This window comes from Eulemur rufifrons, chromosome 2 (genome assembly GCF_041146395.1).
Source record: "Eulemur rufifrons isolate Redbay chromosome 2, OSU_ERuf_1, whole genome shotgun sequence".
Lineage (NCBI taxonomy): Eukaryota > Metazoa > Chordata > Mammalia > Primates > Lemuridae > Eulemur > Eulemur rufifrons.
Window position 1 is genome coordinate 10,866,292 of NC_090984.1, and position 70,765 is coordinate 10,937,056.

Consider the following 70,765-nt stretch of genomic DNA (forward strand, 5'->3'; position numbering starts at 1 on the left):
GCGTGGTCAGGAATGGGCCGAGGGAGATGTCAGTGACAGCTCAATGGAGAAACAAGGTCTCTGCTGGGGCAGGCTGGAAGGCTTCCTGGAGGAGGAGTTGCCAGAGCTGGGTCCGACATGAAGAGTAGGAATTGTTTAAAGCAGGAGGCAGGGTGATGCAGTGGGGCTTGTTAGTATTCATGGCCTCCTGCCAGGGCTGGCATCAACCTTGTCGGTCCCCAGGCCCAGAGCAATGAGGAGGACATGCGGCTGGTGGCGGGTATATTCTTGGCATGACTGAAGAACAGTCTGGGTCATACCTGGCCCATGTCTGGGACATTAAAGGGACCAAATTTAAATTCTATCTGGGGCCCATGTGTGGAGCACACTGAGGTCATGTCAGACCATCTCAGGTCTATGTTAGAGAATCTAGTGTCATGCTAGGGGTAGTCATGTATTTAGTAGTCATGTCAGGACATGTTAACACGTGTGAGGGCCATGTCACATATCCCAGATCCATGCAGAAGTCAGAGGGTTCTGGGGCAGATAGAATGTCCTAGGTCCCTCTACAGGCATTTTGTAGAGCTTTGAGCTATGCTCATGTATTGCAAAACATGGTGGGCCATGTGGGAGCCATGTCAAGGCATGATGGGGCATGTTGTGTCATGCTAGGGCGTGTCGTCGCTCTACTGTGCTTCTGCAGCCTGGTCTGGCCCCTCCCCTCCCCTGTCCTTCCTGCTTCATCTGCCCTTGGCCCCCTTCCTGCTATGCTGGGCTTGGAGGGGGAAAGTGCAAACCCCTGGCTGGGGACCTCCCCCCCAGCCCTCCCCTCCCCCTCTCCATGTCCCCTGATGGTCCTCATTCATGTCAGCTGCCGTTGCACCCAAGGACGTGATCTTCTACAGTTTCCTGAAGCCATGGCTGGGTGAGTAACTGCAGGTGAATGGGGGTGGAGACAAGCTTGTGGGGACAGGAGAAGGCACTTCCCTTGCCCACTGCCCTTGGCTGCCCTACTAGGGGATGGGATCCTGCTGAGCACTGGTGACAAGTGGAGCCGCCACCGTCACATGCTGACACCTGCCTTCCATTTCAACATCCTGAAGCCCTATGTGAAGATTTTCAACAGGAGTGTGAACATCATGCATGTGAGTTCCTTGACCCCAGGGTCCCAGCGGAAGCCTCTGGAAAGGTGGAGCGGCCTCAGACAGGTCTGATCTGGAGTTTTGGCTCTGCTGAGTGGCTTTGGGGTCACTGCTCTTCCTCTCTAAGTCGTGGTTTCCTCATCTGTAAAATGGGATAATAATCTCTACTTAAAAGGAGGTCAAGGTAATGTAATGGAGTCCTGTCTCTGGCACATAGTAGGTCCTCAGACAATATCAGTTTCTATGTTTCTGTCACACAAGCCTTGTGAGCTCAAGAGAGCAATGACAAAGATTGCACAGTAGCTATTGCTACACACAAACCACTTCCAAACTCATTAGTTTTTGTTTTTTTTTTTTTGAGACAGAGTCCCACTCTCTTGCCCAGGCTAGAGTGAGTGCCGTGGCGTCAGCCTAGCTCACAGCAACCTCAAACTCCTGAGCTCAAGGGATCCTCCTGTCTCAGCCTCCCTAGTAGCTGGGACTACAGGCATGCACCACCATGCCCGGCTAATTTTTTCTATATATATTTTTAGCTGTCCATATAATTTCTTTCTATTTTTAGTAGAGATGGGGTCTCGCTCTTGCTCAGGCTGGTCTCGAACTCCTGAGCTCAAACGATCCGCCCACCTCGGCCTCCCAGAGTGCTAGGATCACAGGCGTGAGCCACCGCGCCCGGCCCACCAAACTCATTAGGTCAAAGCAACACAGGTTCATGGTTGCTAACATGTCCATGGGATAGTGGGCTGGTTCTTGTGGATGTGGAAGGGGTCACTCGGGGTGTGTGATCAGCTGCGGGTCAGGTGGCAGCTTTGGTGACCCGGGCTCAGTCTGTCACCTGTGTGGGGCTTGGTCGGCATCAGGCTGATCTAGGATGGCCTCCGCTGGGACAGCTGGACTTTCCTCACGCGAGTCTCTCCCTCCAGAAGGGATCCCAGGGCTGGTCACGTGGCAGGGACAGGGCTCCAAGGAGTGAGAGGAGGCTGCAATGCCTCTTGGGGCTTAGGTTTATTAATTACTATCTCATAATTTTTAGCCCAGTGTCCTGGCTGACAAAAACCTCTAGTCCATCGCAGAATCAAAGTGGGGTAAATAGGCTCCATGTCTTAAAGGAATTGTTGATAAATCACATTGCAAAGTGTGCAGGCACAGGAAGAAGTGAAGAACTGGGGTTTAGGCTTTTGCGCAGTGCCTACGATTTTTTTTTTTTTTTTTTTTTTTTTTACTGGTAAGTGGAGAAGTCAGCTTGTTAGGTTATATGGATTCTCCTACATGACACCATACTCCAGGGTCAGCTACAGCAAGCAGCATGTGCCTCTTGTTCATTTGCATTTGTCCCTAAGCCACTCAAATCCCATCGGGTTAACAGGCGGGCTTTACAGATGCCAGCTCAGGTGGTATGTTACATTACAGAGGAGGAGCATTAGCTTCAGGGAACCTGCTTTTATAGCAAGTGGAAACAAACCTGATGTGGATTTAGAACAACCTTACCCCTCAAGGTTGTTCTCTGCAAACACAAGTCTGAGAAATGGCCCAGGTTGAGAACATTGGGGCTTTGCATTCTGGGCATGCCCGGCAAGGATGCTCAGGACCCACGGAGGAAGTACCTGTCCCAACGTAGGGATATTTTTGTAATCAATAAAAACGAGGAAAACCAACATTCATTGAGCACTCACCATATGCCAGAAACAAGGCTGTGTGCTGATTCCATGGTACATGTTGTCTGATTTAATTTTCACAACCCTATGAGGTAGAGATGACTGTGATGGCCACATGATGGATGATGAAACTGAGGGTCAGAGAGGTCAGGGAGCTTGCCCAAGTTCAACCAGCTAGTAAGTGAGCTAGGCGTGGTGGAGCAGGGGTCCCAGTCTGGTTTATCTGGCAACAAAGCAGATCAACTTAACTGTTTCTAAAGATTTGACAGATGGAACCTAGAGGAGGGAAATGGGCACTCACAGCATAGGAGGCAGAGCTGAAACTTGAATTCAGGTCCTGACTCCCAGCCTTGGGGTCTTCATCTCCTAATAGTAACAGCTTCCTCTCCCACCCAACTCTGGTCCTCCCTGGGGGTGGGTGCCTGGGGCAGAGGACCAGGAGGCTGGTTCTGGGGGAGTCTATCCTGATGATTGGGGTTGGGGAGGGGCTCAAGGAATCCCGGGCTTAACCACAGCTCTGTGCCCTTCTCTGGCCAGGCCAAGTGGCAGCGCCTGGCCTCAGAGGGCAGTGCCCGTCTGGACATGTTTGAGCACATCAGCCTCATGACCTTGGACAGTCTGCAGAAATGTGTCTTCAGCTTCGACAGCCATTGTCAGGAGTGAGTTCTTGTCCAGGGCCTGGGAACTTGGGCACGGACCCAAGTGGGTAGGTGGAGGAGGAAGTCCTGACGAGTGCAATTAGAAAGCCTTTCTGGAGTAGGTGGATCATAGCTGGGCATTGAAGGACAGGGAGGGGAAGAGAGAAAGAGGAGTTCTTCCAGGCAGAAGGAACTGTGTCTCAAGGCAGGGAGGCGAGGACAAACAGAGCATGTGCTATGCCTTTAAAGAGACACCTTGGCAGTGAGGGTGGAGGGTCGGCACTGGCTGGGTCTTAAGGACATGGACAGCCAGGCAGAGGGGTAGGAATTTTGTCCTGAGGTTCCCAGGGAGCCATGGAGGGTGTTTGAGCAGATGAGAGTCTTGGTCCGAGCTGAGCTTGGACATTTGGCTCTACAGAGGATTGACTGTCATGTAGACGTGAGGATTAGGACCGTGGAGAGGAGGAGGTCTGAGCTCGGTGGAGAAGATGGGGAAGTTTTGGGAGAAACTGAGGAAGAATGGGCAGGACTGGATGTTGCATAAGAGAGAGAGGAAATGAGCATGATGCCCAAGCTCTGCCCTGGGGACCTGGACATGAGGCAGCTCACAGAGAGCGGAGGTGGAGAGAGAAGTGGGCGTGAGGCAGCATCTTCTGGATGGAGCGCGGTCCTGGGATTATGGCTGGGAGATGCTCCCAGGGATTCGTGTGTGTCACGGAGCTGCTGCTTCTCTTTGCCCCGGTCCTGCAGGAATCCCAGTGAATATATTGCAGCCATCTCGGAGCTCAGTGCTCTCATAGTGAAAAGAAACCGGCAACTCTTCCTGCACATGGACTTCCTGTACCACCTCACTCCCGACGGACGGCGCTTCCGCAGGGCCTGCCACCTGGTGCACGACTTCACGAATGCCGTCATCCAGGAACGGCGCCGCACCCTTGAGAGCCAGGGTGTTGATGACTTCCTCAAAGCCAAGGCCAAGTCCAAGACTTTGGACTTCATCGATGTGCTCCTACTGGCCAAGGTGGGCCTCTCTGGGATCCCACAGGTAGAATGGACCTTGATTTCAAATGTCAGATTGAGGAACTTGGACTTAATTCAGAAGGCACCGGGGAGCTATGGATGGTGCTTGAGGAATGGAGGGACAAATCAGATAAATTTCTGAGGCGACTCTATAGAAGTTTGCTTAGGGGGAGGAAAACAGGAGGTGGGAGAACAGGGAGGAAGCCTGTGGGGCAGGTTTGGAGATGACAAGGGTGGCATCCTGCTTGGATGATGGGTCTTCAGGGACTGTTTTTAGGATAGACTCAGGTGCCCTCAGAGCTGATGTGATTCGGGGGTTTTGCCTTCTGTCTTCAGGATGAAGATGGGAAGGAATTGTCAGACGAGGACATACGAGCAGAGGCTGATACCTTCATGTTTGGCGGTGAGCGTCCCAGTGTGGAACTACAGTGGGGACAGGGGTCTCTCCATCCCAGGGATGCGGTGGGTGGACCCTGGATCACTCCATTCTGCCCATCCTCCCCCACCCTCGTCCTCCCTGAGAGCCTCAATGTAGGGCACTGTCCACACCCGGGTGCTGGAGCAGCCCAGAGACTCAAGCCTGCCTGGCTGCCCCTCAGGCCATGACACCACAGCCAGTGGTCTCTCCTGGGTCCTGTACAACCTTGCAAGGCACCCGGAACACCAGGAGCGCTGCCGGCAGGAGGTGCGAGAGCTGCTGAGGGACCGCGAGCCTACAGAGATTGAATGGTGAGTGCAGGTCCTCACGGCCTGTTCCTGAGCCTCTCTCCTTGGCTCTGCTGCCAGGTGGGGAAGCGGGAAGACGGTTTTTTCCTTTTCATTCTGCTACTATTGCCTAGTGGCAATAGGAGCAGAGCCCAGAAGCAGGGCCTATACCCAGCCTGAGTGCAAGGAAAAGGCTGTAGGCTTTTGGGGCAGAGCAATCGGGGCATCCATATTTATTGCCCCACTAACTTGCCATGCAACATTAGTAAAGTCAATTCCCTTTTCTGAATCACTTTGTCCTCTGTAAATAGGGAGGAATTTGTACCCCACAGGGTTGCTTGGGGAATCAGTGACAATATGTATACAGCAGATGTCTCCCGGCATGGATTCTGTGAAGAAACTGCTCCTCCGTCCCCTTGCTGTTCTGGATAAAGTTGCATTATGTTCCCCAAGACTTATTTCCTTCCGTTTTTGCTCTCCCATGTAATCCTCACCTCACTGTCTATTCCACGGATTCTCAAAGATCATAGTGAGTAAACATCGTCCATCTCTTCGTTCAGTAAACACTTCCACACTGCCTGCCCTTTCCTAACACAGGGTCCATCCTACAAGGTCAAAGCTGGGGCAGAAGGAAAAGCAGGAGAGGCTGGGGAGGGAAGCAGTGAATGCAAATTCACCACGCTGGGCGTGGGGACAGGACAGTGCTTCTGCTCAAGGGGACAGCCGTGCAAAGGCCAGGATGGAGGCTTGCATGGAAAAGCCTGGCGTGTTTTGGGGGTGAGAAGCAGTAAAGGTGCCTGAATCCTTGTGAAATGCACAGTGTGAGCAACACGGAGGGGCTCCCCAGGAGGCTGGAGCTGGTAATGGAAGCCCCTCTTGGGATGCTTTGGAAACCATGTAAAGAGATTGGACTTTAACCAGGTGTGTGTCAGTTCTAGTCCATTGGGAAGCTGATAGGAGATCAAAGCTAAATGTGGGCTGAGAGGCTGCTGTTAGGGGGAAGTCAGACATTGGGCAGAAATGATCAGGCACTAGTGAATGTCCATGCTCAATCATTGGCTGGAGGATGTCCAGGACAGTGTGGCCTTGGTTGAATGGTGCAGCAGAACTTAAAGACCCTGTAGCTGGGGCCTGGCAGCTCATTGCATTTCTTGCAGCTGGACAGCAAGTTCTTTCTTGAAGGGAGAGCTATGACTAACATAGGAAGGCAATGGGGAGCCATGGGAGATGTTTGAGCAGGGGAGGGCAAAGTCAGATCTGAGTATTCGCAATCTCTCTCTGTGGCTAAAGGAGCAAAATGGAGGAGATGAGCTCAGGACTGGAGGTCCAGGGGACAGCTTCTGGGCCTTGTTCTGAGGGACAGAGGAGATGTTGGAGTGGACAAATATTTTGGGATAGTGCCCTCCACTTCAAGGCTTTGTTCAGTGTAGCAGTCCTATGAAGTAGGGAGACATTTTTGTGTTTCTCTCAACTTCAAAAAATTTGATACTTGGTAAAAATTTAAAAGGGTTACAATGAATACATGCCGCTACTTTGCACCGGCATTGCAAACCCATTCTTGCCTTTGATGGCTCCCCGTGTCCTTGCACAGTCCTTCAGTCTGTAACCACGTTCGTCTGTTCACAGCCCTTCTCTCCTTTGCATTATTTCATTCTCTCTTTCTCTGTACAGTTGGGAGCGTGAGCAGAGCACTCAGGCAGGCGCCTTGACAGTACAGCTTCAAGATCTTTCCATTGTTTTCAACATCAAGTTTTGAAACATTAATTTTGCATTGCAAAAATCAATCATGGGAACAACATTTTTTCCTTTTTCATGAAATGAAACATTATGGGCCAGATTAAGTTGACTTTTTTTATCCTCTCCTCCAAACCTAATCCTCCCTTTTTCTTTGGAGAGGTCTCTAGAGCCATTAATTTGTCACATGCCCTTCCACACCTTGTATATACACCATGTATATTCCATGCACATATTGTTACGTGTTCTTTTGCCTCAAGAGTGTGCTTTGGAGCTCCTCCTTCCCGAGCTCCTCCTTCCCGAGTGCATTCCATCATTTGTTTACTGGGCTCATCCCTCTGTTGGGACATTTATGTAAACATTTTCAATTATAATAGATATTGCTGCATGGCCTTTTAGCACCTCTGTACTGATGTATCCTCCAGTGACTGTTAGGATTAGTGATGCCTATGTCCTCCCTGTTGATGGCTTTATAGTATTGCATTACACCAATGTGTCATAATTTATCAAAACATTCTCCCATCAGTTGACATTTATATATTTTCCGTCCTTTTTCTATAACAAACACGATGCAGTGAACATCCTTGCAGGACAAATTCCTAGAAGTGCCATTGCTGAATCAAAGACCATTTGAGTTTTACAATTGAACAGCTCTTGTAAAATCCACTCCTACATGCGGATTTTGAGAATGCCAATTTCCTCACGTCCTCCCCGAGAGTGTGCATTATGAAACTTCAAAACATTTGCCAGTCCAACAGATACAATATAATACTTTGCTATTTTAATGAACATCACTTTAAAAATGAGCAAAGTTGAGCATTATTTTCACTTGTTGATGACACATGCACATTTCATTTTGTGTGTCAGTTTTTGCATAATTTGTTCTCTCTACTGTGCATTTTTCTAGTTTTTAATTGATTTATAAGAACTGTTTGCATATGAAAATTAGTTCTTTTTATGTTATGTATAATTATTTATCGTGTTATATTTGATTTTATTTTTGGTTTTTTCATGTAATTTCTGTATTTGTATTCAAAGTTACTAATACTTTTCTTTTACAGCTTCTGTTTTTGTTTTTGTGTTTAAAAATCATTCTTGGAAAATCCCTTACCACTCTAAGATTAAAACATAAAACTCTTGTTTGTTTTTCTCTATTAGGTTTATTTATTTCAAAAATATTTTATTTAGATAATATTTTATTAATAGTTTTATATTTAGCACTTTTTTTCTATGAAATCTATGGTGAAATCTATTTTTCTCCAAATGACTAATTATCCCACAGAATTTAATGAACATTTTTTACTTAAATCATGACTTTAAATAATAGTAGATTTAAGTAGCAGATTTATTTATTTATTTATTTATTTTTTTTGAGACAGAGTCTTGCTCTGTTGCCCGGGCTAGAGTGAGTGCCATGGCGTCAGCCTAGCTCACAGCAACCTCAAACTCCTGGGCTCAAGCAATCCTTCTGCCTCAGCCTCCCGAGTAGCTGGGACTACAGGCATGCGCCACCATGCCCGGCTCATTTTTTCTATATATATTTTTTAGTTGTCCATATAATTTCTTTCTATTTTTAGTAGAGACGGGGTCTCGCTCTTGCTCAGGCTAGTCTCGAACTCCTGACCTCCAGCGATCCACCCGCCTCGGCCTCCCAGAATGCTAGGATTACAGGCGTGAGCCACCACGCCCGGCCTTAAGTAGCAGATTTAAAATAAGCTAAATGTATTTATATATATTTGGGTTTATTTATCATCTATATTCTTTTACATTAATTTACATAATCATACATAAACATGAAGAAGTCTTCAGTATCTTACTTTTAAAAACTTTTTAAAAAACTTTTTAAAACTTGCATATTGGTAAAGTTGAATCTGTCTCATTATTTTGCTTTGTGATTGTTCTGAGTTCTTATTTTTCCATTTGATTTCTATGATCAGGTTGGCTAGTTTGAAAAATATTCTTGAACATTCTAATTAATTAACCTTTTGGATGTAGGTGCCAATGGTTAGTCATGTTCCTCAATTCATGGTGAGTTCTCATCATTTTTTTCGTGCAATATTTATTTCTTCCCATTCATGCCAATTCTCCACTTCCAATATGATTCTAGAGAGATGAATCCTTTTATTTTTAAGATTTTTTTAAATTCTTATTTCAGCATATGGTGGGGGTACAAAAGTTTAGGTTATGTATATTGCCCTTGCCCTCCTCCCCCCTCCCCCCGAGTCAGAGCTTCAAACGTGTCCATTTGTTGTTGGCGTGGATATATTTTAAAATTCCAAATATGTTGCCATGTCACAGCTCTTCTGCTGGTTCTTACCTTTTTCAGAAATGGAGCACTGTGAGTTTCTCAGCCATGCACGGTTCCGAGCACATTTCATTTATTGCTTTTTGCCATAATATAGTCCTTTCCTCTCACCCCTTAGTGGGATCCCGGGCTGCTTCCTTCTCCCCAGAGCAATGACCATCTTCATACATGTGTCATTATCTATGTGTCCCAGAACCTCTCTGAGATCTGTGCTTGGGAGCCAGCTTGCTTGGTCATAAAACACGAATTGTCTTTCCTTGACCATGTACTGCTGGTTGCCACCCAGAATGGCAGCCCCTGCCCATGCCATTATACATGCATGAGGCCCCTCTGCCCCAAACCTCAGCCAATAGTAGCGTTACCTGCATCATTAATTCCTTTTTTTTTTTTTTTTTTTGAGCCAAGGTCTCTCTGTCACCCAGGCTGGAGTGCAGTGGCATCATCAAAGCTCACTGCAGCCTCCAACTCCTGGGCTCAAGCGATTCTCCTGCCTCAGCCTCCCAAGTAGCTGGGACTACAGGTGCATACGCCACCATGACCAGTTCATTTTTCTTTTTTTAGTAGAGATGGGGTCTTGCTCTTGCTCAGGCTGGTTTCGAACTCCTGGCCTCAAGCGATCCTCCCACCTTGGCCTCCTACAGTGCTAGGGTTACAGGTGTGAGCCATTGTGCCTGGCCTAATTCTTGTCTCAAATAGATGTGAAGTGACATCTCATTGTTAGATAACTTCCATTTCTCTGATAACTAGTGACTTTGAGCATCTCTTCGTAAATCTCTTGTGTTTGAGCTTTCATGAATTCTTAGATCATATTCTTTGTTGACTTTTCTCTTGGGTCACCTGTCTCCTCTGTTGATTTGTAAACATTCCTTACATATTCAAGGTATTGTTCTAGATCTATGTAGTTATTGTAGACATCTCTGAATCTCTCATCTGAATGTTAATTTGGTCCATGCTGTATTTTATTACACAAAAATCCTTAACTTTCATGCATATTTATCCTTTCTTAAAAATCTTCCAGCTTGTGCCTTTGGAGTTTTAAGGATTCTTACTCCTAAGTGACAAAAATGTCAATTCAGTTATCTTTTTTTAACTTTAGAGTTTTACCTTCCTCATTGAGTACGAGACTCCACCCTGTATATGGAGCAGTCAAGGATCTGGTTCTTTCTGTTTGCACATCTCCAGTTGTCTGAACTATCCATTTCCAAACTATCCATTTCCCACCAGGGTGTGGACTCTCCTTCACCTGATGCCAAGTTTTCATCTGTTCATGTGCCTGACTGCAAGCTCTCTACTCTGTTCCATGGGTCTGTGTTTCTCTTCTTGCAGAAGTACCACAGTTTTTAAAAAATATGTATTTTATTTTTATTATATTATGAATAACATTATAATTAATTTTATTAATAATTCATTACTATAATTATAAATTATATTATTTATTTTATTACTATGCATTTTTGATAAGTCTTAATATCTTACATGTCTCTTCTTTGACCTTTATTTTTAAATTGACCTAATTCTCATGAACTTCAGTTCTTCCAATAAGACTGACACATAAAAAAAAAAATCTAGCTAGATTTTTATTGGATTGCACTGAATATGTTGATTAATTTAGAAGTAATTGACAACCTTAAAATATTAAGTAATTTCACCCTACAGTGCGGAGTGGATCTTATTCATCAAAATAACCTTATAAGGCCTTTAGGATATTTTTTTTTATTTTATTAGCCGATTATAAATATTTTAAAAGTTTTTCATGCCAATATATTAACATTTTTTAGGATACCCTGTAAGTGTTGTGTTTTGCTCAAAAATGCTTGGAAAAATAGAGGCCAAGTTTTCTTCTAGTGCTTTTGTGAGTTTGATTTTCTGACACTTACATCTTTGATTCTTCCGGAGTTAATTTTGTTGTATGACTCAGGGTCAGAGGGAGGTGAGAGGGTCTCACGGGGCAGCGGTAGGGCTGTGTTCGCTCCCTGGATAATCGTTGGGGGTGCTCCTTAGGGAGGACCTGGCCCAGCTGCCCTTCCTCACCATGTGCGTCAAAGAGAGTCTGCGGCTGCACCCCCCAGTCACTGTCATCTCCCGCCGCTGCACCAAGGACATTGTGCTCCCAGATGGCCGGGTCATCCCCAAAGGTGCCCACAGTGGCAGGGGGAGGAGGCTCCTGGGCAGGGTGGTGGTCCCATCAGGCAGCTTGGACCTTGTCCTGACTGTCCCCTCCTGCCGACAGGGAACGTCTGTGCCATCAGCATCTTTGGGATTCATCACAACCCGTCAGTCTGGTCGGACCCTGAGGTGCTGCCCCTCCCCCCTTCTCCATCCTGGGACCTGGGGAGGGGGAGGGGTCCTCACTGGTGAAATCAGACACCCCCTCTGCTGTGCCCACATCTGTCTTTTCTGGGGGTGGCTGTGATTCCTGAGAGACCCCACTCTGTCTTGCCCCGTCCCCAGGTCTATGACCCCTTCCGCTTCGACCCAGAAAACCCCCAGAACAGCTCACCTCTGGCGTTTATTCCCTTCTCGGCGGGACCCAGGTGAGGCCAGCGGGGGTCTGAGGCATGAGCGGGGGGAGGGTGGTCCGGGTAGCGGCCTCATCAGCGCCCTCCCACGTCTGCACTTGTGGCGTTCTCAGACCTTCTCCCGTCTGCTTCTTGAGTTGGGGGCTGCAGTCTGAGCCGGCGTGGGGGGATATACCAGCCCACAGGGGGGTCCCAGGCACCGTTAGGTCGCTCCTCTGCCCCCCACGCTGATCTGGGTGGAGGGTGGGGTCCCGGGCCAGGTTCCAGGCGCGATGGGGCCCGCATGGGGGTCCTGGGTGCCGTCACTGTCCCCACCTCCACCCCCAGGAACTGCATCGGGCAGACCTTCGCCATGACCGAGATGAAGGTGGTCCTGGCGCTCACGCTGCTGCGCTTCCGCGTCCTGCCCCACGACACGGAGCCGCGCAGGAAGCCGGAGCTGATCCTGCGAGCCGAGGGCGGCCTCTGGCTGCGGGTGGAGCCGCTGAGCGGAGACCTGCAGTGACCCACCGTGGCCAGGTCTGGGAGCCTCCCGAGCCCACCCGCCTGCCTTTGCAGACTCCCAGGAATAAAACCGCTGTCACCTGTGCCTGCGCCTCACCCAGAGCCAGCAGGGGGCGCGCGGGGACTGCAGGCACCTGCAGGTGGGACTGGCTGGTGGAGGCGGGGTGGGGTCCCTGAGCCCAGGAGCCTGACTCACTCTCTGGCTGAACACAGGGCTCCCACACTGATGGTGGGTTCTCCCAGAGTCCAAGGATGGACTTTTTTCTGTGGATGATAGAGAGCCATGGGAGGTGTTTGAGCAGGACAGGGACCAGGATTTAGAAGAGACAATAGTGGCAGGCTTTAGACTCTAAGTCATAGAAACAAACCCATAGAGTCACTATACTTTCACTACCCTGACCGCGGTTCTGATCTAATAAATCCAGTCTTTTATCATTTGAGGGATCTTCACTGTGGTTAGTAAATTACTCTGTTTATTAAACACAACGAGCCTGGATGTTTTACAGCGTGTCTGATCATTGTGGTTTCTGTGTCTATTATATTGCTTGTCATTTTTGCCAGTTTTGACTCACGGGGTTAGAGATTTTGTCTGCCTGGTTATCTTTGCCTGAGCATTGACTGCCATGTCTGAAATAATATTTGTAGAATTTGAAGAAGGCAGCCTTCTCTAGGGAAGAGTCCTTGGAGCCTGCTGTTGACGATTATGTTAAATGAAGTTCAAGGCTTGTGGTGCCCAAGGTCACTAAGGCAGTTTAAATTGAAAGAGAAATCTCATTTGCAGGCTCCTTCTCTTCAGTTTACTGTCCCTCTGAGAGATGTAACCCTTTGAGGGCTCCCCTTATGCGAGAGGGGTCTTCCTCCAAATTCCCCTCCTTGTATTATCCTGTTGCTTTGATATTCTCCCCCTACCCCGCCCATGATGAGGACATTAAGACAAGGTTCACATTTTCCCAATTTGAAAAATGCCTGCGGAGTGAACATATAATTTACATACATTCATTTTATCTCTATGTTTCTGTTCTCATTCCAATTGTGTCTTCCTAGTTTTTTCCTATCTTTTCATGTCATTTATTCTTATAAGTAATTGGAAAAACATTCAGCTCTGAGAGTTGTTCTTAAAAAGCTAGGAGTTTAATCCAAATACGTTAGCTTGCCATTAATAGAAGCACCTAGTCTGAAATGTGTTCTTAAATTTTCATGATGCAGTGATTACTCTGCTCTTGGATTAAGTGGGGATGATAATTGCCTTTGAATTTATAGATTTCCAGATTCCCAAAGGTCCCTCAGAACTGGAGGGCGAGGACTGCACGTCACCCAGAGATCCTGAACTCAGAGCTGTCTAGAGGGAGCAGATGGAATCTGGGTTTGACTCCTTTGGGGATGTCATGAGTGTGTCCTTGTGTAGGAAGGAGAGTCTGCGTTGGACATTTTTGTAGCTAATGGAGTGGACTGTGTCCGAGACTGCTAACTGTGCACTTTGATGTTCACTTCTGCCCACTGAGAATCTCTAATTTATATGTAAGTGTACGGCAGCCTGAAACACAGGTTATATCTGAAAGCCTTTCTTTAAGCTGGATTGTGTAAATGGCTGTGACCGGTCTCATGTGGAGAAGTCAAAGATTAGGTGGTGGTAATTCTGGTAACCTTCCTTAAGAGAAGGCTGGGACACTCTCCCTGCCAGTCCTCTCTCTCCCCCTTCCTGCTCCTTGTAAGACTGATGTGGTAGCTGGAGCTCATCTTGGACCTGAAGGCAGGGACTGCTCTTTAGGGAAGACAGGGCACAGGTCAGACAGCTGGCAGCAGGGGCAGATGATCTGGGATCCCTGCTATGATCCTAATGTCCCCCACCCCACACAAATTCACAGGTGAAGTCTCGTCTCCAATGTGGTGGTCTTAAGATGGGGGACCTTTGGGAAATAATTAGGCTACAAGGGCTCTGCCTTCATAAGTGAAATTACAAAAGAGATCTGAGCAAGATTGTTATTTTCTTCCACCATGTGGGGAACACAGAGAAGACGCTATCTGTGATGAATAGGCCCACACTAGGCATGAAATGTACTGGGGTGCCTTGATCTTGGACTTCCCAGCTGTCAGAACTGAGAGCAGTACATGTGTGTTATTTATAAGTTACTAAGTCTAAGGTGCTTTGTTATGGCACCCTGCATGGACTAAGACAATTCATACCATCTTGGAGTTGTACTGTCAAGGTCAGACTCCCAGTCTGCTATATATTAGCTGTTTGGCTTGTGGAAAACTCATATCTAAGTGTATGGCAGTTTCTCTACTATGTAATAGCATCCACCTTGTTGTTGTGAACACTGAATAAGACAGTCAGTACAAAATAACTGAGTCAAATCTGTTAAGCATGGGTAGTTCATGAGGGTTAATTTCATCCCTTTCATTTCTTTTCGCATCACATTATATTTTAAAATGTCTTAACATTAGAGAAGGTAACGTTAAGCTTTGGAAAGCATGGCAACCTGCTATTGAATAAAATCGGTTAGTATATTCAGTACATTCAAAATACCCATAGTTACATGGGCTTTTGGGTCAAAACTAACCGGAAACTTAGAATCGAAAAAAATTATTTTTTTCCCCCAGGGAGGCACGAACCCGACTTCATTCTCACCAACATATTCTAGGAAGTGGAGATCTCCAGGAAGTAGAGATCCGGGTTTTCCACAATGAGAGGAGGACAGAAATGAGCCGCTCCTGTCAGCACCAGGGACAGCGGCTGCCTTAGGTCTCCGCCCTTCTCCCCATGGGGGTCAGGGGCTCAAGCAGGGCAGGGTCTCAGTGCTACAGATTGGGGGCCTGGGAGCATGAATTGCTGCAAAATAAGAAATGAATTCTGCAAAATGAAATGAATAAATATCTCATATATTCTAAGCTGAATGTCACATTTGTTTTTCTTTGCCTTTAGAGTGCTGATTTAAAATTTAAAATACTTTTATCACAAAAATGCATATTCATGGAAGAAAATATAAGTAAGCAAAGTAAGAAATAAAAACCACCCGTAATCCCAATGTGAGAAAATAATCATTTTCTTATTCTCCCACATATACTTCCAGTTTTTAAATTTATATGCAATCTTTTTACACGTGAAAATGTCACTTATGTCTGAATGAATTACATTTACATGTAATTTTCTGTTTAAAATGCTGTTTTGAACACTAAGAAGAACACGGTAAGATGTTCATGTCATTAGCCATTAGGGAGATTCCAATTTAAACCACAATGTGATGCCACTTTGCAACCACTAGGATGGCTGGAATCCAAAAAAAGGGAAAATAACAAATATTAGTGAGAGTGTGGGATAATCGACACTCTCATACATGCCTGGGGGGAGTGTAAAATGGTGCATGGGCTGTGGACAGCAGTTTGCAGGTGCATTAGTAGTGAAACATAGAATCATCACATGACTCTGTGCCATTATACCGTATCCCACTGTAGGTATCTACTCAAAAGAATTTACAACAGGTGTTCAGAGAAAAAGCTTGTATGTGAATGTTTATGGCAGCCCTATTCACAATTGCCAAAGGTGGAAACAATCCAAGTATCCATTGATGGATGAACGGATAAAGAAAATGTGGTCTGTCCATACGTTGGAATATTACTCAGCCATAAACGGAATGAAGTGCTGACACTGCAACACAGATGAACCTTGAATACGTTATGCTGTGTGAAAGAAGTCAGACACAAAGGTCGCACAGTGTATGCTTCACTCGCAGGAACTGTCCAGAATGGGCAGATCCACAGGGACAGAAAGCAGTCTGGTGTTGCCAGGAGCTGCGGGGAGGTGGGACTCGGAAGTGACTGTTAATGGGGACGGGGGTTCCTCTAGAGACGATAAAAATGTCTTGGCACGAGACAGTGTTGAAGGTTGCACAACATGGTGAATGTCCTAAATGCTATGAATTGTACTCTTTAAAATGGTTGAAATGGTGAATTTTACCCAAACACAAAATGCTATTTTATCATACATATGTTCAATTAATTTTTGTAATTCACATAATATATTGTGAACATCTTTCCATGACTTTAAATCATCTTATGAAACAATATTTTGTGGTTTAAAAAATCTTTGTGTCGAGTATTCAAGCTATTCTTCATTTTATTTTTAAAAATGGCATTTTGTTGGAAAATAAAGTGTTTTGTCTCACTTTGCAAGACGATTCTTATTTACAGCAATAGATGCCCATGTGTTCATGTAAGATACGGGTGTGGTTAGACATCTCTGGTAGAAGGTGACCTTCAGGGATGGCCCGCAGTCCCCATAGACACTGACGTTTTGGTTCCATTATCAGAAGTAGGTCACCTAGAAGGGAGAAGGTGATGAATGAAACTGCTATGACTATTTGCGGACAGGTTTTAGTGAGAAACCAAGTTTTCATGGCTCTTAGAGTGTGGCTGGATCGTATTATAAGTGTATGTTTGACATGATGACAAACTACCAAACTGTTTTGAGTGTCCTTGTCATTTTAAATGTCTATCAGTAATGTGTGACTATGCTAGTTTCTCTACATACTCACCAGCACTTGGTGGTGTCAGTTTTTTTCCAGCCATCCTTATGGGTGTGCAGTGGTGTATCACTGAGAGTTCAATTTGCATTTCCCGATGACTAACGGTGTTGACACCTTTTCATGTACCTATTGGCCACTCATACATCTTCTTTGGTGAAGTATCTGTTCAAATATTCTGCCCTTTAATTTTCCTTGGGTCTTTTACTTACTTATTATGGATTTTGAGAGCGCTTTGTATCTTTTACATACAAGTCCTCTGTCAGATGTGTGATTGGCAAGTGTTGTCTCCTAGTCTGTGGCTGGCCTTTTCATGATCTTAAGCTTCTTTCATAGGAAAAAAGTATTTAATTTTTATAAAATACAATTTATCAACTTTTAGAATAGATCACACTTACACTGTTATATATGAGAACTCTTTGCCTTACCCAAGGTCATGGAGATTTTGTTCTAAACGTTTTATAGTTTTAGATCTTACATTTAATTCTATGGTCTCTATTTAATTAAATTTGATATGAGAGGTATAGTTTGACTTTTCCTTTTTTGCTATGTAGATATTCAAGTGTTCCAGCACCGTTCGTTAAAACGATTATCCTTTTTGCATTAACTTCCCTTGCAGGTTTGCAAACAAAATCAATTGACCCAATTTGGGTGAATGTACTTCTCGACTCTCTATCTGTTCCACCTTTGGCCAGTACCACACTGTCAGGGTTACTGTAGCTTTATATTGTATCTTCAAAGGGGTTATCTGAAGCCTTTTTTTGAATAATTTTTGGCTATTCTATGTTCTTTGCATTTTCATGTAAATATTCAATCAGCATGCCCAATTCTATAAAAAGTCCTGCTGAGATTCTGATTGGATTCTTTCAATCTATAGATGAATGTGATGAGAACTGACATGTTAACAACTTCAAGTCTTCCCATCCATGAATATGTGTCCATTCATTCGTGTCTTCTGGGAGTTTTTTCATCAGTGTCTTGAAGCTTTCCCCATGGACATACCGCACATATTTTGTTTGATTTACACCTGAGGATTTCACTTTTTCTGGTGTACAATACTAAAAAAGTGGCACTTTAAAACATTGGTTTTCTAATTGTTTATTGTTAATACACAGTAGGGGTTGGTACAGTGTCTCCGTAAAGGGCCATATAATAAATATTTTAGGGCTTGCGTGCCCCATCTGCCTTCTTCTTCTCCTTTCATAACCGTTTTAAAATACAAAAGCTTTTCTTAGCTCATTGGTCCTACAATGACAGCCAGGCATGCCTGTAATCCCAGCTACTTGGGAGGCAGTGGAGGGAGGATCTCTTCAGCCTAGAAGTTGGAGGCTGTAGTGTGCTATGCTTGTGCCTGTGAATAGCCACTGCACTCCAGCCTGTGCAACAGAGTGAGACCAAAATTTAAAAAATAAAAAACCCTCTAGACTAGCTGCAGGCCATATTTCCTCCATACGCTACCGTTTGCAGACCCCTAGAATATAGAAATATAATTGATTTCTGGACATTGACTGTGTTTCCTGCACTCCGTTGGATCGTTCCCACTGGAATACAAACAATGCTTTCATTTCCTCAATCTAAAAACAAAGTCTTTTTCTTGGCTTCACTTTCCCACCAGCTGATGCTCCATATCTCTGTTCTACTACGCAGCAAACTCCTTCAACGAGTCCTCTGTACTTGGGGTGTCAGATGTCTCCTGTTCCTCTCCCAACAGGGTTTGAGATTCCTAAGGGGAGTGAGGACACTTGAGGCCTGTGGGTCCCTGGTTCTCTGCCGCACCTGTGTGTGTAATTCTCCAACGGTGGTGGCCGCTATTCCTGCTCTAGGCTGCCTCCACATTCCAGGCACATAGTAGGTCTGCAGTGAGCTGAGCCCCTCTGGCCACTGGGGGCTCTTTCTTCTGTGTCTCTAGGACCCTGCTCAATTTCCACACTCTGGATTTGCCCCCTGACCTTGAATTGGAGCACCTGGAACACAGGCGAAGTCTGTCCTGGTGGAGAGGGTGGAGATGCTGGCGGCGTGCATCCCACCCTGGTTTATTGAGCTGGAGATGGCAGAGAAGGCAGGAGAGAGTGAATTTTGGGGTCTCCTCATTGTACCAGTTTCAGGAGAACTGTCTGCCCCTCAACCTGAGACCACCCCACAGGGCAATTCTGGACAGGATCTGGGGAGGCTGGAGGGGAGCACTAGGTTCCTAGGTGGAGCATCCTGGTGTGGGAGGAGGAGGCAGGTGGTGACACAAGGACCTCAGGATATGTTGCTTCTGGGGCCACTGCATCACCTGAGAGTCCACCAGTATAAATGTCTCTGGAACAACATGGATTTGTCTGCCATGAATGGTGATGCAACAGCATGGCTGAGGGAAAGGGTTTGGACTCAATGGTCTGATAGATCTGAGCTCCTCTGAGCTCTGCAGCTTGGGCTAGAGGCTTGTCCTCTCTGAGCCTCAGTTTGCTCTTCTGTTAAATGGGCAGTTTCCTTCCTCTGGATACTGTCACTTGGGTCTCTCCACCCACTCCACAGGGTCTGGCCCTGAAAGCTAAGGGGAAGATGGTGGGAAGGCTTTGGGCATTGTGCTATATAGGTGAGCATCTGACACAAAGCAGGCAAAGTTTAGGTAGAGCACCTGGCACACAGTAGGAGCACTTTATGTATAGCGCTCAACACATAGTAGGTGCACTTTATGAAAAGCACATAGTAAATAAAAAGATTTATATAGATTCCCTGGTACAGCGTAAATGCATGTTATATAGTGTGCCATGCACACCGTAGGCGCCACTTACGTAGAGCACCGGCACACAGAAGAAGGACGTTACGTGCAGTCTTTTGCACAGAGCAGAGCACTGGCCCACAGCGGCTCAAGTGCTAGTGTTTAGCGCCTCCCCTTAAGCCCCTCTTTTTGGGCTCCCTCCTCTGTGCAGCTCTCCTCTCTCCCAGCTCTAAGTCTCTCACCAGGCATCCCATTTCCCAGATGGGAAGACTGAGCCCAGCTGGCCGGCCCTGCCCACAGTCAGAGCAAGGTCGGGATAAGCAGGAGGACTCCACTCAGGGTCCCCTGGCTCTGCCCTCCCCGCCTGGACCCTGTGTGCTCACGGCCCCTCTGAGCCTCACCCTCCACTTCTCTGCTCTCTCCTGGGACACTGAGCCCAGCCTCCAGCTTTGTCCTTGCAGCCGGGCTCTTTGTGCCAGAACCTGACCCGGGTAACCCCCGGGGAGGCTGGGTTCTTTGTTCCTGCTCCTAGTGCTCCTGTCTCAACCCACCGCATGGGCAGCTGTACACCCTGGGGCTCAGAGTCACCTGTGATCACCCCCAATTTACCCCCACTCCCCACGTGGGAGGTCCTGAGGGCCCAGTGTTCTTGCTGTGTCATCCTGAGCTTGTTTCTGTGCACCCAGCTGCTTCCCCGCCCCATGTTTTGGCCGCCTGCCTGCCCGGGCTGGTTCAGCCCAGGCCAGCCCAGCCCAGCCCAGCCAACCTTTATCAGGGCCGAGGGGCAAAGACCTCCCAGCAGGGAGACGAGCAGGGAGACCAGGAGGTTGCCTGGACAAGCTGCTCCTGAGAGAAGGTACCAGGATAGGGGTGGTGGGCCTGGGGGGTCCAGGCCCAGGATGGGGAGGGGCTGCCCAAGCTGGGGTGGCTCCAGGGATGTGGCCCTGGGAATGGTGGTTTCCTGGAAACCAAGCCCCCTGCAGCCTCCCTGCCATTCAGACTGGGCCTTTCTGACTGTCATCAGCCTCTCTCTGTCCCTTATTTGGGCGTTTACTACACAACTTGCCAGCTAGTTGGCTGCAGGTTCTAGCTGGGCCTTTCTGGACTTTAGCTCTCAAGCATTGTTTACCCATCTCTGAGCCCTCCCCTTCCCGCCCCTGCCCCTCTGCACTGGCCCTGGAGCCCCCTTCCCTCCCCTGGGCCTCAGGAACTCCCCCTGCACCCGTCTGCCCTGCAGGATGTCACAGCTGGGCCTGTCCTGGCTGGGCCTGGGGCCGGTGGCCACCTCCCCATGGCTGCTGCTGCTGCTGGTCGGGGCCTCCTGGCTCCTGGCCCGCGTCCTGGCCTGGACCTACGCCTTCTATGGCACCTGCAGCCGCCTCCGCTGTTTCCCGCAGCCCCCGACACGGAGCTGGTTCTGGGGTCACCAGGGCCTGGTGAGTGTGGCAGCAGGACGGGACTGGGGTGTCAGGGTGGGTGGACGTCCCCAGGGCCGGGTAGGGGCTCAGGGAGCCGCGGGTGGAGGTGGGCTGGGGTCTGGGACGGCAGAGAAGCGAGGGCGGCGGCTCACTCACTCCTCTGCTCAGTGCCTCACTGCTCTGCTGTGCCGTCCCAGGCCTCTGTCCCCTCCTTGTCCTCCCAGCCCAGCCTGCTCAGCATCCTTTTCCTGCCTGTCTTCCCACACTGGTGCACCGTGAGGGCTCCCGGGGAGGGCTGCACAGAGCGGGGACCCCGGGTGTCCCCAATTCTCCACTGCGGGACTTGGGGCCTCCTGAGGGGCACCGTCCAGGGTCTGCTCCCTGCCTGGCCCATGTCCTGTGTCTGCCCCTCTCTGGGCTGTGACTCCCCCACCCCCCAAACACACAGGGGCACCGCTGGCCCAGAAGACAGGTGGGGACAGTGTGCCACCCCTGCCCTTCCTGGGCAGCTTCCTCTTACCTGCTCTTCCCCACTGAGATGTCCCAGCGGGCCCTGCTGTGCAGCCTGCATGAAAGTTGGCCGCTCCCTTCCCCTCTCAGGAGCCTTCCCTAACCCCCTCCCACACCTTGGCCTCTGACTTGGACCTGCTCTGTCCTTTGGGGGACTTGGCCCCAGTCTGTTCATTTGTGATGGCAGGGCCATGGGCGTGTCCTTAGGCTCAGTGGGAGGGCGCACAGCACACACCATGCACAGAGATTGACGGACAGAGATGCTCACAGGTGGGAGCCACTGTCGTGATGGACAGTGAGAGCTCCCGTCTGCTCCCCGAGGTCAGCTGAGGCTGGAAGGTCCCGAGGGTGCAGACCCTTCTCCAGAGGAGGAACTGAAGCCCTTGTGCACCAGCCAGGACATGAGGGCATGTGGAAACCTGCCTTAGGGACACGTCCTGAGGTCACACTGCGGCCCACAACCCCCTCGGTGGGGACATCGCCATATGGCTGCCCCCAGGGCAGAACCACTCCCAGGACAAGAAAACCCTTCCTCTGGAGCCAAGGTGGCCCCTGCGTGGGCAGACAGCGTGTCCTCTCCCTCTGCCCTGGGGGGCACCTGTGGCGTTTGGAGACGCCCCAGGAGAGAAGGAGCAGGAGGAAGCAGAGATTCCCTCCATCTGGGCAGGATCCAGACACGCTGTTCACTGCAGAGGCTGCGCCACCTCCAGAGGCTGCAGGGGGGACCTGCGGTGGCCACTCCTGGGGGCGTGGATTAGTCAGTGTTCTGCAGAGACACAGAATCGCAGGGCACACAGATCTGGGTGTAGGTCTAGACAGACAAGAGGGGATTTACTATGAGAACTGGCTCGCGTGACTGTGGAGGCCGAGAGGCCCCACCCTGTGCCGTCTGCAAGCTGGAGACCCAGGGTGCTGAGCTGTCATTCAGTCCGCGTCCAGAGGCCTGAGCAGCTGCAGTTCTGATGTCCACGGGCAGAGAAGGCGGATGTCCCAGCTCCGGAAGACAGAGCCTAGTCCCCTCCTCCGCCTTTTTGTTCTCTCTGAGCCCTCAGTGGATTGGATGGTGCTGCCCACACTGGAGAGGGCGGATCTTCCTTCCTCAGTTTACCCATTCCACTCCTCATCCCTTCTGCAAACACCCTCGCTGACACACCCAGAAATTATATTACCAGCTATCTGGGCATCCCTTAGCCCAGTCACGTTGGCATCTGAAATTAACATCACAGGAGGTGACACCCTGTTTTGTTTGCAGATTCCCCCCACGGAGCAGGGGATGAAGGTCCTAACTCAGCTGGTGGCCACCTACCCTCAGGCCTTTACAACCTGGATGGGCCCCGTTACACCCGTCATCTTTTTGTGCCACCCTGACACTATCCGGTCTGTCCTCAATGCCTCAGGTACCCATCTGGAACACCGGGTGGTGGGCGCCGTGGCACATCCAACGGCTTCGGGCTGCTCCTCCCCTGAGCTTCGTCACATCCCCTGCACTGCCCCAGCCCCTCCTTCCCCCTTCCCTCTCAGCCATCGCTGTCTTTCTCTCATGTACTCACCAACCCCCACCTCAGTGTCCCCTCCCTGCACTGCCATCTTCTCTGGCCAGGGTTCTGGCCACCTCTGGACCCTAAGAGGCCTCAATCCAGGGCCCTGTCTTGTAGGAACCCTCAAGCTTCAGGAGATGGATGTGGACAGAGACATCTCCAAGTTCATTTGGGCAGGAGTGGGCCAGAGGGGGATGGGCTGTGACAGCTCAGAGAACAGCTGGGCCAGGCTGGCCGGCTTCCTGGAGGAGGAGTTCCTGGAGCTGAGTCTTGAACAATGAGTAGGAATTTTTGAAGAAGAGGGCAGCATAATGCAGTGGGCTTTGTTAGTATTTGAGATCCCCTGCCAGGCCTAGCATCAGCCTTGCCCATCCCCAGGACCAGAGCAACAGAGATCATGGCTCTGACTCCAAAACGCTCTGGAAACTCTGGAAGGGTCCTGACTTTCTCTGCCTGCTGAGGTCTCTTTCAGTTGTGAGTAATGGGAACTCAACCCCATCTAAGCAAATACAGAGGATCTATTGAGTGTATATTCCAGGGAAGTTGGCCTTCAGGCACGGCTGGATCCAGGTATCAGTGTCATAGGCAATCTGTCCCCTTTTGGTTTTACCTTTTTCCGTATCACTCTTCTGTTCAGGCAGCCCTTTCCTCTTGGTGTCAATGATGAGTCCCTGGTGGTCAGTTTTTATGGGAAAGCTCTCCTTTCTCCCACAGTTCCCATAGATGAACCACGATTCACTGTAATTGTCCGGGTGTGAGTCACAGGACTAAGTTTTCATCCAATCACTGTGACTGTGATTGTGCAGTCTTGGCACGTGTGGAGTTTCCCGAGTTATTGTTTTGGTGGCACAAATCAGGGTGATGGATAAAGACTCAGGCCCTGGATTCAGACAGTCATGGGCTCAGGTATCAGTCATGCCACTTACTGCGGGGGAGACCATGGACAAGGGACTCAGGTTTGGAGCCTCAGTCTCTTTACCCGGAAATGGGAGGGAGCAGAACCCAGGTGATCATGGTGATTGGAATCCAAATGGGGAAAGACCTTTTCTGTCCCTGGAACTGAAGGACTCAGAGCGTCATGTGCAGAGGACGTGGGGAGGGAGCCCAGGGGAGGATCCGCACAGAGAGGATGATGAGATGCTGCACGGGATCCCCCGGGCTCGGGTCTGGGTCTCTACCTTGCAGGTCCTTGTGTCTGGAAGCCTGGAAGAGCATGACTTGGGGCCTGTTTGTTCTTCCACAGATTCAGAGCTCAGGGGAAGGTCTCCTGTACGCACAGGGCCTGGCAAGAACCTCTGGGGATGTGTGCCTCTGGTGGGTGGGGCCCTGGCCTGCCATTGTGCGCATCTCCCACCCCACCTGCATCAAGCCTGTGCTCTTTGCTCCAGGTAGACATTGCCCTGGCTGCAGCTCACCCACTGCTGGGGTCTCTGTGCTGCCTCCAGCTGGCCCCGTGACCTGAATGTGGACAGGAGGGGCTGTGGCGGAGATGCCACTGCATGTCTGGGCGCGTCTGTGTGACGTCTGCTGTAGGGCCGTGTCTGCTGTAAGGCCACATCCTGTCAGATTTATAATCACCCCTGGGTCCTGGTTCCACCTGGTGTATGTTTACAGCTGGGATTGCATGGAGCTGGTCATGTCTGGGGCTATGGACATGTCAGGTATCTTGAAGTGTTTCTGGTTCTTGTCTGAGAAGCTGTTTGAGACTGTCTTTTTTCCCCTGCTGGTCACGTCTGGGACATGTTTGAATCTTGTCCAAGGCCTGAAACCAGGGTACTTTTGTGAAATCAGATATTTTTTAAGTATTATCTGAGGCAGTTCTTAGAGTATGTTAGAGTCATGCCTGAGGAGCAGTCTGGGTTACACTTGAGCCACATCAGGGACATTAGGGGACCATATTTAAATCCTATCTGGGGACCATCGATGTGGGAAGCATAAGTCATGTCAGACCATCTGAGGTCCATGTTAAAACTCATTGTGTCATGGTCAGGGTTGTCATGTGTTCACATGTCAGGGCCAAGTCACATGTTCCAGGTCCATGACAGGAGACATCAGATAGTGCTGTGGCAGACAGAGTGTCCTAAGTCCCTATGGAGGTGTTTTGTAGATTGTTGAGCTATGCTTGTGTGTCATAGAACATGTTGCACCATTGAGGATCCATGTCAGGTTGTGCTGGGTCACGTCGTGTGAAGTTAGGGTGTGTCATTGTTCTACTGTGCTTCTGCGGCCTGGTCTGGGTCCCCTCCCCGTCCCATCCTCCCTGCTTCCTCTGCCCTTGGTCCCCTTCCTGCTATGATGGGCGTGGAGGGAGGAAGTGCAAACCCCTGGCCAGGAGGCTCCACTGCCCACCCCAGGTGCCTCCCCTATCCCTATCCATGTCCCATGATGGTCTTCATTCATGTCAGCTGCCGTTGCACCCAAGGATGTGGTCTTCTACGGCTTCCTGAAGCCCTGGCTGGGTGAGTAACTGCAGGTGAATGGGGGTGGGGACAGCCTTGTGGAGCCAGGAGAAGGTGCTGCCTTTGCTCACTGCCCTTGGCTGTCCTACCAGGGGATGGACTCCTGCTGAGTGCCGGTGACAAGTGGAGCCGCCACCGTCGCATGCTGACTCCTGCCTTCCATTTCAACATCCTGAAGCCCTACGTGAAGATTTTCAAAGAAAGCGTGAACATCATGCATGTGAGTTCATTGAACACAGGGTCCCAACTGGATCCTTGGGGTCAAAGGGTCCTCAGACAGATCTGGTCTGGAATTTTGGGTCTACTGGGTGGCTTAGGGTCATTGTTCTTCCTCTCTGAGCCTTGCTTTCCTCAGCTGTGAAATGGGGATATAACCCCTGCTTAACAGGTGGCAATGGAGGCATGTCCCGGGTACACGTAGATGCTCAGAAGGTATCAGTTTCTATGTTTCTGTCATGGAAGCTCTGCCAACTCGAGAGAACGATGATGATGATGATTGCATAGTAGCTATTGCTGAGTACCAACTGTGCACTGGTTTAGAGCAGTAGGGGTTTGCGATTGCTACTATGTATACAGGACAGTTGGCTCATTCTGGGTGTAGAAGGGATGTCTCATGGTGTGTGATCAGCTGTGGCTGCATTAGGCAGCTTTGCTGATCCTGGCTCAGTCTCTCACATGCGTGGGGCTTGGCTGGCTTTAGACTGATCTAGGATGGTCTTAAGTGGGACAACTGGACTGCCCTGCATTTGATCTCTCCCTCAGGAAGGAATCCCAGCATTGTTTGCATGGCAGAGACAGGGTTACAAGGGAGTATGAGGAGGTTTCAATGACTCTTGAGTCTTAGTTATATTAGAGTTATTACCCTATCATTTTGTCTACATTGTATTTGGCCATAGAAAGCCAAAAGTCCAGCACAGAATCAAAGAGGCATAAAATAGGCTCCATGTCTTTATGGAAGTTGCTGAAGAATAACATGGCAAAGGGTGTGGACATGAGAAGAAGTGAGGAATTGGTGATAAGGGTTTTGTGTAGTGCCTAGGATTTTTTTACTTGGAAGCTGATAAGTCAGCTTGTTACTGTTTCTTTCATGGATTCTGCCAGAAGACAAGAGACTCTAGGGTCAGAGACAAAGGGCAGTTAACTACTCATGGCCCTGCAAGCAGCGTGTGCTTCTTGTTCATTTGCATCCTTTCTCCAAGCCACCCAAATCCCATGGAGGTGACACAGGTGGGATTCTATAGATGCCTGCTCAGGTAGTCTATTGCATTACATGAGAGGAGCATTAGGCTTAGGGAATCTGCTTTCACAGCAAGAAGACAGAAGTCTGATAAGTGCCTAGTGAGAGTCATTACCTTATCCCTCAAGGTTGCTCTCTTCAAACACAAGTCTGAGAAGCGACCCAGGTTATGAACATGAGGGCCTCCCCTTCTTGGATGCCCAGAAAAGAAGCTCAGAGACCATGAAGGACTGCCTCTCCCAACATAGGGATATTTTAAAATCAATCTGTAGCAATGGGGACAAGAAAACTCAACATTTATGGTGCACTCTCCCTATTCTAGAAAGAATGCCATATGCCAATTCCATGATATGAGCATATATTTTCTAATTTAATTTTAATAGCTCTGTGAAGCAGAGATTATTTTTTCCCCATGTGAGATGATAAAATGGAGGGCCAGAGAGATTGGAGAGTTTGTCCAAGTCTATGCAGCCAGTAAGTGATCTGGAAGTGGTGGAGCAGGGGTGCTAACCTGATTTGTTTATCTAGCACCAAAGCAGGTCAACTTACTGTTACTGAAGATTTGACAGGTGGGACTTAGGGGAGGGCAAGGACTTGACCAAGGGCACTCAGAGCATAGGAAGCAGAGTTGGAACTGAACCCAAGTCTCCTGATTCCCAGCCTTGGGGCTTCATCTCTTAATAGTAATAGCTTTCATTCTCACCCAAGCCCGGTCCTCCCTGAGGATGGGTCCTGGGGCACAGAACTAAGAGGCTGTCTCTGGGGGAGTTCATCTGGAGGCTGGGGTTGGGGAGGGGCTCCAGAGAGCCAGAACTCATCTCCATCTCTGTCTCTCTCTGGCCAGGCCAAGTGGCAATGCCTAGCTTCAAAGGGCAGCACCCATCTGGACATGTTTGAGCACATCAGCCTCATGACCTTGGACAGTCTTCAGAAATGTGTCTTCAGCTTCGACAGCCATTGTCAGGAGTGAGTCCTTGCCCAGGGCCTGGGAACTTTGGCCATGGATCCAAGAGAGTGGGTGGGTTGGGAAGGCTGAAGAGCCTTCCTGGAGAAGTTGTGTCATATCTCTCTTTGAGGGACAGGGAAGGCAAGAGAGAATTGTGTGGTTTTTTCAGGTAGTTGAAACTGAGTTAAGGCAAGGAGCCTAGGATGAGTAGAACACGTGCAGCAGGCATAGATTGAGATTGTAGAAGTAGACAGGGGCTGGATCTCAAGGACATTGGAAACCCAGGCAAAGTGGCATGAACTTTATCATGAGGTTTCCAAGGAGTCATTGAAGGAGTTTGAGTGGATACTGGGTATGGTCAGAGCTGAGCTCTTTGGAGAGCTGACTGTGATGTAGACACTAGATGGAGTTGACTTGGGATGAAAGAAGCTAGGGTGGGGGCTGGGCCATGGACCAGTTGGAAAATGACAAGGTCCTAGCTGTGTGGACAGTTTCAGGAAGGATAGGTGCAGGACTGGATACTGGGTAGGTGACAGAGGAGCAGAGGAGCATGATGTCCATGCTATGACCTGGCTGCCTAGTGGCATGTAGGCAACTCATGGAGGTAGATGCAGGCAGAGAAGAAGGTTTGGAGAGTCAAGTCTCATGGACGATGCCCTCTGTGGGGCCACCTGTTTCTGGAGACTCAGATTCCCGATGCAAGTTAGATCCTGGCTGCTGTGGAAAATGCTCCTGGGTTTCAGGTGCATTGAGTTTTTCCTCCCCATTCCTTCATCGTGCAGGAAGCCCAGTGAATATATTGCCACCATCCTGGAGCTTAGTTCCCTTATCGAAAAAAGGAACCAGCAGGTCCTTTTGCACACGGACTTCCTGTACTATCTCACTTCCCATGGGAAGCGCTTCCGCAAGGCCTGCCGTCTGGTGCATGACTTCACAGATGCCGTCATCCAGGAGCGACGCCGCACCCTCCCCAAACAGGGTATTGATGACTTCCTCAAGGCCAAGGCCAAGACCAAGACTTTGGACTTCATCGATGTGCTCCTGCTGAGCAAGGTGGACTTCCTGGAATCTGAACTCAAGTATTAGAATGATACATGGTGCAGTGGTGCATGTCAGCTGTCCCAGTTACTCGGGAGACTGAGAAGGAGGGTTGCTTGAGCCCAAGATTTCAAGGCTGTAGTGTGCTATGATTACACCTGTGAATAGCCCCCTCACTCCAGCCTGGGCATCACAGAAAGACCATGTTTATAAAAAAAAGAGAGAGAGAATCTATTCATATCAAAGAAAATGGACTTGATCCAGAGGGCACTGGGGAGCCATGGAATTTATTTTGAGAAAGGGAGGGACAGGTCAGAGACAGATTTTAGAGATGACTCTCTAGAAAGCAGCAAGCAGAGACTGCTAAGTCTGAAGGTCTGAAGCTGTGAAGAGTCTGAGCTTTTACTCTGTTTTTATCTCTATGTCTTTATATCTACATCTATATCTATGTCTATATGTATGTTTTTGTCTATGTCTGTGTCCATGTGTCTTTGTCTTTGTGTATGTCTGTTTATGTCTTTTTCTGAGTTTTTGAGTCTTTGTGTCTATGTCTTTGTATGTATATCTGTGTCTTTGCCTTTGTGTGTGTCTGTGTATGTCTCTGTCTATGTCTGTGTCTATGTGTGTATATATGTGTGTTTCTGTGTCTCTGTCTGTGTCTATTGGTATGTCTATGTTTACGTTTTCCTCTATGTTTGTCTTTGTCTATGTGTATGTATGTGTGCATGACTTTGTGTCTGTGTCTATTGTTTATGTCTTTGTCCATGTCTTTGTTTCTGTGTGTATGTCTATATATTTGTCTATGTCTGTATCTATTCTGACGGATGCAACCCCTGGATCAGAGAAGCCCATTTCTTACTCACGGCAATAGTAGCAGCCAGAGCTGGATTGCAGCACTGGGCTCCCCAATCCCAAATTCCTCCGAGGGTGATGCAATGGTTCCAACTGTATGTGCAGAAGACTTTGCACCATAGGACAGGGTCCCTGTATTATGAGTCTTGCAACTGATATAGTGCAGCTGGCATATTCCCCCTTCTGAGAGAGAGAGGGAGAGAAAGAGAGAGCAAGCTTTGTTCTGGAGTATAAAAAATCCTCTCCAGTGAGATGCCAAATTCTAAAAGTTTTCAACCCAAATGTCCCCAGTGGAGATAAGGTAAGGTTCCCTGGATTTATTACTCTAGAATGTGAGCAAGTATCTTTGGAGCAGTACTTAATCTCTGACTTCCAAGGCAAATGGCCATTTCATCATCCTGTAACTCAGGCTGCCAGGAACTTTTTCCTCAGAAATCTCTCATCATGCAGCAGCATAAACATATTCATAGGTCATTGATTCCTCCCACCAGAAACAAAAGAGGAGGCCAGGAAGCCAGGGAGGAAGGCTGTGGGACAAGGGCTCTGGCAATGGTGACCAGGAGAGGTCTAGGAGTGCTGGGTGGGCTTGGGCTTCTGGAAGGAGGATGAATCTTCCAGATTGTCTCAGGTTAGACTCAGGAGCCGTACATGCTAGTGTGATTTGGGGGATCTTGTCTTCTTTGTCCAGGATGAAGATGGGAAGCAGTTGTCAGATGAGGACATAAGAGCGGAAGCTGACACCTTCATGTTTGAGGGTGAGGGTCCCAGTGTGGGACTACAGTGGGGACAGGAGTCTCTCCATCCCAGGGACTTGATGGGTGGACCCTGGATCACTCTATTCTGTCCATCCTCTCCCTCCTTCCATCCTCCCTGAGAGCCTCAATGTAGGGCGCTGTCCACACCCTGGTGCTGAAGCAGCCCAGAGATTCAAGCTTGCCTGGCTGCCCCTCAGGCCATGACACCACAGCCAGTGGTCTCTCCTGGATCCTGTACCACCTTGCGAGGCACCCGGAACACCAGGAGCGCTGCCGGCAGGAGGTGCGAGAGCTGCTGAGGGACCGTGAGCCTGATGAGATTGAATGGTGAGTGCAGGTCCTCACGGCCTGTTCCTGAGCCTGTTATCATTGGCTCTGCTGCCAGGTGGGGAAGAGGGAAGATGGTTTTTTTTTTGTTTGTTTGTTTTTGTTTTTTGCTGATTTTGCTGCTATTGCTTAGTGGAAATGTGAGCAGAGACCACAAGCAGGGTTTGGTATACAGCTTGGCTAGCAGAGGAAAGGTTGCAAGCTTTGGGGCAAAAAGATCTGGACTGCTGAGAAAATGTGACACTATGTGATTGTACTTCTATGAGTTTGACTGTTATGGATGCCACCGATAAGTAAGTTCATGCAGTATTTGTCTTTCTGTGCCTGGCTCATTTCACTTAGCATAATGTCCTCCAAGTTCACCTATGTTGTTGCAAATAACAGAATTTCCTTCTTTTTTTTTTTTTTTAAGGCTGAATAGTATTTTATTGTGTATATACACCACAGGGAAAATGAGTGTTAAATTTCAGAAACATTGATGAGAACATATTCTTCTTGCACTAAGTGGGACATTACAGAGAAGGCTAGGGTTATGCTTGGCATTCTTCCCACCCAACCTAGTCCACTCCCTTTCTCCTGAAGGGCCTCTAGAGTTAGGGATTTGCTATCTATCTATCTATCTATCACCATATATATACACATATACTTTTTGCCCTCTGTCATTTACACATATATTTAAATATATACTGTACCGATTTTCTTCTAGCTTTCAGTGTGTGGTAGGACTAGTGATCCTTATTTCTTCTTTTGGGTAGCTGTATAGTAGTCTGTTGTGTGGATGTACCATAATTTGTCTAAATAGATTCCTATTGATGTATATTTGGATTGTTTCAGACTTTTGCCAAATTAAACATGGTGCAGTCAGCATGAATGCACAGTGATCATTGCTTACAAGTGGCAGCATCTCTGCAGGACAAATTCCTGGAAGTACAATCTCTTAATCAAAGACTATGACTATTTGCGTTGTGCAGTTTTGTTAATAATTGCAAATCCATTTCTATTAGCTGAGTTTGATTGCACCAACTTTCCCATACCTTCACCAATAATATTATATTATTGAAGTTCACATCTTTGCCAATTTTCATATTTCTTCCCTTAATGAACATTTCTTTAAATGACAGTGAGATTGAACATCCTTTGCATATGTTGATAAGACTTTTTTATGGGGGTGGTTGTCATCTTTTTTTCTTTTTTCCTTTGGGTCCTTTAAAAATATTTACTGTCAAGAATGTGTATTAAAATTAATATCTTTTCTGTCTTGTATTGCAAAAGATTGCTTTTTAAATTGGGGGGTACCTTTGGTTAATTTTTATGAAGTCAAATTTGTCTAAAGTATCTTTTACAGTCAAGCTATCCATCCATGACCCAGGGTTTTGTGGGGCTTCCTTTGCTAACTGTGACATTTTCACTTATTCACATGTCTGCCTCTGAGCTCTCTATTCTGTTCTGTGGGTCTATTTTTCTGTTTTTGCAGCAGTGCTACACTAGTTTTTTTTTTTTTTTTTTCATTTGAGTTTGGCATTTTTTCTTTCTTTCTATTTTATTTTTTATTATTATTTCAGTATATTGTGGGGGTACAAAAGTTAGGTTACTAGTTTTATTATTGTGACTTTGTAGTAGGTCTTAAAAGCTGATAGAGATTCCTCTCTCTTTAATATTTTATTTTCAAATTGATTGATTTAGCTCTTCATGATCTTTTATTCTTCCAGAAAAAATTTAGAGTAAGGTTATCAAGTTCCCCCCCAAATCAGGTAGATTTTAATTTGAAGTAAATATATCCTATTGGTTGACTTGAATATCTGATAGACATGTGAAAAATGCATTGCTTCATAATATTGATGTATGCTCTTCTAGAGTGTGGAATTGATATCCATTTAGTCAAATAATCTTTAGTCTTTTAATAGAGTTTAAAATGTTAGCATAGAGATTTTATGCATGTTTCATTAACCATTAGATAATTTCATTGCTATGGAGAAATGTATCTTTTATTTGGGTTGAGTGAAATTTATAAGTTCATTTGGAATACAGAGATTTTACATTTCTTGCTAAGTTTAATCCCAGAATTTTATATTATTATTATTAGCATCTTTTCTTTTATTATGTTTACCAGCTGATTGTTATTTATACATGAAATCTAATGATTTCTGCATATAAGTTTTGTGCCCAATGATCATAGTAAATGCTAAAGATGGTGTCTCACATTGATAGGAAAATTATGGATCATTTAATAAAAGCCATTGGAACAACAGGTGAACTAACTGGAAGAAAGTCAACTGAACCTGCTTCTCCCATCTTATAACAAGATAATGTCCACATAAATCAAGTATTTGAAATTTATAAAAATAGAGTCTTTAAAGTGCTAGAAGAAACCATATTAAAATTATTCTATAGCTCCAGAGTAGAGAAAATCCTATTTTGATACAAGTCCCAGGAAATATACAAGAAGAGATTGATATGCTGTTAAATGAGAAAAGACACAGAATAGTGCATATGATATATAGTATGCTACTAATATTATTTTTTTAATGCATAAAAGTGAACAGAGGGAAGTAAAACTCAACAGAAATCAAACAGTGGGGAGAGAGGAGGATGGGAGGAGCGGAAACCTACCTAACAGGTACAATGAACACTATCTGGGTGAAAGGCACACTTATAACCATGACTCAAGCATTATAAAGGTGATCCATGCAACCAAAAAGATTTGTACCCCTGTAGTACTTTGAAATAAAAGGAAAATAGCTATGGAGGAATACATTAAAAATAATAATGTAGGCAATCTGTGTTTGTGGATGTGGGAAATGGGTGGCTTAGAAGTGGGTGATGTTTTATAGTTTTCAAATTTTGAAACACTTAACTGCATCAGGTAACACTTTCAATAGCCACACAAAAAGAAGAAAGATTAGGGAAAATAATTGAGCTCCTTTACTGGATCTTCAATGTTTATAAAAGTTGCCTAGCGGAATCTCTTGTGCTTTCTAAGCATAAAATCACTTTCTGCCAAAATGATATGTTTACCCCTACATTTCAAATTGCATTACACTCCTTTTTTTTTTCCTGCCTAATTGCATTTGCTAGTATCTTAAGTACAATGATAAATAAGAGCAAAACATTGGATCTGTGTATTTTGTTTATTTTTATGTAAATTTGTTAACTTTTGCAGTTGGCTTTTGGATGCTGTGTTTTCCTCAGAAATATCTTTTTTTTTTAAATACCCAGCTAAATTTTCTCTAGTATTTTTCTAATTCTCTGCTGTTCTAATTTTTTCTACTTTTCTAATTCTCAAATATTTGATTCCTGTGGAGCTTACTTTGTTATAGGGAGAAAAGGTGTCAGTGGGAAACACAGTGGCTGGAGATTTCTGTCTTTGCTCCCTGGATAATTGTGTTGTGGGGGGCTGGGTTTCTTAGGGACGACCTGGCCCAGCTGCCCTTCCTGACCATGTGCATTAAGGAGAGCCTGCGCCTGCATCCCGCAGTCCCAGCGATCTCCCGCAGCTGCACCCAGGACATTGTGCTCCCAGATGGCCGGGTCATCCCCAAAGGTGCCCACAATGGCAGGGGGAGGAGGAACCTGGGCAGGAAGACGGGCCCATCAGGCAGTGAGGCCCTGTCCTGACTGCTCCCTCCTCTCGCACAGATGTCATCTGCGTCATCAGTATTTTAGGGATCCATCATAACCCAGCTGTGTGGCCGGACCCGGAGGTGCTGACTCCCCCCACCCCCATTTTATCCATTTCACGGGTCCTAGAGGAGGGGGAGGGGCTTCGACAGGGAAATCCCGGATCTCCTCTCTCCCCCACTACCAGACACCCTCATCTGTCTCTCCAAGGCTGACTGTCCCGGGAGACCCACCCAGCAAGCCTGTCTCCCTCTCGCCCCCAGGTGTATGACCCCTCCCGCTTCGACCCGGAAAACGTCAAGGAGCGGTCACCTCTGGCTTTCGTTCCCTTCTCTGCAGGACCCAGGTGAGGGCAGTGGGTGTGTGAGGTGGGGATGGGGTGATGGGTGTGGGAGTCTGGGCATGACAGTCGGCAAAAGGGGTAAACTGTAGACGGTCAGAGTTCCAGCCCTCCTTCCCGCCCCTGCTCCGAGGTTGTGGATAAAGGTCCACGGAACCGGGTTGCGTAGGTCCAAGAGGGGACTGTAGTGTGCTCAGAACCTCCTTCCCCTTTGCTGTTGTGAGTTGGGGGCTGGAATCTGGGCCAGGGTTGGGGTATGTGCAAGCCCACATGGGGGTCCTAGGCACAGGGATACCCCACTCTGCCCCTTCAGGCTGATCGGGGTGAGGGTGGGGGTCCCGGGCCAGGTTCCAGGTACCATGGGGCCCGGATGGGGGTCCTGGGTGCCGTCACTGTCCCCACCTCCGCCGCCAGGAACTGCATCGGGCAGACCTTCGCCATGACCGAGATGAAGGTGGTCCTGGCACTCACGCTGCTGCGCTTCCGCGTCCTACCTGACAAGGTGGAGGCAGAGACGAGCAGGAAGCCGGAGCTGGTCCTTCGAGCCGAGGGTGGCCTTTGGCTGCGGGTGGAGCCGCTGACTGTGGGCCAGCAGTGACCCACCACTGCAGGATTAAGACCCACTCTGCCCCAGCCCACCTGCCTTTGCAGACTCCCAGGAATAAAACTGTGCTGTCACCTGTGCCTGAGCCTCACCTAGGGCCATCAGGGGCGCTTGGGGACTGTGGAGATCCACAGCGTGTGGGTGGGTGGGTTGAGGCAGCGCTGGTGTTTCTGAGCCCACAATTTTCACTGCCTCTCTGGCTGAATACAAGGCCCTCAGCAGATCCTGGGGTTCCTCTTACAACCCAAGTATGGACTTTACTCTGCAGGTGATAGGGAGCCATGGGAGGTGTTTGAGTAGGAAAGGGGACAGGATTATGGACGGTTTTAACAGGCAATATTGAGGCTCTGAGTCAGGGGGGAAAGCAGTAGGGGCAGATCCCTTAGTCTGGGCTGCAGGTTCCCGCCCCCCCCCCCCCCCCGACAGAGCCCCCTGATCAGCCCAGAACACAATGAGGAAGGGCCTTCAGCTTCCGCCCTGGCAGCCTCTCTGAGATTGTTGGTTCCCTTCCTGCTCTTGTCAACGTCCCACCCCTGTGTCTGCCCCTCCCAGGTGGTCCCATCCTTGACCCCTTCCCCTACCTTCAGGGAGCCCCTCCCTTTCCTCTTCTGGGCCCCTGATGCTGCCCGGGCAGCCTGGGCAACACACACTGGCTGAGCCCACTCAGGAGCCCTCACAGGAGTGTCAGGGGAGGCTCCTCCCCACCCTCTCACCTCCGGTTCCTCCTTCGTTCCCATCACAGGCCTCCCGGGCCCATCTTGGGGTGGGGTGGGGGCAGCGTCATCCCCTTTCAGTGTTGCGATTCAAAGCCAGACCACTGGACACAAACGCCAACCAAAAGCATGGGATCTGGAGCCTGACTGCTTGGGCTCAAGTCTTGGCTCTGCTGTGTGACTGGGGCAAGTTAATGTCCCTCTCTGTGCCTCTGTTTCTTCAACTGTAGTAATGGGAACAGCAACACTACCTACCTCAGGATTGTCCTGAGGGCCAAATGTAAAGGACTCAGAGCTGTGACTGGTGCACAGTTAATGCTCTGTCATGTAGCCATTGTCAGTTCCTGTCTCAGAAAGTCTGGCTGTGACAGTGTGTTGCCTTTCAAGTTAGTTGCTTCTCTCGTGACTGTTATGAGTGTGCCTTGGCACTCAAAGGCAAGAATTCTAACATTTATGCTCATTGAATCATCTCCTTTCCCATACCAGGCTTTGCATATAGGGGGCAATTTTTTCTGAGAGCAGTGGGGGCACTTGGACGTGCAGGAGGGTAAGAGAATTAGAGAAATCTCAATTAATATCTCAAAATAAAATCCTGCTACCAATGTTCATCTCTTTTCATAGCCTAAGAGACTCTGCACCACTGAGCCCTGCTGGTTCCTCAAATCTCTTCTCCCCTGAACTCCTTCCCACCCACCCCTTTACTGGGCCACCCTGGTCTTGATTCTGAACTGTGAATAGACTTAGCCTTTTCCTGCCTCAGGGCCTTTGCACATGCTGTTCCCTGTGCCTAGGATGCTCTTGTCCAGCTGTTTCATGACTGAGTCTCATCATTCAGGGTTCAACTGAAATGTTACCTCCTCAGAGAGGTTCTTCCTTCATTATCCAATACCACCCATCCTGGTAATTTCTATTCTGTTACTCCATTTACTTTCTTTTCAGGTCTTGGCATCATCTGAAATAATCTTGTTTATTTGTTGATCATGTGGAATACATTTATTAAGATATTCCTAGTGACATTTTTGAGAAGCTGTAGGGACCTTTGGTGCTGAGCTGGCCCAAACGATAGGACTACATAAGTGGCCCAGAGGTCCTTTTGACCTTCATTAAGAGATTCAGTGCAAGAGAGAAATTTCACAATTCTCCAGGGTAGAGTCTGTCACACAGTGTTAAATGAAAACAACACATTAAAAGCTGTTCTGGGAAAAAATATGGAACCCCAGTTACAAACATTTGGAATTCTTGTGTTTCGCCAAGGTAAATAGATTTATTTCAGACAGGACTTCTCAGAGCATTTAAAATTCTAATGTGGTTGAGAGTTACAGCGAAGAATCCAACCATGGACTATTTTGCAAATAGGGTTGGTAAAACAAGGTGATTAATATTTACTAAGTGTCTACTGTGCACCAGGCATACCATGATATAGAAATCGAAGCCCGGGTTGCCTAGCTCATGAGGGAATCTGGGATTTGAATTAGGTAGAGAATTAGGAGTCATGATTCTAAATAGAGCCCTGTAGAAAACGAAAGCTTAAATCAACTCATGGGAGGAAGGGGAAGGAGCAGTGTGGTACCCATCAGGAAATTAATAGGGACCCCCTTTGGAACATCTGGTGTAGGTGGCCCCAACCCCTAGAAACATGACCACAGAGTCTGTGTCTGGGATAAGCCCAGGAATTTTCCTTAGAAAGGACAGATGCCGCCTCTCTCCCTCTCTCTCCCCCTCTTTCTCTCCCTCTCCCTGTCTTTCTGGAGAGGTGCAGGTGGTGCATGTCAACGCTACTGGAGTCTGATGGAGACTCCTCTCCCCTGCTTTAACTCCAGACCTCCACGGTGAATAGCGAGAAAGTGGAACAAAGAACAGGACACTGAAGGAAGCTCACCAGAGCCTCAGCCTCCTGAAGCAACGTCTTCCTAAATTCAGCAACTGGGAAGGGCTCGTTAGCCTGCCTGCCCCACCGCCACCACCCGAGACTGTTGATAGCATCATGATCCACCCACCTACCAAGAGCCCTGATGGAGAGTGAATCCAACACAAAGAGAACAGATGCAACAATAATCAACGCGGTCACTCACTCACTCACCAACAGGGCAACCCATATTCACCCTCGTTTTCCTAAAAGCGTGAAAGAGAAAGAACCAGATGAAACAGAACTGAGCCCCAGGTTACAGACGCAACAGAAGAAAGAGAAGGCAGCCCAAGAAGTTGCTCATTTCTATTAGTCACAAGCTCAGCTGAGCAGGAGAGAGAGCTATCTGTCAAGTGTGATGTAGACAATTAAGATAACACGCCCGTGCAAATATTTTCTCCCATTCTGTAGGTTATCTGTTTGCTCTTCTGATAGTTTCCTTGGCTATGCAGAAGCTTTTTAATTTGATCAGATCCTATTTATTTATTTTTGTTGTTGCTGTGATTGCCTATGGGGTCTTCTTCATAAATTCTTTGCCTAGGCCAATCTATATAAGAGTTTTTCCAAAATTTTCTTCCAGAATTCTTATAGTTTAATGCCTTAGGTTTAAGTCTGTAATCCACTGTGAGTTGACTTTTGTGAGAGGTGAAAGGTGCAGATCCTGTTTCAGTCTTCTACATTGGGGTGGATGTGGAGAGGTAGGAACACTCATGCACTGCTGGTGGGACTGCAAACTAGTGCAACCCCTGTGGAAAGCAATATGGAGATACCTTAAATAGATTCAAGTAGACCTACCATTCGATCCAGCAATCCCATTATTGGGCATCTACCCAGAAGAACAAAAGTCATTCTATAAAAAAGACATCTGCAACCGAATGTTTATAGCAGCACAATTCACAATTGCAAAGATGTGGAAACAACCCAAATGCCCATCAATACATGAGTGGATTAATAAAATGTGGTATATGTATACCATGGAGTTCTACTCAGCCACAAGAAACAATGGTGATATAGCACCTCTTGTATTATCCTGGATAGAGCTGGAACCCATTCTACTAAGTGAAGTATCCCAAGAATGGAAAAATAAGCACCACATGTACTCACCATCAAATTGGTTTTAACTAATCAACACCTAAGTGCACATACAGTAATAACATTCATCGGGTGTGGGGCAGGTGGGAGTGGGGAGGAGGGGATGGGTGTATACATACATAATGAGTGTGATGCGCACCGTCTGGGGGATGGACACACTTGAAGCTCTGACTCGGGTTGGGCAAGGGCAACATACGTAACCTAAACATTTGTACCCCCATAATATGCTGAAATAAAAAAAAGATAATACGCCCAAATTAATAGTAGAGACTTTCAACACTTACTGTGATAGTACAAGCATGAGGCTACACCAGAGAGAGCACCGGCTTCCCCCTGTCCATGTTCTCCCTGGCATTTGGGGGTCAGCTGGATCGCACAGACGTGGGGTTGTTTCAGCATGGTGGAATCTCTCAACAATAGGCTCATGCAGTTTTATGGACCTGCAGGCTCAGGGGAGGAAGTGGGGGAACGGTCAGACATGGGACTATACTAAGTACTGAGTCATAGTGGGGAGAAAGTGTCTTCATTTTCCCCTCTTTTTCCTTGATAAGGACGTCTTGGCAGAGGTGGCTACGAAACCCGTCTGCTGAAGGCTCCTGGTAAAGAGAACTTTGCATGCAGGTGCCTGGGCTGGAAATGCACATGTGTGTGAGATCATGGTGGTCCTTGCCTGCACCTCTCCTGGGAGACTGCAGTGCACTGATTATGCACCAAGTCTGGTGTGAGGAGGGCAGTTTCCTCCATGAGCCCTGCCAGGCAAAGCCTGTGTAATTGCATAGGTCAGGCTTGGGAGATCACGTATAGGTTTGTAACCAGGAGCTGGACTCCTCACTATTCTATAGAGACACTTGGGATGACAGTGCATCGAGAGAAGACAATGCTGCTACCAAAATGAGGCATCAGGAAAGGGTTCTCCTAAGTTACAAACACAAACACAACCTTAAATGGCAAGATCCCTGAACTAATCTGTAAATTCATTGCAGGACAAATAAAAATCCCAGCGGGGTACTCATGCAACTGGACAAGAAGATTGTAGAGTGTATCTGGAGAAGAAAACTGGCAACGAAACTTGGAGGGTTTCCTTGGAGTTGTCCTTGGAGACTCTAGTTTCACAGGTGCAAACATTACTTTGTTTCCACAGATCACATCAAAGTGTCTGATTTCTTGTGTGTGTGTGTTTATGTTTTCATATCATTTATTAAAACATTTAAAAATAGACTTTATTTTTTAATGCACTTTTAGGTTCACAGGAAAATTGATCAGAAACTACAGAGAGTTCCCATATTCCCCTGCTGCCCCCACATGTGAGCACCTCCAGTATCAACATCCCTCCCCAGAGTGGTCCATTTGCTACAACGAATGAAGCTATATTGACACATCATTATCACTCAAAGTCCCTAGTTCACACTAGGGTTCACTCATGGTGTTCGTATGTTCTATGGGTTTGGACACATGTGTAATGACATGTATCCACCATAACAGTGTCATACAAAGTAGCGTCATTGCCCTGAGAGTCCTCTGTGCATCACCTATTCATCCTTCTCTCCCTTCCACCTCCTGGCAACCCCTGTCTCCACAGTTTTACCTTTTCCAGAATGTCATGTAGTTGGAATCACGCAGTATGTAGCCTTTGCAGTTTGGCTTCCTTCAGTTAGTAACATGCATTTACGTTTCCTCCAGGTCTCTTCATGGCTTCATAGCTCATCTCTTACTAGTGCTGAATAATATTCCACCGTCTATGGATCATAGTTTATTTATCCGTTCAGCTATTGAAGGACATGTTGGTTGCTTCCAAGTCTGGACAATTATGAATACAGCTGCTATAAACATTCATATGCTGCTATAAACAGTGTGTGGACATAAGTTTTCAAGTCTTTGGGTAAGTACTAAGGAGCATGGATGCTGGGTCGTTTGGTAAAAGGCGTTGAGTACGTTGAGTTTTCTAAGAAACGGCCAAAGTGTCTTCCAAAGTGGCTGCGCCATTTTGCATTCCCATCAGCAATGGATTAGAGTTCCTGCTGTTTCACATCCTCACCAGCATTTGCTGCTGTAAGATAGGGCCTATACGTGTTCTTTATATACTTAAATAATAAATGTGTAAAATATTTATGCCATAAGTATAAGGATTGAAGGACATTATGAAAAATGTAGTCAGGTAAATCTCACAGGTAGTTTAAAGAGATTATTTTTAAGATTACTTAGACAGACTGGCATACAGGAAAGAAAACTAATTTTAAATTCAGTGACATTATATTTCAAATGCAGCAGAACTGATTACTAGCTTTGGAATCTTGGGAAAGGAATTTGGAGCTCTAATTACATGAGAAATTGTAATTACAGTGCTTGGAAGTAGAAGCTACTCAATAATTGTGATTCTCTCCTCTTTTCTTGTTGAAGCCAATGTTTAATTTCTTTTCCTTTTCCTTTTTTTTTTTTTTTTGAGACAGAGTCCCACTCTGTCACCCTGGGTAGAGTGCAGTGGTGTCATCATAGCTCACAGCAACCTCAAACTCCTGGGCTCAAGTGATCCTCCTGCTCCAACCTTCCAAATAGCTGGGACTACAGGTGTGTACCACCACACCTGGCTAATTTTTTTCTCTTTTTGGTAGAGACGGGGTCTCACTCTTGCTCAGGCTGGTCTTGAACTGCTGACCTCAAGTGATCCTCCCACCTCAAGCCTCCCACAGTGCTAGGATTATGGGCGTGAGCCACCATGCCTAGCCCCAGTGTTGAATTTCAAAGTGCAAATGACAGTAAATAAAATTGTTGGGAAGGACAAGATTCCCAAGTGCAACTGCCAAACTTGAAACGACCACAGCTACATCTGTAAGGAAGATGTGAGACTCTGGATGCTAAGTTGACTCAAAGCCTGGCATGAGGCACAAGTGCTGGGAGCAGTCCAGGGAGTGTCTGGAAAGTCATGTTTGCAGAGGAAGCTTGTTGCTCACTCCTGTCTGTGCCCAGCTGCCTGGGTTCTCTCCCACACCAGTTTGTTTGATAATAAACTACGGAGAGAACTTCCTCATTGTGCTGAGCCAGGAAGGAAGAGAAAATGTGTGAGATTTGAAGGGGGCAGTTCCCTTTCAAGGCCTGGAGAAAATCTGTGCAAAGTAGGGGCAGCCCAGAGCAGAGTGAGCTGCAGACTGGTGTGAGGGCAGGGTCGGGGCTGGGAGGCTCCACACAAGTTCATGGTCCCGGGGCCCAAACCTCCACCCTGGCCATGCGAGGGAGGTGAGATAAATAAGAGTTGGGCAAGAGGGATCTTTAACCCACCCCGATAAACTGGAGTGTGGCCTTATCTCCTCCTCTGACCCCGACAGCCTCCACTCCCAACAGTTCTCTGTGCAGAAGCCTCGGCCGGGTGTGTCAGGCATTGTAAATCCTCAGCATAAATCGTGCTTTAACCTATAACCCAGAGAACAGGCAGGGGCGGGAGAGGTGGACGTGTTGATGTCTTCTCCCTTATCAGGAAGAGACTCGGCCTCTGAAAATTCACCCGCAGCTGGGCAGAGAGGAAAGCAGGAAACCCGGGGGCTTAGGGTGTGTCCTGGGGCGGGGAGGCGGGAGGCTCGTCTCTGCCCCCTGACCTCCCTTGAATTATTTTCTCCCCAGGACGATGGGAGCAAACATTTAATCCCTGGAGTTCTTTGCCTGACAATGACCCTGTTCGTGTTTCTGGTGGTCACTTTCCTCAGCATTGTACTGACAAACGGGGAGGGGATGTCTTGGTGGGGTTTGGGGCAATAGGAGTGAGCCAGGACCCCCAGTTCCCATCTCAGAAATGAAGGCGCCCACAGAGCTGGGGTTGGGATGGGAAGGAGGGGGGCTGCGGGGATGGGAGGGGGTGCAGAGGGAAGCTGTCTCTCTCCTTATCTCCAGAGTTGGAGTCACCCCGGTGTTTAATCCGCTGACCTTGGAGGAGGACTCAATGCTAATGTAACTTCCCCTCTGTGTTCTGGTGCTGTTCACAACTGGCTGTTTGCAGGGGGTCTCCTGGGGGCCTCGCGCCGTGGTGGTGAGAACTCAGGCTCGGGGTCAGGCAGAGCTGGTCCGAATCCTGGTTCTGCTGCTTACAACATGCACATCCTTGGGGGAGAGACTTAACCTCACCAAGCACCGCTTCATCATTTTCACAACTAACCCACCTCCGAGGCTGCTGTAAACAGTTAAGGTCTTTTTTTTTTTTTTTTTTTTTTTTTTTGAGTCAGGGTCTTGCTCTGTCACCCCAGGTAGAGTGCAGTGGTGCCATCATAGCTCACTGCAACCTCAAACTCAAACTCCTGGGCTCCAGGGATCTTCTTGTCTCAGCTTTCTGAGTTTTTGGGACTAAGGTGTGCGCCACCACACCCAGCTAATTTTTTTTATTTCTTTGTAGAGATGGTATCTTGCCTTTGCCCAGGCTGGTCTCAAACTCCTGGCCTAAAGCGATCCTCCCACCTTGGCCTCCCACAGTGCTAGGACTACAGGCATGAGCCACTGTTGCTGACTCCCCGGTTAGGGTTTTTAAAGGCTATGCTGTTTAACTTCTAACTTGATTGTGCTGTGGTCAGATAACAGTCTGAATTTTTTTTTTAATTTTAAAATATTACGGGGGTGCAAATGTTTTTGTAAGATGGATACCTTTTATAATAATTTATTTAATATTTTATAGATACATTTTTCTTTTTTTGGTTCCTATCCCTTCTGAATTGTTTTTTCATGTCTAACCCTTGTTTATCCTTTTGTTTTTAGTATTTCTTGAGGAAACATATTGTGATATGATTATATTTTAAATAAAATCAGAGAATTGTAGTATTTGAAATTGTGAGAGTAACTCATTAACATTTATTGTAATTACTCTTAGTATAGAATTTATATCATTACATTTTTATACTTTCAATAAACTCCTTCTAATTTTTATGTTTCCCCCCCCAATCCTGCTTTCCAGGACAGGTAGGGAGAAATTGTGTGTGGAAGATAATTGATGCTTCAACTATCATGGACTACTATGCAATCCTATAAAAATATGAAGACAATGTAGAAACATGCAAAACATTTATGACATGTACACCATGTTGATAATTGTATGAAATTTATGTGAATGTTGCTAAGTATTGACAGCCAATATGCAAAATAGTTGCTTTTAATATGGTTTAAATGTTTGTGTCCTCTCAAATTCATATGTAGAAATCCTAATCCCTAAGGTGATGTTATTAGGAAGTGGGGCTTTGGAGAGGCGATTAAGTCATGGGGGTGGAGCCCTCAAGAATGGGATTAGTGCCCTTATAAAAGAGACCCCAGAGAGTTCTCACCCCTCCCAATGAGAGAACACAGCAACAAGGTGCCACCTATGACCCAGAAAGCTCCTTACCAGATACCAAATCTGCCAGCTGCTTGACCTTGGACTTCCGAGATTGCAGAATTGTGAAAAATAAATTTCTGTGGTTTAAAATTATCTAGCTTATCACATTTTGTTTTAGCAGCCTGAACATATTAAGGCAATTGGTTGGGGATTTTTCTCCTCTTTCTTTCAAGTGAGTATTTTCAAGAGCAGTAAATTAATGTGATTAAATAGAAAGAAAACATGTTTTGGAGTCAGAGAGACAAGATTAAGATTCCAGCTGTGCTTCCTCCTACATTTGGGACAGAGGCCAGTTTTAAGCTCTCTCAGCTTTCCATCCATTGTATATTTCCATAGTTGTTATCTCAGTTTTGTGAAGACAAAACCAGATCATGCATGTTCAGGCGACAGCATTGTGTCCGGCAAGAAGGAGTCAGTCAATAAATGTTTATTCATGATTCTTATTGCATCATATTCTTTATGATTCTCCAAAGCAGGTCAAATAATGTGTTTTCCTACAATGGATCTGGTAGAAAACTTTTGTAGACCATGTTAATGAAGTACCTATTTGATGCCAATCACCATGTTACGGATACGGCAAGAAACCAAACTGACACTGTGCTTGCTCTCACGGTGCCGCCACGGTGTCTCGTGTGTGTAAGGGTGCTTACAAGAACTGGCTTGAACAGGTAACAAAATAACTATTAACCGTAATTTCAGAGAAAGAATTTGTCTTGGCTCATCTTGGACTAAACTCAGCTTCAGAACAACCCAGAGAAATGGATATAAATTAGAATCAGAGAGTGGGCTGTGGGAAAGTGACCTTCCTGGGACTTGTTAAGGAGTAGGAAGATACTGACTCTGTCCTCACCCCCATGAGGAGTCAGTCTCTTTGGCGTTGACCTTGGCTCAGAGAAGAGAAGGGTCTGAGATGTCTCTAAATACTTTCTATTAAGTTCCTACTTTTTCTTTTAGCACAAATGCTTCCTGAAGAGTGGTGCACAACCAGTGTTCAAGGGCCATTGTCTGTCACCGGTGGAGAGTCATATATTTGGGAGGAAAACTCCCCGTGAGGACGGTGTGAGTTACCTATTGCTGCCTAACAAACTGCCAGGTTACTCTACAAGTCTGACCTTGCTTAGTAATCTGTGTTTAAGAACCCAAAGAGACACAAACAATTCACACTGGTGACGAGCTACTCTCTGTTTAAAGAAGAAAACAACAATCCCCCAGAGAATTCAACGGCAGTGATGTCATGGGGTCTGCAAACCAGGTAATTAGCAGAATTTGTCTGAACCCGCCACCTCCAGCCCTGCTCCAAAGCTCTAAGTGCCCATCACTCAAAGCCCCTGGGCATCCTTCCTGGAGGACACATCAGAGAACAGGGCGAGAGTCTTGGCTGGCATTAAAGGGCCCAGTGGGACGCCTGCCTGCACAACCTGGCAAACTCCGCTGCCGTAACAGTCCCCGGGAAGCCAATTCCAAGTTTTCTTAGTGAACAAGCCGTGGGATTTTCAGTGACCCCTGTGGGCTCATTAAAAGTTGACACACAATTCCCATATCCACTTCATTTGTGTGAATTAAAAAGTCCCTGAGGATCAGCCACAGAGCTGCAGGCAGATGAGGTTTGGTTCCCAACTGAGAACTGAGGCGGAGACAGGCACAGGTTCAGCCCACTCTGGAGGAAGCGTCCCTGACAGTTTCCCCCTTAGCCTCAGGCCAAACTTAGGTGTCTGACAAGCAGCAAGAGACACAGGTAGGGATTGGAGATGGCCCTTTCTTTTCCCAAGACACAAGAATCCCAGAGCTTCAAATGATCAAATGCTACAGAAAGCACCATGGCACCTCGGATAGCAGAGCCACGGACTGCAAAGCGCTTGGTGCCACGTGTGGTGGCTGTGAACACGCCATGCTGCCGGCACAGATGGGGGTGAGGGTCTCCGGAGCTCTGAGGGAGGCTGAGGCTTCCACTTCCTCCATCGTAACACCGGCCCTTCTCTGTTATGTGAATTACTTGGTCAACACCTGCCCTCTTTCCCCATTGAACTGGTAGCCCTGAGAGGACAGGACCACACTGCACTTGCTCAGCACTGGGATCCCGATGCCTGGCCCCTAATAGGTGCTCAGTAAATACTTGCTGGGAAGACAAAGGCTCTCTCATTACAACCCTGTGGAGAGTCTGTGAGTTGCAAAATCCTTCTAACTTATCTGAAACTCACTTTTCAGGTGTGGCTGACACCACAAGAACTCATCTGCCCTTGTGCGTGGATCATAGACAGCATCCCGCATGGAGACGAGCGTCATCCCAGGGCTGTTGGGATTATGGGGGACGGTCCTTTGAGATCAGACCCTGCCTGTTTTTTTAGGCCCCTGGAGCCACTCCCTACCCCTTGCTGCCCGAGCTCCCTGTCATGTCGCCCTCCTCCGGTTATTCAGATGACCAATCATCATCCCACCGCAGGTCCTTTGCACACGCTCTTCCCTCTGCCTGGTGCACCCTTTCTTCTCCCTCTGCCCTGGAGCAGAAAGTCTCAGCTGAAATGTCACCTCCTCCGTGAAGCCCTCCCCCATCAGCCTGCCCCGCTTTTCAAGGATTAGTTTGTCCATCTCACAGCCACGGCCATCCCCTCCTCACACTGTCTGAAATTCAGCTGTTCCTCACCCACCTTCTCCCCTCCACTGTAAAGTCCACAAGAACAGGCACCATGTCTGTCCTGTCCCCTGTGATCTCCCCAGCTCCTGGCTCAGGGATGGGCTCAGACGCCCCGGACACATCTGTTGAACGTGTGGTAGTTGGGGCAGGATTTCCTCCAAGCTGGAGATAAGGGTTATCTTGTACACAGTCTTTAGGTACGGAGGCTGGTCATTTTTTTCTTTTATCATATTAAGCAGCTGGTGCAGCTGTTCTGACGTCTCCTTGTTACCAAAAGGTAAACCAGGCATGAGGTTTCCTGCCTCTGTTTATTGGCAGGCAGCTGCTTGTCTCAGAAAGAGGAGACCTCTTGAGCAAGACGTTGACCATGGCATCGAAGAGCCCTTCAACCCAGCCCACACTTCCAGTCTCTAGTGGAAATGCTACCCTAGAAATATCTATGGTCTATGCACTCTGTGCTACAGAGGAAAGGTGACGGGACCCAGAGTCCACCTCTAAGAGCTCTCAACAAGGGAGGGAGACAGACCAGCGCAGAAGTCATTCACATACCGGGACATCAAAACAAGGAAGTTGGGACAGGCCCCTGGGGCAGTTACAGTCCTTCTCCCTCCTCTGAAACCCCTCCAGGTTAAAAGGTCCAGAAAGAGAATCCATCTGCAAATAAATCACCATAAACACTGAAGAGCATCTGCCAGGGTTCGTGCACTGAGGATCAGGTTGAAGAAACAGGCAAATGGCCACCCCCTCCCCAGCTGCAGGGCAGGTGCAGGGAGGGAAGGAGGCGGAGAAGGTTTTTCCCGGGGAGCTGGGTCTGCCCGTCCCCTCCCTGCAGCTGTGAGCGCAGGTTCCGGTGCACAGCGAGGGTGGCGCACGTTTGGGGACTGAAACCACCTGAACTCGTATTCATCGGTCTTCCCTGGTGAAGCCCGCTGGGGACCCCGAAGTGCGGGGCCCTGCCTGGGAGAGACGCCGAGCAGAGCTCGGGGCTGCGGTCAAAGGGGCTGCGGACGCGTCCCTTACCCGATAACCAGGCTCCATTTTACAAAAGAGAAAGTGAGGTCCAGAGAGGCCAAGCGCCTGGCCCCAGGTCACGCCAGACGGGACGTCAGGATGGAGCTGAACTGTGACCTGGGCCCCTCCAGCCTGTCCCCTGGCTCACAACTCACCTTGGGTCCGGGGAACCCAGCCCCCTCTGTGTCCTCATCTCTCTGGGCTCCCAGAAGGAGCAATAACAGATCTTTCTCGGAGTCCTGGCTCCATCTCTTGTCTGCACATCTGTCCCTCTGATGTCCCTTCCTGGTTTCGGCTGTGCCAAGGAAATATCTCAGGGACATCTGTGGGTCCAGCCCAATTCCTCCAAATTCTGGGTTTTCTGCTGTCCTGGGAGGCTAGAGCTTCAAGGACAGTGTTGGCTGCACCCTCAGTCCAGGCTGGCATCTGCCCCTGCCAAGCTAGAGGCCCCAGCCCCTTCCTGGCCTCTCCTTCCAGCCCCCGCCATCCCCCAGCCAGGCCCCAGGGATGGTCCTAAGGTGTCTCCAAAGCCCTTCACAGTCTGGCCCCAGTGCGCCTTCCCGTCTCCCCTGTCCTCGGTGCCTCTGCTCATCCTGGCTCCTCTGCCTGGGGCGCCCTCCCTGGTGCTGTGTGGGGCACTCTTGCTCATTCCTCGAAGCTCAGTGCAAATGCCACCTGCTCCATTTGCTCACGTGCTTTACAGGATCTCACAGCTTCCTGGAAGAGGTGACATGAGACCTGAGTCCGTTTGATTGAAGCAGATGGGAGGGGGGAGTGAGGGGTGAGGGACCCGGGGTGAGACAAGATACTTAAAATGCTCCAGTCTCATTTTAGCCCGGAGATTAAAAGGGGAGAGAGGGTGTTGGAAAGTGGGGGAGGGAGCTGAGAGAAGAGATCGGAGAAACTAACAAGGACCAGACTGCACAGAACCTTCAAGGTCTCAGTAAGGCATCTGGGCAGCAGGGAGCCTTGGCTGGTTCTAAGCGCGGGGTGCATGTCATCTGGTTTGTTTAGCGGGATCCTTCTGGCTCTGTGCAGCAGACAGGCTGCCGGGGGGAGGGTTGAAGCCGGAGGCTGGCAGAGGGTCCCCCCAAAAATTCATGTCCATCTGGGACCTCAGAGTGTGAAATCATTTGCACGTGTGCTCTTTTCAGATGTAATTAGTCAAGACCATCTTGGGTTCAGGGGCCACCCAGTGACTAATGTCCTTGTTAGAAACAGAGAAGACAGAGACACAGAGAAGAAGGGCACGTGAACACAGGGGCAGAAGCTGGGGTGATGATGTGTATAAGACAAGGAACTGCCGAGGACTGCCACTGGCCACCAGCAGCCAGGGGAAAGGAATGGAACAAACTCTCCCTCCCAGTCCCTGGAGGGAAGAAACCCTGCCAACACCTTCTGGCCTTTGGAACACAGCGCATACATTTTATTCTTTAGAGATGAGGGTCCTGCTATGTTGCTGAGGCTGGCCTCAAACTCCTGGGCTCAAGGGATCTGCCACCCCAGCCTGTGTAGTAGCTGGGACTGCAAGTGCGTCCTTTTGTGCCTGGTTAAATTTCTGGTTTTTTTGCTAAGCCACCTAGTTTGTGGTACTTTGTTGTGGGAGCCCCAGAGAACGAGTGCGGAGACCGACGCTGTCTCCTGGGTTAGAAGTGTCTGCACCAGGCTGGGGGTCTTGGGGATGAGGAGTAAGGCGGTTCTGGGGGCGGGGCTGGACTCTGAGTCCCATTTTGGCCCCAAAGCCAGGCGAGCCTGGAGCACACGAGAATCCCACCCCAAGTTCAAGGCTGAAGGGCCTGGCCTGGGGCTCTTTCCTGCTTCCCTTTCCAGTTCTTCAGCCCTGGACAGCCTGGGTACTGGGTGGGGTCCCCCTGACAGAGTCCTGCTCGGGCCGCCCCTCATCTTCCTCAGCACCAGGCAGCAGGCGAGTCCCCGCCACCCTTACAAACGCCCTGCGGCAGTGGGACCCCCGACTTGCCGACCCACGTGGGCCGCGTCCGCTCCTGGAGCCTGCGCTGTCCTCCCAGGGATGCCCAGGGGCGGCCGCCCGGGAGCGTGGATGGAGCCCGGGCTGTGCGATGGGGTGTCCGCTCGCTTGTCCCTCCCAGCCAGGGAAGGAGAGGGGCTTTGAGAGAAGCGGGGCGCGGGCCTCCTTTGTTTGCTTTTCTGACCCAGGACCTGTCCCCAGCCTTCCCAGGGATAGACTGTCACTCCCATCACCCTCACTAACTGTCCCCTTTGGGAGCTCGGAAGAGCCCAGCTGCGAGCGACCCGGGCACAGCGGCCGTCAGGGAAGAAGGTTTGGGGGCTGCGCGGACGAATGTGCGCTGATCCGGGGACGCCTGGCGCGCCCTGAAGGCTCTCAGAGGTCCCCAAGGCTCCCCGAGGTCCCTGCTGCCTCCTGGGTCCTGAGAGAGGCCCCACCCGCATCCAGCACCGACGGGCCGCCCGAGATTACGTGGAACGTGCCGCTGGAGGAGACAGGAATAAAGTGCGGGCGCAGCCTTCCGCTCTGCCCCCTGTCCGAGCTCACTGTGTGGCGAGGGGGCCGGGTTCCCTGCGCTTCCCGCTCACTGCAGAGAGGCCAGTGCGCGCCCCAGGCTGCCTTCCTGGAGGAGGTGATGCCAGCGGGATCTGGGGAAGGGCTGAGGGTAACCGGAATGTTGGGGGTGGATCTTGGACCTAGAACCGGCCCAATGAGGTCCAAGGCGAGTTGAGCCTCTGGGGTGGCTCCATATTACTGAGTCCTCTACCCAGGATTGCTGTGTGCTTGTCGCTGCAGGTCATAGAGTGAAAGTTGAGTGCGAGGGACACAGGCGCTTACCCAGCACCCGCGTGTTTCCATAGGTACCGTGGTACTGTGAGTGTGCACGTCGGGGTGCACCTGCAGGCGCGCATGGGGCCGGGACTCTGCAGGTGTGTGCCCGTCTCTGCCGGCGGGGTCTCCGCCTCTGTGTGAGGGCCTGTAAGGCTGAGGGTGTAAACGCAGCCGGTGCACGCGTCGCCCCACTGTGTGCACGGTTGGTGTTAGTGACAGAGCCTGCAGCACCTGAGCGTGTGGGGACAGGTGGCAGGTGGATGCAGGTATGTGAAGAGGTGTGTGGGGGACACAGTGGGCACCTGTGCCCTGCGTGTGGAGACGAGGCTGCCCATCTCTGAGCAGAGCTTTCCTGAGCAGCCTCCGCCTCCGCTCTCAGAAGACCCGGGTTCGGGAGCAGGAAGGCTGAGCTGGGCAGCCCGTGGGTTCTGCCTCCCTTAGCTCTGGGCTGGCCTTTGAACACTCGGAGACCCTTTCTCTCACTTCCTGAGGACACGCTGGGCTGTGAACACAGCGGAGAGACAGAGAGAGGTGGAGGAAGGCCGAGGGAAGTCCAGAGTGCCTTTATAAAAATTGAGATAAAATTCACACAATGCAGAATTAACCATTTTATTAATGAAAGTGCCCGACTCACTGGCATTAAATTCATTCAGAAATATTGTGCAACCACCATCCCTATCTAGTTTCCAAACATTTTTATCAGCCCCAAAGGAAACCCGTCCCCATCAGCAGTCCCTCCCCACTCCCCTCCCCAGCCTCTGGCAGCCACTGATCTGCTTTCAATTTGCCTGTTCCGTATGTTTTATACGAATGGAATCAGAACATACGTGACCTCTCCTGTCTGGCTTCTTTAACTCAGCGTGTTTTTAAGGTTCGCCCTCTTATAGTATGAATCAGTGCTTCATTTTTTCTTATTTATGTTAAGTTTACTAGCAAAAAATTAGCCACTAAATATTTTAAAGTGCACAATTTGGTGGCATTTAGTACATTCACAATGTTGTGAAACCACCACCCCTGTATAGTTCCAAGACATTTTCACCACTCTGAAAGGAAACCTCAAGCCCATGAGGCAGTCACTCCCCATTCCATCCTACCCATGTTCCCTGACAACCACTCACGTGCTTTCTTTCTCCGTGGATTAGCCTATCCTGAACATTTCATATAAATGGGATCCTGCAACAGGTGGCCTTTGGAGTCCAGCTTCCTTCACTTGGTGTAATGTCTTTGAGGTTCGTCCACGTTGTGGCTTGGCCCAGGGCTTCGTTCCTTTGCGTGGCTGCATCATATTCCACTGTGTGTGTGGACCTCATTCTGTGTATCCATTGATCCATTTTGCATTTCAACATACATTTGGTATGTTGCATCCACCCTGTTTGCAGGCTGGAGAGAAAGAGACAGGGAGAGGAGCCGAGGCAGAGGGCCGGGCTCCTGCTGGAGCAGGTGCAGGGAGGGGAGCTGCCCTCACTGAGATCTGAGGCAGATCTGGCTCTGTGGCCACTCCGGGAAGGAGATGAGAGAAGCCCTGGCTGAGAGCTGTGGTTTCTGTGTTCCTCAGGAGGTTGGGGATCAGAGGATTGGGGTACGGGTCAAGGAGAAGGGAGGAGATTCAGGGAAGAGCATTGGCAAGTGACCAGAGATAGACTGCTCAGCTGGGGTCAGAGACTGTGACTCTGTGGTGAAGCCAATTAGTGCTTCATCTTTGTGAGGGACTCGTAGGAGTCAGATCAAACAAGAAAAACAGCAGTTAAGTGGTTAATGTGCCTCATGTCATTTAAGCAACACAGTAGCCCTGTGATATGAAAATTATTACTCCATTTTCCATGTGAGCAATGAGACCCAGAGAGGGGAAGCAGCCTGCCCTGGGTCTCACAGGTAGTAAGCGGCGCTGGGACACTGAAACAGAGCCTATGTCCTTTCCATGCCACAGGAAGGGATGACTTCCAGCTGAAGGTGACAGATGAGGAGTAGCTTGAAATTCAGGCAGGATTTGGACCCATAAAGATGGGAGAAACATAGAAAGCGCAGCATGAACAAAGGCAGAAAAGCATGGTGTGAGGTGAGGTGCATGGAGCTAATAATAGTAATAATAACAATAGTGTAATAATTATTATCAGTTTTTATTTATTGAATTCCTACTAGGTACCAGGAGCTGTGTGAAGCACTTAAGATGCATGATCTTATTTAAATCTCAATACATTATTAAAGCCTTTTTGCAGATGGACGTGTCTTGGATAGGACAGGTGAGGGAGACACTCAGGTGTGCTCCCAGGTGGACTCACTGGGCAATCTGTGCCCCTAACCAGCAGGTCTTCCTCCCTCTCTCCCCGCTAGGTGTGGCTGCCATGCTGGGGCCAAACCTCACCTCCACGTCTGAATTCATCCTCATCGGCTTCTCCACCTTCCCGCAGCATCTCCTGCCCGTCTTCTTCCTGCTGTTCCTTCTGATGTACCTGTTCACGCTGCTGGGCAACCTGCTCATCATGGCCATCGTCTGGAGCGAGCGCAGCCTCCACACACCCATGTACCTCTTCCTGTGCGCCCTGTCCGTCTCTGAGGTCTTCTACACCGTGGCCATCATCCCGCGCATGCTGGCTGACCTGCTGTCCGCCCACCGCTCCATCACCCTCCCAGCCTGTGCCGGCCAGATGTTCTCCTCCTTCACGTTCGGCTTCACCCACTCCTTCCTGCTCACCGTCATGGGCTACGACCACTACGTGGCCATCTGCCACCCCCTGTGCCACCATGTGCTCAAGAGCCCTGGCAGCTGTGCCTGCCTGGTGGGCTGGTCCTGGGCTGGTGGCTCAGTCATGGGATGGTGGTGACCATCGCCATTTTCCAACTCACCTTCTGTGGACCCAATGAGATCCACCACTTTGCTTGCCACGTGCCACGACTGTTGAAGTTGGCCTGTGGAGATGATGTACCATAGGTGGCCCTCAGTGTGGGCTTGGTGTACAACACAGCTCTGCTAGGCTGCTTCCTCCTCACCCTCCTCTCCTACGCCTTCATCATGGCCACCATCTTGAAGATCCCATCCGCTGAAGGTCGGCACAAGGCCTTCTCCACCTGTGCATCTCACCTTATTGTGGTCATTGTGCACTATGGCTTTGCCTCTGTCATCTACCTCAAGCCCAAGGGTCCCCACTCTCAGGAAGGTGACACCCTAATTGCCACCACCTACACGGTCCTCACACCTTTCCTCAGTTCCATCACCTTCAGCCTCAGGAACAAGGAGCTGAAGGTCACCCTGAAGAAGACCTCCTCAGCAAACTCCATTCCTCAGGCACCTGAGTAGCTAGTGCAGAGGGATTTGTGGAACACGGTAGGGGGTGACATACTGTTATCTGTACCGTGGGGTTAATAATGCCTTCCTTGTAATATTGTTGCAAAGATTTGCATATGACAACACTCATCACGTAATGGGTTCTCAATACATGTTAAACACTTTTAAAAATTTTCTTGAACCCTTGATCTGTGTGTCCTTATCTTAGTTTTATTTTTTCTTGAGCTTTTTTTTTTTTTTTTTTTTTTTTGAGACAGAGTCTCACTCTGTTGCCCAGGCTAGAGTGAGTGCAGTGGCATCAGCCTAGCTCACAGCAACGTCAAACTCCTGGGCTTAAGAGATCCTCCTGTCTCAGCCTCCCGAGTAGCTGGGACTACAGGCATGCACCGCCATGCCCGGCTAATTTTTTGTATATATATATTTTTAGCTGTCCATATAATTTCTTTCTATTTTTAGTAGAGACGGGGTCTCACTCTTGCTCAGGCTGGTCTCGAACTCCTGACCTCGAGCGATCCACCCGCCTCGGCCTCCCAGAGTGCTAGGATTACAGGCGTGAGCCACCGCGCCCGGCCTTTTCTTGAGCTTTTTTTTAACAGCTTTGCTGAGACATAATTTACACACCAAACAATTTACCCATTAAAGTGTTCATTTCAATAGTTTCAGTATATTCAGGATTACGTAGCCACGACTGAAGTCAAGTTTAGAACATTTCAATTACCCAGAAAAGAAACATATACCCATTTGCAGTCACTCTCTGCTTTTTGTCCGCATAGATCTGCTCATCCTGGACATTTCATATCACTGGAGTATAAATGGAAACAATGTTTTCCACTGGATTCTTTCCCTGAGCGTTAATGTGCTCAAGATTCTCCCAGGTTGCAGCACGTATCAGTACTCATTCCTGTTTATTGCCAAATAATATTCCATTGTATGGATGTCCTACATTTCATCAATCCATTCATCGTTGATGAACATTTCAGTGTTTCTAACTTTTGCTATTTTGAATAATGCTGCTATGAACAATTGTGTACAAGTTTTTGTTAAAATATATATTTCATTTTGCTTGGGTATATACACTAAAGTAGAATTGCTGGGTGAAATGGCATCTCTATGTTTAAATTTTTAGGAACTGCCTGACTGTTTCCCAAACTGTCTGCACCACTTCACATTCCCACCAGCAGTGTTATTGGGTTCCAGTTTCTCCACATCCTCTGCAACACTTTTTATTGTCTGTCTTTTTGACCGTAACCATCTTAGTAGGTGTGCAGTGGTATCTCATTGTGGTTTTGGTTTGCATTTCCCTGATGAGTAATGTTGTGCATCGTCTTATCCTGTCCTTGTTGGCCATTTCTATGTGTTCTTGGAGAAATATCTATTGAGATACTCTACCTGTTTTTTTTTTTTTTTTTTTTTTTGAGACAGAGTCTCACTCTGTTGCCCAGGCTAGAGTGAGTGCCGTGGCGTCAACCTAGCTCACAGCAACCTCAAACTCCTGAGCTCAAGCGATCCTCCTGTCTCAGCCTCCCGAGTAGCTGGGACTACAGGCATGCACCACCATGCCCGGCTAATTTTTTTTCTATATATATTTTTAGCTGTCCATATAATTTCTTTCTATTTTTAGTAGAGATGGGGTCTCGCTCTTGCTCAGGCTGGTCTCGAACTCCTGAGCTCAAACGATCCGCCCACCTCGGCCTCCCAGAGTGCTAGGATTACAGGCGTGAGCCACCGCGCCCGGCCTCTACCTGTTTTTTTAATTGGGTTTTTTATTTGTTTGTTGTTGAGTTGTAAGAATGCCTTATGTTTTCAAGTTACAACTCCCTTATCAGGCATGTGATTTTCAAATATGTTCTCACATTTTATGAGTTGTCTTTTCACTTTCTTTTTGGTGTCCTTTTGTGGCACAAAAAATTTTAATTTTGATAGCATCAATGTATCTATTGTTTTCTTTTGTCACTCATGCTTTTGGTGTTGGGTCTAAGAAACCGTTGCTTAATCTAAGACCATGAACATCTGTGTTGTCTAAGAAGAGTTTTATAATTTTAGCTCTTTCATTTAGGTCTTTGATCCATTTGGAGTGTATTTTTGTATATGGTGTGGAGTAGGGGCCAAGGCTTAATGTGTGATTTCGGTGTGATTTCAATCTCCTTGAAACTGTCCATGTCTGTGAATTTCCACCTGTGATCCATGGCTGTGTTTATATAATTTTGTGAGGTGAGGAATTCATCATACACACACAGCTAGGTGTATACATTATTCAGATTGAATTAGCAAACAAAAACTTTATTGCTGGCTATTAGGTTGCTTCCAGTGCTGCTGTATAGCAATAGTAAAAAAGATATTAGTAACCACTGTACCTACTATATGTTGAACAGTAACTATGTTCACTAATTTTCATAGATCATTTCTTAATTTCTAAAAACCTGTAAAGGAATACAAAAAGAATATTTATTGTGCCAGCAATATTCTCATTGTTATAATTTTTCATTATTTATAATTCCTCACTGGCTTTGAGGGGGATTGAATCATAGGAAGAGACTTGCTTGTGAGCTGAGCATTAGGTATGAGGATGGTGAGGTGGGGGTTGCAGGGGAGAGACAGAGAGAAACAAGATAAGATGACTCTGTTATTGGTCATGTTGGGCTCTTTAGGGGAAGAGAAAACAGATGACGGCTCAAAGCCTGATGGAGAACTTGATTTTATGAACATAGGTGCTGGAAATAGATTTTAAAAAAGAGTTTCCACAAAATATCAGTTCTAAGGCTTCCTTCCCATCTTCCCATGAAACCTGCAGTAGGAGTATCTTGTCATTAACTTGCTGAGCTGGATTTATGTGGTGAAGGTATTGATGTTGTCTCCCACTGTGGAGTGGGCACAGCAAAGGGTCATCTTCCACACAGAAAGTAAAATTTCCTCAAACTGACACCTGGCTCGTTGGTGTGGGAAATTAACCAAATGAAGAGAGAAAATACATAGATGGTATTCCCAGTGTGCAGCTGCCAAAACCCCTAATTCCTCCCAGCCTTACTAAGGAAGCTGCATCAATTAGCAAAGCAAAACCCATTCCAGTTTCCTGTGCTTTTAAGATCGTCTTGCTCATACATCAGTGTTGATAGCAGAACTGTTCATAATAGCCAAAGAATGGAAACAACCCAAATGTCCATCGATGGATAAACAGATAATCAAAATGGATATAACCATGCAATAGAGCATCATTTGGCCATAGAAAGGAAGGCAGTGCTGATACAAAATGGTAACATAGATGAACCTGGAAACATGCTGAGTGAAAAAAGTGAGCCATAAAATTTGCATATTATATGATTCCATTGAAATGAAATGTCCAGAACAGGCAAATCCATAGAGACAGAAAGCAGATTAGTGGCTGCCTAAGGTAGGAGGAAGAAAATGGGGGGTGACTGCTAATGTGCAGGAAGTTTCTTTTAGAGACAATGAAAATGTCCTAAAATGTATTGTTGTGATGATTGTACAACTCTGTGACTGTACTGTCAATGGAAAAGAACCCAAACTCTGCAAAATAATTCAAAGAGGTCTATTCTGAGCCAAACTTGTGTGGCCATGGCCCACAGAGCCACGCCCAAGAAGCCTTGAGCAAGTGGTCTCTCCGTGGCTGGGTTACAGTTTGGTTTTATTCATTTTAGGGAGAAAGGAATTACATGTAAAATCATAAATGAATATGTACATTTGTTTGGCCCGAAAAAGTAGGACATCTTGAAGTGAGGGCTTACTGGTTATAGGTGGGCTTAATGATTCTTTGATTTTTAATTGGTTAAAGAAATGAAGCTTTGTCTAAAGGATTAGAGTGTTTTAAGTTAAGGAAGGCTGTTTCTGAATCAGAGAAATTGACATATACTGACGTATACTGAATTCGAGTGACCTGTTAAGTAAATTGCTGACCTGCAGGTGTGGTTTTAACCTTTGTCTTACATGGCCTTAGGCCTGCTAATGGTTTAGTATCTGACTGTTACAAAGAGTAACTTCTGAAGAGAGAGAGCATAACTAGGCGTGTCTGTGTGGCCGTGTTTCTAACACGGGTTCGGGACCACGGATGTAGAAGTCTCAGGCTCTGGTGGAGGAACGATCAATCTCATCCTATCCTTGTTCTGCACCTGGGAAAAGAAGCTTGTAATCACCGTCAGTGTGAAACTTGACATATTTTAGTTCCCTGAAGAAAGGGGTCAGACATAGTTGCAGAGCTAAGGTTACAGTTGACATCTGTTTGTTTATGGGACAATACATGTCTTGAAAAGTTGAGGGGGTAAATGAAGAATTTACTTATGAATAGTTTCTGAGGGCAGTCATCCAGAGACGCGTGGGGCCTTGTGTTTTTTTGTGTGTCAGGTTCTGAACAATGTAAAATACCTTAACAGCAATGTGGGAAGCAACAGTCATGTATTTGTGAAAGGAACAGCAGTGTCACATGACTCATGACTCAATCACATGACTCAATGTCCAGATTTAACTTTCTCTTTGGCATAACGAGTTTGGATGGTCCTAATATTGTTTTTATTTTATCTTTTTACAGAAATGTGAACTAAGATAAAATCTTAAGCTCCCTATCTGAGTGGACCCCTGTCTTGGCTAAGGGGACCCCAGAAAAACCTTAAAGTTGAGTTGCTGGGCATGAGGAGAAAGGAGGTCAGACACGCCTGCTTATGCCCATCCCTTCTGGAGTTACTCTTTGTAACAGTAAGATATGAAATCATCAGCAGGCCTATGGCCAAGTAAGACAAAGTTAAACCACACCTGCAATATACTCAACAGGTCACTTGAGTCTCAGTATATGTCAGGTGGCTTATTTCTGACTAAGAAACAGACTTCCTTATCTTCGCTTAGAGTGCTCCAAGCCCTTAGACAGAGCTTCATTTGTTTAACCAATTACCAATCAAAGAATCATTAAACCCACCTATACCTGTAAGCCCCCTTCTTCAAGATGCCCTACTTCTTCTGGCTGAACCAATGTATGCCTTCTATGCATTGATTTATGTGTTTACGTGTAATTGCTGTCTCCCTAAAATGTATAAATCCAAACTTTAACCCAAGCGCAGGGAGACCACTTGCTCAAGGCTTCCTGGGTGTGGCTCTCTGGGCTGTGGTCACACATATTTGGCTCAGAATAATTTTAAAGTTTTTGTTAAGCTAGATAAAAGGCACTCATTATACGTCTAGATCGTTTGTGATTAACCAAAAATTGTATGTCCATCTCATAACCCATTTTACCAAAAAAGAGATTACAAAAACCGCAAAGGAACCAATCACCAATAAGTAGGGGAGAGAGAGGTAAAAAAAAAAAAAAAAAAAGCTATGAATATAAAAATATATTTTGGTAGGAAAGTTTAAACAGAAAAGAAAATAATATTGTATGAAAAAGGATCATTTTTGGTGATTTTTTTGCCCTAAAGTAAAATAAGTCACTTAAAAAGAAGAAAATTTAGGACAAAACAGAAAGCTTAAGCATATTATAGATGGGCTGTACAAGTCAGTCTAAGGTTCATAGAAGAGAATTTATGAAGGGATTTTGTATGGAATCAAGTTGGCTATAATTAAAAAGGAAATTTTTGGTTAAAACAACAAAGTTTTCTTAAAATATTAATTTGTTCTTAATGAAATTACATGATGTATTCATTTGAATTTTATAACCTGTTTCCTTTTTAAATTAAGAAAACTTCTTGGTCGGGCGCCAGGTGGCTCATGCCTGTAATCCTGGCACTCTGGGAGGCCGAGGTGGGAGGATCACTCAAGGTCAGGAGTTCGAGACCAACCTGAGCAAGAGTGAGACCCCATCTCTACTAAAAATAGAAAGAAATTAGCTGGACAACTAAAAATATATAGAAAAAATTATCCGAGCATGGTGGCACATGCCTGTAGTCCCAGGTACTCAGGAGGCTGAGGCAAGAGGATCGCTTGAGCCCAGGAGTTGGAGGTTGCTGTGAGCTAGGCTGACACCACGGCACTCTAGCCTGGGCAACAGAGCAAGGCTCTGTCTCAAAAAAAAAAAAAAGAAAAGAAAACTTCTCAGGTTTATATCTCAAAAGTTCAACTTCTATGTCTTACATATTTCAGCTTTTTCTCCCCTTAAAAAAGTTGGGATGGTAACTGTCACCTTCAACCTTTCCTCAGCTCCTGTAATTTTTTTTTTATTTTTTCTGGTTCTAAGTCTGTTGCTAAAATGTTGCCTGATGTTACAATGTTTCATCTTAAACATTTAGAAAAGCCATGTTTTCCTCCAATATAACTTAATCCTATACCCTTGACTTTTCTTGCTATGTCTAAATTATTTCATATGGTCGGAAGACGTTTCATGCTGTTGCTAGATGTCATGTGTCCCCCATCAAGGTACTAGTTTTTCTTGTTCACGGTCCTCTATGATGTCATGTACACTCAAGACCCTGGACACACTCTCGCTGTGTCTGATTAATTCAAGTACCCTTTTCAACAGGTTTAGCTCCAAAGTTGTCTAAATGGCCTTCCTATAAAAAAATAAACAAACAAGAAAAAAACAATCTCATTACTGAATGTTTTTCTTTACCTTTTGGATATTTGGCCTAAAACAAACAAACAAACAAACAAACAAAAAAGCAAAGATTTGGTACTCTGTCAAGACAATCCCTGTGTTGTCTCTTTAGGTTTTTTGACTAACTGGAAAGACTAAACTTTAAAAGCGTTGAGGTTTTTACAGCCATGTAACTTCCCGTATTGCCTTTAAAATCTTGGGATGACTCTATCACTCTTGGTTAAATAAATGACCATTATTTTAAAGTGACTTGTGATTCTATTTTGAACAAATGTTTTAAACCTTAACTATTTGACAAACTTTCCAAAAACAAAATTCTAAATTCAGTCCTTTTGACTTCACACCAGCTTTTTAATATGAAAGCCCAACGAAGACATTTCAAGCTCATTTGGTAAGTTAAAACCATACAGGAAGCATTGTCAAATATGAAAGGATGTTTAACTTTCTTTGGGTTATATTTGTATAAATATATTATGAATATCTGCTCTAAAATGGTATGAGATGCCTAAAATGCTGATATGTGTTGGTATATGTTACCAATAATAATTATATGATAAATTGTCGTATGCCACAAATATAACCAAATCTCCTTTGTGTCTTTACCTATGGCCATTGTAAGACTTTTATCATTAACAGACAATTATTCTTTTGCTTTGATTCTTCTCAAACAACCTTTTATAATCAATGATGGTCCAAACTTTGCTTTTGAAAAAATAACTCATGGAAAGAACTAAAATATTTTTTATGACTTTTTATTTTAAACATTATTGACTTTTTTGTTTTGTTTTCCAGAGTGAAGACAAATATTATGTAAATAACAAAGTTTACCTGATACCTCCAGAATTTAAAAAACGTTCTATCCCACCAGCCCCAACCTGTTCTGTATTGCCAAAACCCTGCTGCTAAAACTATAAACATCCGCCCTCTAGGCCCAGGGACTATAGTGGAAGAGGAGGGGACATGCCATTGTGAGGGCCAGTTCCGAGGGATGGAGTGAGTTCACACCATCTAGATCAAGGACGGATACACAATTGCCTCAACAGCTGCTAAAATGAGGGACTTCGCCTTTTCAGGCCACGTGGTCCAGGCATCCATCCCAACCATAAAGAATTTCCCGCTTCCCATAAACTTAAACAAAAATGACAAGAGAGGATATCAAGATGCCTAATGACAGTAACAGGTACAGATGTTCCCAATTATGGGGTTTATGCAAATAGACACATAATAAGAAATTTATTGACCATCTAAGGACAAGTGACTGAAGTGACTGGAAAAGTACATTGCTGTGCAACAAAAGTCTGTAAATTCCTTAGCTTCAGTGGTTCACAGTGATTATGTGCTATGTAACAGATGGCTACAAGGCTCTAACTAAACCCAAGATGACCACAGCTCACTGCTTATAGATAAGTTAATTTTGTAACTTGCTTTGGACTTTGGGGTTTTACTCCTATGTCACCAAAAAGATTTCAAAAGGTTGATGAGTGCCTATCCACCTCCACTCCTGCTTGGCCTAGAATGTTTAATTGGCTGTAAGGCTTTTGGCACCAAGTCCCTTGGTCACCAAGGACCCAAGGCAGGTAGCCACACCACCCTGGCAACCACGGGGCAAAGTGAAAGTTTGGCCATTGCTGCCTCTGGCAGATCTTGGCTAAAAGGGGGAAGCTGTGAACTAAAATAAAATCTTAAGCCCCCCAGCTGACTGAATGGACCTCGTCTTGGCCAAGGAGACTTGAGAAGTCTTAAAGTTGAGTTGTCGCCATGAGGAGAAGGGAGGTTGGACACACCTAGCTATGCCCAGCCCTCCTGGAGTTAACTCTTTGCAACAATCAGACACTAACTCAGATTCCCCTAGTTTATTTTACTGTAGTTTTAGGCACTGCATTAATAAATCATTGACAGGCCTAAGGCCATGTAAGACAAAGGTTAAACCACACCTGCAGGTCATCAATTTACTTAACAGGTCACTCGAGTCTCGGTACATGTCCAGTGGCTTGTCTCTGATTAAGAAACAGACTTCCTTATCTTAACTCAAACACTCCAAGCCTTTAGACAAAACTTCATTTCTTTAAACAATTGCAAATCAAAGAATCCTTAAACCTACCTATAACCTGTAAGCCCCCACTTCGAGATCTCTTGCCTTTTCAGGCCAAATCAATACATACCTTCCATGAATTGGTTTATGATTTTGCCTATAATTCCTTTCTCTCTAGAATGTACAAAACCAAACTGTGACCCAACCACAGCAGGGTCACTTGCTCAAGGCTTCTTCGGCGTGGCTGTCTGGGTCACGGTCGCACATACTTGGCTTAGAATGAGCCTCTTTAAATTATGTTACAGAGTTTGGGTTCGTTTCCACTGACAGAACCAATGTTTATTTTTCATTGTATCACAGGGAGGCGCACCACTGATGCCAAGCTGTCTGGCTCGGATCACCGGGACAGCAGAGATGGGGTGGGTTGACCAAGAAGAGAGGCAGGGCTGTCCAGCGTGAGCAGAAGACACCGAACACCTACGTTGCTTGAGAGAAACCACTTTCCACACACCCGGCTCCAAGCTACCCTTATTCTGGGAAGCCTTCCAGCTGCGCTTGTCTCAGGGCTGAGTCCTGGAGTCCCACTCTGGGCTCCCCCCTCTCCTGTCCTCCCTTTGACCCTGCTGCGATTGCAAGGGGCTGGAGGCTTCCGAATCCAGCTCTGTCTCCCCCAAGACCGGGAGCTCCTCACCCTCCGCAGGGGCCGGGGCTCTTTGGGCAGGAAGAGGCGACAGGGAGCCCTTGCTGTGTGCTGGAGGAGGGAGTTGGGCTGCAGGTCCCTGAAGGCCCCCTGGGGCCCCTCCCAGCCTCTCCAGACCCAGAGGACAGCCCTTCCAGGTTGGCTTCCTGAAGAGGCTCATGGGAATGTCCAGCCGGGAAGGCCACAGCAGGTATAAAGCGCACAGCATCTGAACCAAGAGGCCCTTGGTCTGGCCCCTACCTACACCTGCCTGCAGGCGCCCCCTGAGAGCATCAGACAGGGGTGCTTTCCTGCCTTCTCCTTCTGGCCGGTGGAGAGGGACTGGAGTGAGAGGGTACGAGGCAGAATCAGAGAGCTGTGGGTAGAGCTGTCCAGCCTGGAGATGGGGTGCGGGGCTGGGGAGAAGAGCGGAAGAGAGGGAGTCCTCAGCCGCAGGTGGCTGGCTGGGGTCTTGTCTGTTTGCCCATCTGGTTCCTGGTTGTTCAGCCAGCCCAGGTGCCCACTGCAGCTTATAGGACGTGATTCTGGCCCTCAGGGGACATTTGGTCATGTCTGGAGACACTTTGGTTGTCACAACTTGGGGTGGGGTTCTTCTGGCATCTAGTGGTTTGAGGCCAAGGATGCTGCTAAATGGCAGACAATGCCCAGGGCAGCCCCCACCATAATGTCCCAGCCCCAAATGTCACTAGTGGCGAGGTTGGGAAACCCTGTGCTGGGTGTATTCTGCCTTCGCTGTTGTGTCCCTGCCAGCGTGGGTGGGAAGATGCGGGGAAGGCAGGGCAGAGCTGGGCGCGTCCCCGTGCTGTGAGATGTTTGCTCAGCGCCTGTGTGTGGGCCATCCTCAGTGAGACCAGAGTGGCAGAGCTCTGTCGCCTGTCAGAGGAGATGGGAGAGCCCTGGTGCTCTACCCAGCAGGAGGTGGGAAGGCAGACCGCAGGGGTGAGGCAGGGGCTTGGGGAGAGGGTGACAGCTGGATCAGCCCCTGCGGGAACTGTTGTGACATTATCAGAGGTCCTCAGGGCCCTGCTGGGGTCAGAGCCCCTGAGTTTAGAATGAGGTCAGTTAGTGACATCTGGTACTGAAGGATGAAAACCAACCAGCTCAGAAGACCGAAAACTGTATCAGAATCAATGACGACTCCATTTGTTAGGTGAACCCTGAGCCCTTTACCTGAATCCTCATGGACTCTCTGAAGGCAGTTCTCTGGTTACCGCCATTCTTGCAGTTGGGCAGAAGACGCCCAGAGCTGGAAAGTTCTTTCTCCAAAGTCACACAGTGGGAGCTGGGGTTGGAGCCCTGGGTCTGATGACTGTATGGCTTGTGTGTGTTTCAGAACATTCTCTCTGGAAGCCAGAGGGGAGTGGGTGCAGAGAAGGGGTGTGGGGAGGGGTCCACGAGGGAGGGGATGGAGCCAGGAGGATGGAGGGGAGGGGAGAAAAGGGAGACCTGTGTAGCAGGGAGAGAGGACGCCAAGTGCTGGGAGGGTGAGGGACAGACGGGAGCTGATGCTGGTGCGTGACTTCTGGGGAGGGCGAGTGGGTGGTCAGAGACTTTTCCCCCCAGGTCTTAAGTGCAGTCTTCCCATGTGGGTTACTTCATCCTCATTCCTGTGAAGTTCCTCATTGTCCAGGTGATTCCGTGTCCTCCAAGCTCCAGGCTGACCCCTGCTGGGGGAATACTTGGGAGACAATGCCCTGATAAGACCACGCAGAGAAACTATGGGTGGTTCTGTCCTGGAGCCAAGGGTTTAGTAACCCTTCTTAGAGAAGTGGCTCAAGGTACTTGTAAAAATATTTTTGTCTCATTTTCTGGTAGATTTCAGGTGTAGAGATTTGGGTCCATGGTATTTCCAGTTCGTGGTTTTGATGACCATGGGTTGCAAAAGATCCTTTCTTATTTCATTTATTGATCACCTTTCTTTTCTTTTCTTTCTTTCTTTCTTTCTTTATTTTTTTGAGACAGAGTCTCACTCTGTTCCCCGGGCTAGAGTGCCATGGTGTCAGCCTAGCTCACAGCAACCTCAAACTCCTGGGCTCAAGCAATCCTGTCGCAGCCTCCCAAGTAGCTGGGACTACAGGCATGCGCCACCATGCCCGGCTAATTTTTTCTACATATTTTTAGTTGTCCAGCTAATTTCTTTCTATTTTTTTGGTAGAGACGGGGGGGGTCTCGCTCTTGCTCAGACTGGTCTCGAACTCCTGAGCTCAAATGATCCGCCCGCTGGATACTGTGTATCTTTTCTTATTCAACATTATATCATTCTCTTCTTGTCTATCTCCTAGGACTTGTGTCAAAATAGGGTTATTTGTACTCAGGAGCTATAAAATAAATTCCCCATGGTTTCAATTAGAGCTTTTAAGACTTATTTTTTTAAAAAAATATTAAATATGTGACTTATGTGGACATTTCCAGATAGCTTCCATCGTCAGTTCCATGGAAAGACAGCGGCGGTGTCACTGACCTAGTTCAGTGTCACTATTTGATGACATGCCGTTTCCCGCTCCTTTCCAGTGAGTGCGGCTCCCGTCACTCACCACTCGCCCTGCTTGCACGGCGCCGGCCACACAGTCCCCGGGGTATCCCGTGAGTATCATTTTTGATCTTGATGAAAACATAAAATGTAACAGATGTCATGTTTTCTCCGAATTATTTTTGTGTATTTGTTTACAGGTGGTTTTTATCAGGTTATTTCCCTAAATTTCTGGCTCATCTGAGGGCACTTTTTTGTCATTACAGTAGGTGGTGGATATGATCAAATGATGGTTTCAAACCTATTGAGATAACTATGTAAATGTTTCTTTAGTCCTTAATAATGCCAGTTATATAAATAGATTTTCTGATGTTAAACCATCCTGAATCGCCATTTCATCATAATGGACAACTGTAGGGAAATTATAGTTGGATTTAATATAGATTATATTGCATGAGATTTTATTAATATTTGTAAATATGGGCGTTCTGGAGTCGCGCTGCCTGGGCCGGCGGCAGATTGCGGGCTGCCGGTGTCTCGGCGGAGGAGAACCGTGGGTGGGTTCGGCATTTCCCGCCGGGACCCCGACAGCCGTGAGCGGGACCAGAGGGTGTCACCCCCCGGGCGAAGCGTTCAGCCTCCCCAGACGACGGTCTTGGATCTAGCAATCGGGAGGCGGCAGACGTGGGCAATGAAGAGAGAAAACAAAAGTTCTCGAGACTGATGGTGCAGGAAAGAAAGAACAGACCGGTCGTCTTGCTGTAGGAGATCACAAATCAACATCGCACTTCCGAACGGGGGGAGAAGACAAGAAAATTAATGAAGAACTGGAGTCTCAGTATCAGCAAAGTATGGACAAGTAAATTATCAGGAAGATGTCGGCGACATTGTGGACTTGGCTTCAGTGAGGTAGATCATGATGGAGAAGGTGACGTGGCTGGAGATGATGACGATGATGATGATGATTCACCTGATCCTGAAAGTCCGGATGACTCTGAAAGTGATTCAGAGTCAGGGAAGGGAGAATCTGCGGAAGAACTCCACGCTGCCCAGCACCCTGATGAGGTGGAGGATCCCAAAACAGAAAAGATGCAAAAAGCGACTATAAAATGATGTTTGTTAAATCCAGTGGTTCGTAACTCCCGAACACTTAGTCTTTGTATTAAAAGTACGTATTGTTAGGATGCACAGTGGAGGACTGCTTATAGAGCACAGACCTTTGTATTATAATTTTTAAAAAAGGCCCTTTTAAATAATTACAAAGAGTGTTTGCTTTCAAATGCCATTGGTTACACTTTTATGGGCACGACTATAACCTTTTTGTAAAGAGTAAGAGTTGTACAAAATAAGAAATAAATACAGCACTCAACTTCCTTTCATATTAGCATCATCCACCCTCTAATCTCACCTTTTTACCCCGTCGGATGCAGTTATGGGGGACCCTTCTTTTTGTTTGTGGTAGCTATTTTAGCATTTTTGTTCCTTCATATTTTTCTCTTATAAAAATTTGATACTGTGATATGTTCATGAGAAATATTCTTTAATTATCCTTTGTTATGGTAGAACTATTCATCATGGATATTTCTGCTGCCAATCACAATTAATGTTAGCAAAAGGTTAGATAGTTTCCTCTTACTCAGCTCTTCTCTTTGGACCAAAGCAACATGAGAGCAAATACTTTCACACCTGTTTGGATGGAGTAAACACTGTCATACATTTGGAATGTTATGATCCCAAGAGTCTTTATATAATTTGAATTACGTTTTGTTAGGTTTTTGATAAAATTTGGCCAGATTTTACAGAAGAAATTAAATCTGTAGTCATTTAGTCCTATCTATTTAAAAATATGTAAAATTGGTTTGTTTTTTTTTTTAGATAATATGTGACCAAAGTTAGTTTTGTCCCGAAAGTCTAAATAAAGAGAAAGCAGTTTCCCATATTTGGTTGTGATACCTTTATCCTCATCTAAAATTGATGAACAAGTTTATTGAACAAGAAGCTGAAATAAGAAATTCTCTTCATTTTATCCCAGTGCTGTTATATTGATTATCTAATCACTAAAAAGAAATACTACTTTCTAATTTTATTGCTGCTTCTGTTGGACTGAGATGAGAATCATCTGACTGCTGTTACCTGGTTGATTTGTACAGCCAAGTAACACAAACTGCATTATGGGTTTGTCAGTGGATTTTTGATTAATTGGGTCCAAAATCTTAATCTTTCTAAGTAATAAGTTCAAAGTCTTGAGTCAAGCCTGTGAGCTGAACTGTTACACATCTAGTTACTTAGGTATTTGCTGTGTTGGATTTTTAAAAAATTATTCCTATGTTTTGAAATTAAGAGTGCACTAGGAGTGTAGCAACTAGAATAGGTGGTTTCTGGTTGATAGACTTCATCTTGCAATATTTTTCACATCAAACCCTCAAGTTTTTTGTTTTTTTTAGTTTCTCATGTTGTTTTAAAATAGGCGCTACTCTCTGTAGTGAAATATTGAGTCAGTGGGTGGTTGACAATATGTGTGACGTTTAAGAAATAACTTGGTTTAAAGAAGTTTGGATTTAACAATTTTAGTTTGCCCACTGATTTTCAAATACCTAATTTGTGGGGTTGCTCATTGCAATTTAAGTAGAAAGTGAAGACTGATTTATGTTTAAGAGGGACAGAGAGAAAATAGTATTATGTTTTAAAAAGTGAGTATTTTCATCAGTTTTTTGTTTAAATATGCTGGGTTGTTAAGCCTTGGTTCCATTAATGTAAATAGAAACACCTTCTTCTAAAATAAAAAAAAAAAAAAGAAATTTGTAAATATGGCTGGTTGTGTCGTGCCATCTGATTTTGGAATTAAGTTTATGTTGTCTCTCTAAAGTTCACTGGGCAACTTTGTCTGACTTTTTCTGGAACAAGTTATAAAAGATAGAAATAGATATCACCTGCCTCTTAAAAGTCTGATGGAATACGAGTGTAAAACTATCTGGACTTGGGTTATTTTGAGGAAAATTCTCCTATCAACATTTTTTGGCTGTTAGTCTCTCCAAAACTATATTTATAAAAATCTTGTCTTGTGGTATAAACTTTTCAATTCATTAATATTTATTGGTGCACAAATTATCATAAAATATTTTTATAATTTTATTAATTTCTATTGTGTCTGGATTCATTTTTTCTAATTCATTCTGTATTAGACTTATTTCTTTTTTTTATTTCAGCTCATTATGGGGGTACAAAAATTCAGGTTATATATATTGCCCATGCTCCCCATCCCCCCAAGTCTGAGTTTCAAGCGTGTCCATTCCCTAGACGGTGCACATCGCACTCATCATGTAGGTATGCACCCATCCCCTTCCCCCACCCCCATCCCCCCTAGTCAGAACTTCAAGCATGTCCATTCCCCAGGCAGTGCGCATCGCACTCATCAAGTAGGTATACACCCATCCCTTCCACCCAGCCCCCACCTCTGTCCGATACCCAATTGGTGTTATTCCCAAATGTACACTTAGGTGATGATTAGGGAAACCAGTTTGCTAGTGAGTACATGTGGTGCTTATTTTTCCATTCTTGGGATATTTCACTTAATTAGAATGGGTTCCAACTCTCTCCAGGAGAACCAAAGAGATGCCATATCGCCATTATTTCTTATAGCTGAGTAATATTCCATGGTATACATATACCACATTTTGCTAATCCATTCATGAATTGATGGGCATTTGAGTTGTTTCCACATCTTTGCAATTGTGAATTGTGCTGCTATAAACATTCGGGTGCAGATGTCTTTTTTATAGAATGACTTTTGTTCTTCTGGGTAGATGCCCAATAATGGGATTGCTGGATCGAATGGTAGGTCTACTTGAATCTGTTTAAGGTATCTCCATATTGTTTTCCACAGGGGTTGCACTAGTTTGCAGTCCCACCAGCAGTGTATGAGTGTTCCTGTCTCTCCGCATCCACGCCAACATGTATTGTTTGGGGACTTTTTGATAAAGACCATTCTCATTGGAGTTAAGTGATATCTCATTGTGGTTTTGATTTGCATTTCCCTGATGATTAGAGATGTTGAACATTTTTTCATATGTTTGTTAGCCATTTTTATATCTTCTTTTGAAAAATTTCTATTCATGTCCTTTGCCCACTTTTTGATACGGTTGTTCGATTTTTTCTTACTGATTTTCCTGAGTTCTAAATAGATTCTTGTTATCAGTCCTTTATCTGATGTGCAGTATGTGAAAATTTTTTAGACTTATTTCTAATTTGTCTTTTTCTAATTAGTCTTGACACAGATTATTCTGTTTTATTATCTTTTTTAAAGGAGCCACTTTTATCTTTGTTAATCATCTCTATGGTTTTGGTTTTTTGTCCATGATTCGCTGATTATTGCCCTCATCTTTGTTATGCATTTTGGTCTCTTTAGAGCAGTGTCTGATGCATGTTCAGTGCTCAATGCACTTTAGCTGATACTGTTCATTGATTAATATCTTTTTCTTCAGTTCCGGTTCTTTAAGGTGGATCAGTGTTATGGTGTAGTATGCGTTGTCACACACTTTTTACCTACAATCGTGAATAGCACAAGCACAAACATGTATGTACAGATAGTGTCTTGTTTTATGTAAAAATGAGATTATATTGAACAGTACTTTGCAGAATAATGTTTGCTTTTTTTCTTGGCCTGAATTATATATTATTAATGATTGCTTGGTGTATACATTTATATCAAACTGCTTTACTTCAACAGACACATGGTTCTCTAGAATGGATATATTACAATTTATTCAAAATTTACCTATTCTTAATCATCCTGCTTATTTCTGAGGTGGGGTATGTGTGTGTGTCTGTGTATATTTGGTTTGTTTTATTTTCATTATTTAATTTATTTTCTTGCCACTATACTCAATGTTGTACAACATCCTAATATTTGGTCCATTACTTCTGTAGAGATAAATTCCCCAAAATAGTAATATTTCTGGGCAAAAAGATGTGTGAATTTTAGATTTTAATATACACTGTAATATTCCTTTTTTTAAAAAAGTTGTAGCTGTTTATACTCCTAAAAGCAAGGTGTCAGAGTCTACTTTTCCTCTTAGGATAGTGTGGTGGTTAAAAACACACTAGAGCGGAATTACCTGGGCTCATATCTCAGCTCCACCATTTACTAGATGTGTGTTTTCAAGTTGTTC

At 46.7% G+C, this 70,765-nt stretch overlaps 2 protein-coding genes and 2 pseudogenes across 2 annotated transcripts in view; all 4 read left to right on the top strand.

Annotated features, from left to right (window-relative positions):
* The window catches only part of LOC138389660 (cytochrome P450 4F2-like), a 15,397-nt gene extending 2,844 nt beyond the window's left edge, over positions 1-12,553 (top strand). Inside the window, exons 4-13 of the mRNA XM_069478169.1 lie at positions 851-904; positions 997-1,124; positions 3,314-3,435; positions 4,165-4,435; positions 4,771-4,837; positions 5,034-5,163; positions 11,180-11,313; positions 11,409-11,473; positions 11,630-11,712; positions 12,025-12,553. Coding sequence (XP_069334270.1) covers positions 851-904; positions 997-1,124; positions 3,314-3,435; positions 4,165-4,435; positions 4,771-4,837; positions 5,034-5,163; positions 11,180-11,313; positions 11,409-11,473; positions 11,630-11,712; positions 12,025-12,202 — 1,232 coding nt within the window. The 3' untranslated portion in view covers positions 12,203-12,553. The remainder of the gene's footprint in view (positions 1-850; positions 905-996; positions 1,125-3,313; positions 3,436-4,164; positions 4,436-4,770; positions 4,838-5,033; positions 5,164-11,179; positions 11,314-11,408; positions 11,474-11,629; positions 11,713-12,024) is intronic.
* A 7,676-nt stretch (positions 12,554-20,229) lies between these two features.
* LOC138389652 (cytochrome P450 4F2-like) lies at positions 20,230-35,150 on the top strand. The gene is made up of 13 exons (XM_069478159.1): positions 20,230-20,284; positions 20,666-20,864; positions 22,609-22,753; positions 25,300-25,353; positions 25,446-25,573; positions 27,435-27,556; positions 28,319-28,589; positions 30,115-30,181; positions 30,379-30,508; positions 33,916-34,049; positions 34,145-34,209; positions 34,390-34,472; positions 34,881-35,150. The coding sequence occupies exons 2-13, from the start codon at positions 20,667-20,669 to the stop codon at positions 35,062-35,064; spliced, it is 1,581 nt and encodes a 526-aa protein (XP_069334260.1). The 5' UTR covers positions 20,230-20,284; position 20,666; the 3' UTR covers positions 35,065-35,150.
* Positions 35,151-50,588: 15,438 nt separating this feature from the next.
* On the top strand, positions 50,589-53,874 carry LOC138400529 (olfactory receptor 10H2-like; annotated as a pseudogene).
* Positions 53,875-66,076: 12,202 nt separating this feature from the next.
* On the top strand, positions 66,077-66,736 carry LOC138397277 (small acidic protein pseudogene; annotated as a pseudogene).
* Positions 66,737-70,765: the final 4,029 nt, after the last annotated feature.

What these genes read in the sequence shown, in the direction of transcription:
- LOC138389652 (XM_069478159.1), top strand. Translation starts at nt 20,667, where the DNA reads ATGTCACAGCTGGGCCTGTCCTGGCTGGGCCTGGGGCCGGTGGCCACC. An exon ending in ATGTGCTCCTGCTGAGCAAG is followed by an intron (nt 28,590 to 30,114) that starts GTGGACTTCCTG and finishes TTCTTTGTCCAG; the next exon opens with GATGAAGATGGGAAGCAGTT. An exon ending in CCCTTCTCTGCAGGACCCAG is followed by an intron (nt 34,473 to 34,880) that starts GTGAGGGCAGTG and finishes CTCCGCCGCCAG; the next exon opens with GAACTGCATCGGGCAGACCT.